We start from the raw sequence: 61,306 nt of genomic DNA, 5'->3' as shown, positions 1-61,306 counted from the left end.
GTATAAATAGTTTGAGTTCCAGGGCAGGTTATACGCCACTTTTGTTAGTCCAACTTTTGACGGGGTACAATGGGGATTGTCCTCTTGTGTGCTTTGGGTAAAGTTTTATAAATTTCGCGCGGGTAGAGCCACATGTTTAGCTAGTCTGTTGCATTTAAATGTAATAAAAAAAAAACTATAACGTGAAATATGTTACGGTTTTTATGAATACAACACGAAAATATTTAAATGGATAAAAAGCGTGGAGTTCTTATTCGTTTATTTGCATTGTATTATGCAAAACAATGTTCTGATGGATGTTTACATTTTATACTTATATAGTATAATATATTTTATATAGTCGTTTATGTATTTCATTTCAATCATTGTATTCAAATCATCAATTATTATTGTTATATACAGAATTTTTTGCCTCTCGGTATTTTTTTTAAAACGAACTAGTGGTAGCTTTACATTCAATTATATCCTGTAATATGATGATTTAAAAACTCTTATACGAGCACATTTGACAAATAATACGTTGATTTTTATGCCGAGAATAAATTAAAAATATTTAAGATTAGCATCTTATTTTTACCCAAAAAGGAGGTTGATTTTTAAAGGTACATTATAGTACACTTCCATACTATAGAGCATACATTTTAAATTTCAAGATTCTTAATTTAAAAAAAAGGACTTTTATACATACTTTCAAGCCCCGTTTTACCCCTTTTTCGTGATTAATCAGTGAGTATTTCGCTTTTATATAAAGATCCCAGGGAGTCATAAAAATACTACAATAATAGTCCCGGCGAATACTACGGTCGTTGGTATCGACCGAGAAAGACACGGTCTCGCTATAAAAAGTTAATTTCCGTCTTTCAGACTAATTATTTCTTAATAGTTATTTCTTAATTTCCCTCGTAATTGTTTGAGAACTGTATAAGGAAAACTTAATGCAATGCCACGACTTAAGTTTCCTCTTGAACAAAGAGATTTGATAAATAAAAGTTCTCGGCTTCGTTTAATCTTGCAAAGCTGAAATAACATTTACGGTCGTAATCATTTTAAAAAGGCTATTTTGTATGCAGTTTTATATTTTTAATGTTCAAGAGGCAAATAACAATTGAAGTGAAAAATGTATTCGCGCGCCAAGAACTGGCTGATAAGACGACGTCGTGACGTGACGTCAAACAGCACTATGTCATATGCCGTCATGCCTCGTCTCTGTGATCTCTTCTCCTTTGTTTGTGCGTGACGCGAGTACTATATATATTTCGATATATTTCTTAATAAAATAATAAGAAATTGACAAAGCCCGTTTTTATCTAGAATAGTTTATTTAATCAATTTCGATATTTCACATCTGATATGGCACGATGGTCAAATATTTTATTATTATTTTGCCATACGGCTCCGCAGTTTTACCCTACAAGCAACAAATTATTCTGTTTGCACGTCGACGTCATTACATATAATCTTAATATGCTTGATGAAAATCAACGATGAACATCATTCAACAGACACACCCACAAAAACATCCTAATATCCAAAGGATTTAAGTCTAGGGACCTTAAAACATAAAGTAACACATTTATTTTGTCTCTTTTTTAATTCTTTATTGTAGTGAGATAGACTGATAATGAATCAGCGCTATAAGAAATATCCTCTATATAGGCAATGAGCTGACAAACTTGGGAGCTCCTTGCGCCTGTTAAACCGATCCACTCATCCCTCGAATCGGAACAGAACATTACGATTACAAAATTAGATGAGAGGATCGAACACAGTCCGTATTTGCACAAAGTCTTAAGCCGAGATGGCCCAGTGGTTAGAACGTGCATCTTAACCGATGATTTCGGTTTCAAACCCAGGCAGGCACCAATGAATTTTCATGTGCTTAATTTGTAATTTGTGTTTACAATTCATCTCGTGCTAGGCGGTGAAGGAAAACATCGTGAGGAAACCTAATGTCGTGTGTCTAATTTCATCGAAATTTTGCCACATGTGTATTCCGCATTGGAGCAGCGTGGTGGAAAATGCTCCAAACCTTCTCCTCAAAGGGAGAGGAGGACTTACCAAGAATATTTTCTGATTCGTCTACAAACCTTTTTTCTGCACTTATGACTGAATTTACTTTAGAGAAATAATTTAATACAAAGCCTATCTTTTTACGAAATCTATTTAATTCTGTGCAATAAATACAAATAGAGATGCTGTGCTAATTACTTGTTGAACCGGAATAAGAAGAATGCGTGTCGAGAACGTATTTGAATGACTTCTTATATATCAATGATTACATGAATACGCATTATTATGGAATTCGCCACGCGATTTACAGTTAATTGACATGTACATACGTTGTGGATTGAAAATATTTATGAATCCATATCAGCCTGATCGGGCGAAACGAAACGCGTTGTAGATTGGCGTGTAAAAGTAATGCTGCATACATTTGTATTTTTTCATCAGACACGTTTACATTGTACGTCAAAATTCAATCATACAAAAGGGCTTAACGATATATGTATTCTCTACCATTATAGTATGTATATTTATGGGCTACATAATATATATATTTATGGGCGTATTCTCTACCAGCCCATCTCAAAACATACACGTAATAATCAAGTGGCACACCCATTTAAGTAAAATGTTAAAAATTAAATAAATAATAAGGTAAATTATCTAGCTAACTAAAGTTCAGCCTTTCCAAATAGCATCAGGCAAATCGTTCCACAGTCGAACTTTATACACTTGTTGAATCTTGCCCTTGGCGGGGTCAAGCCCCTCCCAAACCACAATCCTTGATCAGCCAGTTCTTTAAAAAATTTTCCTTTACCGTAAATTACCATTCTATCATAAGCAAACATTAATCCTATTAATATATAGATAATAAAAATGATGGCGCTAATACCTGTTGATTGATAGTGAGTTTCTTGCCGGTTCTTCTCAGTAGAATCTACATTCCGAAATGGCGCTAGCTTTACGTTTAATACAGTTCTATAAAATGACAATTCATGAGTGTTTGTGAAAGTCTACTTGAATAAAGAATATTTTATATTGATATTTGATTTTGCATGAAAACACAAAGGCGCTTGTCTGGGCTTAACCGCGCAATATTTGATTACGATTTGCGCCTTCCAGCCCCAAGGCTGCCATCTCACTTAGTATATAATTTTATAAACCTTCTTACCTCTTAGCGTTCTCTAAAACAGCTTAGTAAACTTTGTCCATTAAATATTCTTGTGTGATTGATTGCTTAAATTTGTGATTATTAATAATCCTTACCAGCATTCAGGCAAAGTTTAAATAAACATACTGAATACTATTGATTAACAAAGCTCATTTTTTAAAAATTTGGAAATGAAGTTTATTCATGATATACTTTATTTAAGAACCCAATTAGTTTTTAAAAACAATTTTGTAAATTCCGTTAACATCAACCGTGTTGAATATAAAAATATATATAAAAATATAAAGCTCGGACTGTAGATTGAACGATGAAGACGTTCGCGTGAAATTGTCATAACACCTAAAATATACGAGTAATCATCATGTACGTGATATTTATGTATCCCGTTTGAACATCAACGATTGTCGCTTAATTTTTTTTTATTTATGTATAATCCTGTAATTAATAAGCAAAATAAGCTTAATATATTAATACATTTTATAATATTAAATTGATTTATTGGTAAGTGTAATAACAATAAAAATCAGAATAAACTTCTTGTATGTGCTTTATGGTGTAACAAGTTCATATTTTTTTTCGTGTTTATACTAAGTTTCATTACGTATACCATAATTATTCCTAGTATACTAAATCTATCTCGAAGTGAGTCTTTAGCTCCAAGATTACAATCTTAACAGCTCTTGTTTAAATAAACACCGTTTTTACCCCGGTTAAAATATTACAATATAAACAAAGTATACTGATCGAGCAGTATTAACGTCAGTTAGTTGTCTAACTTTCCTAATCGTGTTCATGAATTCCCGATAATTTGTTGTTTAATTTCCATCATTTTCTTGTCTGGTAATGGTTACCGACGTGGACGCTCTATTGGCATTTTAAAGATACAATCTGAGTGGCTTACATTACATTTCAAACGAAATGTATTTTTACAACAAATATAATATTTACAGTAACTATTTTTAATGCATATTTGTTATATATAAGAACATAATGTTAATAGTTCATATTTACCTAAATACTATGATATTTAATTTTTGGAGTTGCACAATTTTTATTTTAGCATAAATTTGCAACACTGTTTTGTACACCCTCAATACAAATGTTGCAAACTTGTAAAACCAAGTTTACGAATCCACAATTTCATATTTTTTCTATAATAAAATCCCGCGGTAGTTTTGTCAATTAATACTTTATAAACTTATGTTACATAAACATTTCATTAATAAGTAATATTATTTAATTTCAGATTAAATGCAATAATGATATAAGAATTTTAATGTCTTCCAAGGTCGGTGGTACATTGGCGATTTGAGGAATGGCTTATAATTCTTCCAGCGCCAACTTCTATGGGCGTTGGTAATCACTGACCATCAGGTGGCAAACAATATAATTTTTTAATGTAATCCTACTAGCTAATTCCCGACCACAGCTTTGTCCGCGTGTGATGGGAAACGTCAAGTGTTATCAAATCAAAATATACTTTATTCAAGTAGGCTTTTGCAAGCGCTTTTGAATCGTCATTTAACAAACTATTTTAAGTTAAGCTGCCACCGGTTCGGAATATAGATTCTATCGAGAAGAACCGTCAAGAAACTCAAAGTTAAATACTAGAATAATATGACGTCTTTAGCAATGTATTTATTACAAATGAATTGAATTTATGAAACGACAAAGTTAAAATGTCTGCGGAATTTTATTATAAAAACGGATACCTTTTCCCAAGAATGATATATTGACTTTGCGGAGTCGGAAACTTGGCGTTCTAAGCTTATCCTTACTTCTTGTGCACATACAATGATTATCACTGATTTTATCAAAGTGATCAATGCCACTGTGAATATACATAATATTGTTGTAAATATATGTAAGATATCCTATATCCTTATATTTCACAATGTGGGTTGATGAGTTACGATGAGACAGCGTAACAAAGAAACTCACTTTAGCATTTATGATATTAGGATTTAATCAATTATCGTATGAAAGATTTTATTAATTACGTCCTTGCCGTAGCGAACTCGATTTCAGCCGTGTCATTGTCTGTTCATACTAACACACTTCACTTCACAATGAAGCGGCAGTTCCTACTTCTTATTTTTATATTCATCGAGGTAAGTAATAGTGATGGTCTAAATACCGAATATCGGAGAAATATTCGGTAAATATTTGTCCGAATATTCTATTTGATTATTTTGACCTAAATGGTTTTATTTTTTCATGCATTTTGGCAGGCTGGGTGGTTATCACTCAAAAATATTAATCATTCCTTACATCGCCAATGCGCCACCACTTACTTGGGAACTAAGATGTTATGTCCCTTGTGCCTGTAGTTATACTGGCTTACTCACCCTTCAAACCGGAACACAACAATACAGAGAAATTTTATTTGGCAGTGGAATAACTCATGAGTGGGTGGTACCTACCCAGACGGCAAGCCCTACCACCAAGTATATTACAAATTGGTGACGTTCATTTTTAGTTAATTTTAATAAAAGTAGGCACACACCGTCTACCACGGTTCACAAGATTGTACCGCTAACGCATGTAATTATACTGGCTTACCCACCATTCTAGACGGAACACAGCTCAGACATGTGATGTTTATTATTGGTTATATTGCGGTAACTATTTACTGGCTTATAAATACCAACAGTAACTGCTAATATTATTGCAGGAATTCCATTGCTGGTATGGTATAATAGATATATGTGGCAGGTTACAATCGAAACATAAAATGAATGTTTGATCCACCCATGTAGTACACAATCCGAACACTCTGTATAAATAGTACAGAAGTATTTTTGGAATTAATCTATCCGAAAATCACTTAAATCAATTAACACTTTGTAACATTTGACAAAATCCTGCAATATAGCCTTTATCGAGTAATAAATAAGGCTCTTAATCGTATCCCCGTGAAGCCCTCATGGTTGTGATATTGCAATCTGAAATCAAATCTGTCTCCTTCCATATAATAACTTCTCCGATATATTACAAATTGGATTGTAAATTTCGAATTGACAATGGATGAATATCTGGCGATAGAGCGTTGTGTACGCCAATCTTGGTACAGGTGTACACAAACGTCATTCCGCCGTAACACAGCTTGCCATAAATTAATTATTAACATTGAATAACTGACGTAAGTTTGACTATCAATCAATTTAAAGCAAATATTATAAAGTAAAAGTAAACAAGACTTATCGGACAAGGTTATATATGTATTCATGTTATATCTCGGTAACTTATGATTTAAGAGTCAATAGCGCAATGTTTCACGGGCCGCATAGCGATGTAATAATTCTCAGGATCGATCCTGAAACCTTGGACTATTGTCGCCCCCTAACACAAGCTAAAAAGGAGGGGTAAATAGGACAATTAGTAAATCTATAATTAAGTTGGATCATTGCTATTAATCTTTAGAAAAAAAAAAGTGTTCTAATTCTAAAATTGTTTTCACTGGTAACTAACGTGTTGCACAAAGTTCTGTTAAAATTTGACAGTTTCTTTCCGCCCAGATTCATGGGTAAAATAAGAATTTTATCTCGTGTCATTTTATTACCGATGAAATATAAACATTCGCCAACGAACTATTCGATCTAATCGCGCCTTTTTTGACTAATGTTCGTACAACACGCCACGCGTAATTTTTTTCATGATATCTCTTATTATTAATAAAACTATTAGTTTGAATTTCGAACGTTTGACGTTATGTATTTTTATAAGTATAATGAGGATTATACCTTGTGACAAATAAAGTGTCGTTATTATTTTCCCCAGTTTCAAACATAATAACGTTAATTAATTTATAGACATTTTACCGCTAATATCAGGATTATTCATGATAAGTATGTGTATTATTAATAATAATTGTATATTATTCACAAACTCGATAAGTTTTTAATTAAACAAATTAATTACACAGATAAATTCACAATAGTTATCAATATCGTCGTCAATATATCATATACACTAACACATATAAATCACTGAATCTACTACAAACGAATAAGATAATGTCGGAAATTAGTGATTCGTCGCAAAATGGTGCGCGGGAAATCTTGAATGTAACCGTCGATCCAAGATGGCCGCCTCGTTACCATCGACACGACGCTTCAGTAGAGCGCCGTTCAGCTACCATTGACACTCTTTTCCAACCATTATAAATAAACAAGATGGCGCACCTCGCGCTGTCATATTTATAAAAGATGTACACATACTGTTGCTGACTTTTCTGTACACATTTTGGAGATATCGTATAAATCTCTCAAAGGAAGTATTTGTTTTTCATTTGTATGTATATATTTTTACTTATTTTTATTGATAAAGACAGAAATCTCATCGTAAGTCCGATCTCAAATTTTAAATTAAACTAATATAGAAGTAACATATAAATCAGATCATAACTTTTTGCGTAAAAACAAAACCCAATGGACTTAACTTTTTTTTTAATGAATTATTTTAGTTTATTTTTTAATTTAGTTGTAATCATAATATATTATACAGTTTCGCTCTCGATCTAATTATACACATTTTAACAGACACTATTTTAATTTATACTATCCATAAGTTTAAGGCTCTACAGCGGTATTCATAGTCTACGCTGTATAATACAGAACACAGCTTCGGCGGCCGTGATGTCGCGTTAGTGGATAGACATTTTTAGTCTGTGCTCTAAGATTATCGTTGCTGAATTGAACTGAATCTGATTAATATTAATATTAGATTTTATAGGATACGAGCTGCTCGCCCCGACTTCGTCCGGTTGAAATACGAATTTAATTTACTGATCGCCACTGATTAGGTCTATGCTAAGCCACCGGACCCACTCAAATACACACAAAAATATTCATCGAAATCGAACCGTATAGAAGTCATTCCATTAAATACGCACGCACATTCTGTTAATAGAAGTATTCCTTATAGGATTCGTTTCGTTTAATTAACGCCAAATTGCTTACTATTCGCGATTTGTTTTGTACTGACAATTTTTATATTTTATAACATCACATCAATCGAGTCGTTGAATTTTATATTATTATTATTGATAAGGACTAATTGATTCTTGCATCCTTTTACTCGGCAGAAGTTAAAATTGCATAAACATTTTTAAAATATATTACATAACATAACAATATAATTGCTACGTACTATATATGCTAAGTACTTACGTAAGTAATAATTATATTATACAAATTAAATACCGCACTAATCACGACCGCGTATTATGGTTAGCACATTTTTTTGATAAATATAATTTTTATTACTACTTTTTATTACACGAATGGTTTATATGAGATGGCCTAGTGGTGAAAGATGGTGAATACTATTCAACGATTCCAGTTTGAAATCCACTGAATTACGTGTTTAATTTGTGTTTATAATTAATCTCGTGCTCGACGATAAATCTTGAGAAAACCTGTAAGTCCAATGAAATTTTGAATCCTTAAAATTTTAAAAAATAGTATTCATCTATCCGCATCGGAGCAGTGTGATGGAATAATCTGCAATCCTTAGACGAGCAGTGGGCTTGTATTATTGAATTATAGACTTTTACTTAAATCCTTAATACATATTTGGCAATAGTCGTCGCTTCAGTAACAAGTTGCTCTTAATTTAGTTCTGAGTAAAGACAACCCCTCCCTGCTCTTCAATAACAAGTTTCACTTAACCCCCGCCCCCTGTGAGGGAGCATTTAGAGTATGTTCGAAAGTTTTCTTGTACATTTAACAGAATTTCATTCGATAAATGCAGATTCACCGCCGAACATGAGATTAATCCCTCCCTTCGGGGTGATTTTAACAAAAGTAAGAATACTCACAGTTGCGTCACAGTTTAAACCGAAGGACTCATAAGCTGCATTCAAGACGTAGACGCTACTTCATAAGTTCAAGACGCCTTAGAAATAAACACTTAAACCAAGTGTTCAAACTTTTTATACAAATTTAAATTGAAAACTAAAGTTTGGTTTGTTAACTTCATAACAGCGTAGTATCATATCCTTAAGTGTACGTATGTATACTGAAAAGTGCTTGTAAAAGCCTACTTGAATAATATATAAGTATTTTGATTTTGATAAGCGTATAACGACAGGTTTCGACTCGGAAAAGTCAATAAATACTTCTTGGGGCAAGGTTTCTATAATAAAACAACTCAGTTTTTTACCTTTGCCAATTCATAAGAATCAAACTGCACGCAATCAAACAAGGAATATCAGTTTCCCAGGTTGGTGGTATTACTTACAAAGCCAATGTCATTGGGTGGAGGTGGCCCTAAAAACCCACATTGAAAAGTAGTCTAGTAGTAACATTTATAATTTGCTTTTATTTAACATCGCTAATTTATATAATGCTAATAAGTATAGTTTCAATATTAATAGACATCAAATAATAAATATTTTATTATTATTACAGTACGTCAGGTGCACCTGCGACGCTAGAGTAAGTTTAAATGAAAATATCTAAAGTTACGACGTGCCATGCCATGCAGGGCCGGATTTAGGGGAACAGGAGCTCCAGTCCCAATATGACATATTTTTATAAATAAGAAAAATAACATCCGTTATATCAAAGAGGAAGAAAACATATTTACAAAATAATTTTCCAAAACATTTTCTCATTGTTATTATATAATTGAATTGAATTGAATAAATATTTATTTTGGCCAATGAAAAATCATTTAATAGCCTTACTTGCAACTCAATTCAAACAGACACGAATCATGACACTAGTGCTGATTCGCGTAAAAACATATGAGCAAATGTGACGGCAATAATTCATATCACCTATTATATACCTGTTACCTGTTTTATATATTTTATTTCCATCATTTGAATAAGAACCTTCTTTGCGTCACTTTATGATATAAGAAGTATTTATTTGTTTTATCTACGTCTTTGAAACACGTACAGAAATAAATAAAACTCGAAACCAGAAACATAACATATAGTTTTTCTATATTTAATTGAGATTTTTTTTAGTTATTTACATTACTATAATAACCATCATCGAATATATTTCTAATATTCCGCAGTGTTCTGGTAAAAACTGCACATCTGGGGTGAGTGTTTAACAATGATTTCAAAAATAAAACAATACTAATTTAATAAATATTTAAAAAAAAAATCTCTTTAATACTGGATATTACACATTATATATATATATATTAAGCATTATAACCCCAATTTCATCAAATCTTTCCTCAACGCGCTTTAACATTACACAATAAAAGTTGACTCCTGTGGAATGTTTTGGCTGAAAATCTTTAACCCTCAACAAAACACAAAATGAGTACATTTCATGCGATGTATAATTATGCGTTCATTAACATAAGAATGATTAACATTAAATCCTTAAATATACACCAATATGAATTATAAATAGTTACTATATATCTTGACTGCTTGGAATGGTAGCAAAAATGATAGCAGAATTTTGTCGTTGAATCGCAATTCCGATCCTCTGTGCAAAAAAGAACCCTCCTGTCTTAAGTGGAGGCAAAAAACCGAGATGTCCAAGTGTTTCAACAGCAAATGGGTCAAAAACATAATTTAGAATAAGAAACTTAACGAAGTTAACAGTGCAAGATCTTTACAACATTATCTCAATTCAAAATCTCAGGATAATCGATTACGACTTTCAATTCATCAATTCATAAGAGGCTTATTTCTATTTCAGTAATTATAAATCATATTATATTTATAATATACTTCACTTCTGCTTAAAATCAATCATTTACAGCATTTAATTAATACTTACATTATGATTTAATTTTAGTCCCCGGAAATATAATTACTTCATAAAACAACAAAACATTGACGGTCGGATCAGCGATGTTTATCGTTTTAAATGCTAAATTTAATAAATTTAAATTGAGATCAAATAAAAAAAAAACATTAAATCAATGATTGGCTCAACCATAACATTGCTGGTATATCTATAAATACTAATGCCTATCATTTTTGGGAAGTATTTTTTTTATGTTATAGGTGGCAAACGAGTAGGTGTGGTAGTAGTAGTTCCATCAGGTGAGCCTCCTGCTCGTTTGCCACCTATATCATAAAAAAAAAGTAGGAGGCTCACCTGATGGAAAGTGACTACCACCGCCCATTGACATCTGCAACACCGGGGGGCTTGCAGGAAGCATTAAGTTATTTTCTTGAAGGTTCCCAAGTCGTATCGATTCGGAAAAACTGGTTCCACAGAGTGGTTGTGCGAGATTGCCTCGTTAGCTTAGTGCAGTGATGTCCATAACTTTTGGTCTCAGTTGTCGGTGATGATGTGATGTGTGTGACCGATTTTAGGCTCGACGGTGAATCTCAAGGGGTTTCACTTCCCTCTGTTTGGAGGATTATAATATATAGTGTACGAGCAAACACGATCTCTATCTATATGGCACACGATACTATGGGCTCCTAGAAATAATGGATGGTAAACACGTAATATAAGTGCACTTAAAATACGAAAGATACGTCTGTGATAAAATGTTACCATATCCAAAACAGGTAATTTACCCTTAACTTTGGAAACACGAAGTCCCTTTAACTACCAAGCTGTGTGCTGGAGGTCTCTGTATATTGCGAATAAAAAGAAAATATCCTACTCACTTACTCTAATTTATATCATATATGAATTCAATAATATTATTAAATTGTCCCTTTTTATGTCGGCTCCTGAAGTTCGATGAGCACTTTGGGTATCATGGGTTGGTTAGGTTATCTTTATCGCGTAGTTCTAGTTTCAAATACCGGATCAACAAATTTAAAAGTAATTGGATTTGTGTACCAACAAATTTTAATAGGAGCCCGGAACGATGAAGGTGTTTACACTCCAGTGGCTCAGAAATCTAATAAATCCGTTAGTTCTGCGCCTGAACTTTCTCCTCACTTGAGTGAGGGGATAGAGTGCCTATCTTTTCGCATGCTGAACTCATTGTTTTATTTACAACACTTCTAAAGAAGTTTTAACTCAATATTTACATAGATTCAAATCTTTGTTTTAGAATAAGTAATCCCTTTCTTGTTGGGAACAAACCTGCCTCCTTAGTTTTTAAAATTAATCGAAAGCAGGTATAGTATGATGATGTACAATGCTAGTTTAATTATAGGCTAAATAATAAATAAATTTAGTACATCAAATGTGCAAAATATAAAAGCTGGTGTACTTATCAATGGGGAATCGGTAGATCCAGTTGAGTCAGCTGAATTTATTGGCCAAAGTTGATGCCAAGTTGCAATGGGTCCCCCATATTAACGGATTGGCGGCGAGGCGACTGAGTTCTGCGGCATGTGCGGCCAAAAAAATTAGATTATTTACCGATGTTGATACGGCTCACTTAGTATATTTCAGTTTTTCCTACAGTATGATGTCTTACGGTATTTTTGATGTAACGCAGCCGTAACTTAGGAGCTAAAGAATCATTAAGGTATGAAATTAAAGAAATTAAAATATTAACTGTTGCTGCTGAATATTCTGTAATGTTATGTATGTACGGAAAAATATTAATGATTTTATGACAAAATGTGATACTTACAGCATTGGTACAAGGAACAAACACAAACTTGTTACTTGTTACTCAACTGCATAGGTGACTCTGCAACTCTTTTGTGGCAATGTATACGATTCTACAACAGGATCCCAGAACGCGATCAAAATGTCTATGTTTCCAAATTTAAAAAAAAATGTTTAGGAACGCTTGTTTGCAAAAGGTTATTATACAATTAGTGAGTTTATGATTGATAGCACACCTTAGCAATGAAACGACCGTCTACTAGGCTATTTCTATTCATATTAAATGTATGTAAATAATTAAATTGACCAAATAAAGACCCGCTGATTTTCTTTTGTCGGATCTTCTCAGGTCAGGGTGTTTTCTTTTCCTGTTTTCAGTGTTTAATATGACTATCAATATGTAAATGTAAAGCTTCTATATAGAATAAAGCAATTTGAGTTTGAGTATTGTTTTAGTAACAGATTCTTAATCTGCACTAGGCACTGACTTCCGCTTCTTTTGAAGAGAAAATTGGAGTAGTGTGTTAAATTACATCCAGGTTACTGGTGATGTTTTCCACCGCGGTATAAAAGATGAAGCTTTGACATTATAACTTAGCGTTTCCTGCCCAGGTCTGAACGTGGAATATTCGGACGAGTTTCTCCTGTCTAGAATACGACCATAGATACCACAAATTTTTCATTGTTTATGTTTTAAGTAATAATGATAACTTAGCGATAAATATATAAAATACTTATAAAATTTAACTTTTTTATAATACTGATGAATTTTAAACTTTGTTTTGCAGTTAAGTAAGAACCATCAATGCTATTCTCGCGTAAGTATTAATTAAACTGTTTTTGTTTAATTTTATCATGTATTAAGGCAATGTTTATTCAGTGGCCCATTAAGCATTCTGTGAGTCCGTCCAGATTCTACCGCCCATTCATATATTCTATCAAACAGCACAAAGTACAAGGCACATATTACATATTCATTTCCAATGTAGGCGGCTTATTAGCGATGTAAGGAATGGTTGGGCCATTCACCCATTCACCGCCAATATTAATTTTACATAATGTGTCCATGGGTTTTAATATGTAAAGTACGAAGTTTCTCGCCCGACCTGGTACAGCCAACACGTTGGCTTAAATACAAACAAATTATATTATATTCAACCTTAAAAATAGGTTTTTCTTAGAAGTGTTTTTATGAAATTAAAAGATGATAAAATCTCCTATCAAAAAGGTTGTATAACATGTTTTTTCAAGAATAACATTTTCAGAGGACTTGCCCAAGCGAAGTCACGTATCTTGTTAAATTCACCCGACTGTTTGACGTTACCTTGAAGTTTTCATTTTTATGTTTCTCTTAAATAAATATGACGCTGGAAATATTATTTTTATAGTGGAAATTTAAAACTTTTGTAACGTTTTTTGATACCGGTCGTAAGATCTCGAACAATAATTGGTACTATAATCGTTTGAGAAATTATATTTCTTATGAACTTTTACCGAAATGGTGGCTGTTGTGAGCAAGCAACTTGGATTGAAATGTTCGAATAAACCTTACAATTTATTCCTCTAAAGTTGAAGTTAATTACTCAACTTTAATAACTAACAAAATTTAATGTATAAATATTAATATTTTAGTGCTTCGATGATTCTTGCTCAGTGGCCGTAAGTACTTTATATTTTAGCTTAAATTTAGCGTTAATTTTTATCGTTACGCAATGAATCTAATTAAATTACAGTACTACGAGTACTATTGCTGGGGAGTGTTCATTTTTTATAGATGGGACTTAGACTACTGATGATAGAATTTCAGACGACACATGCAGGTTTTCTCAAGATCAGAGGAAAGTTAACTCGTTAAAGTCCATAATTAAAACCTACTAAATATAACGTTATTTGCTTTGATTTTCCAATCTAATAAATAAGTGATAAATAAAAAAAAAACTAATACTAAAACTAAAAAGATATGAAGATTTTATTCTTTTGTTATTTACCATTCAACTATTATTGTAGTAATTTTAATAACCTTGGGATATGATATTGAAAAATAATCTTTATCGCAATGGGATTACGTCCAAAATAGAATGCACGTATATTTGGGTATATATCTGGGACAGCCGTCAATATTAACGAGAGCCTCTGTCTGTTACCATGGGTTCCATTATAATAGTCGTAGCTTCCATAATATTTTTAATTGAAGCAGATATTTAATTGAAATCTTTACATGGTGGTAGGGTTTTGTGAAAGCCCGCCTGAGTAAATACCAAGCATTTTTTTTTAGCATTAGCAGCCTGTAAATTTTCCCACTGCTGGGCTAAAGGCCTCCTCTCCCTTTGAGGAGAAGGTCTGGAGCATATTCCACCACGCTGCACCAATGCGGGTTGGCGGAATACACATGTGGCAGAATTTCGTTGAAATTAGACACATGCAGGTTTCCTCACGATGTTTTCCTTCACCACCGAGCACGAGATGAATTATAAACACAAATTAAGCACATGAAAGTTCAGTGGTGCCTGCCTGGGTTTGAACCCGAAATCATCGGTTAAGATGCACGCGTTCTACCCACTGGGCCATCTCGGCTTAAAATACCAAGCAGTCATCATATATATGCGCGAAGAAGCAATACTTAGTATTATTGTGTTTCGGCTTGGAAGGGTCGCCAGTGTAACTACAGGCACAAGGCACAAAGCATCTCAGCTCCCCATTGGTGAAGTAAGGAATGATTAATACGACGACCTCCGTGGTCGAGTAGTGTGTACCCCGGTTTTCATGGGTACGCCACTACGAGGTCCCAGGTTCGATTCCCGGCCGAGTTGATGTAGAAAAAGTTCATTAGTTTTCTATGCTGTCTTGGGTCTGGGTGTTTGTGGTACCGTCGTTACTTCTGATTTTCCATAACACAAGTGCTTTAGCTACTTGCATTGGGATCAGAGTAATGTATGTGACTTTGTTCAATATTTATTAATATTTCCTACAGTGCTAATGTCTATGGGTGGTGGGATAACTTACCATTAGATGGTACATATGCGTATCTACCTAACTCAAATCTCATTACATTTAAGCGATGAAAGTCAGATTCAGTCGAATTAATCGTAGCTTACCCGATTCGAATCCATTGTCCATTCGTACTATTGAATCGTAATGAAGTAAATTCCCTATTATACCCCTATATAACATTACTTTGATTATGACCCTGGTTTCAGTGTTTCGGTGACAATTGTACTTCATCGGTACGTATTATTTTTATAAAAACTAACTGTGCCCGCTGCAACGTCCATATAGAATTCAGCTTAAAATAACATACGTATGTATGTGTGCAGGGCCGAACCGTAAGTTTAGATGGCCTTGGGCTAATACTACTTAGAGGCCCACCTAAGATATATTTAAACGTAGACTTGAATTAAATTAATTGAATGGGTTTGATTAATTGCAGGACCCGCAGGGCTGCAAACCATACAATCTGTTTAATTTAATAGTTATGAATTCTTTCGCATTATCGTCTATTTTTGACTTTGACTTGACTTAGCGGGGTCCCCTTGAATTCACGGGGCCCTGGGCTGAAGTCCAAAAAGCCATATGGTAGATCTGGCCCTGTATGTATGTATACAAATAAATACGCGTATTATGCAACAATTTCCAGAAAATCCAGGTCCTGTATTTAAAGTAACATTTTAATTGTGAAAGAATAATTATTAAAATCAGTCCAGTAGTTTCAGTGTGTACCATTTACAAACAAACAAATATTAGTATTGATAACTAGAACTGTTATAGCCGGTATCGATCGCGTTAAACGTAATTACTCCTCACTTAGCTAATTAACAACTGTAATTAATTACAGATATATAATATAACCTTCCTCATGAATAACTTCATCTGTAGTTAAAGCTGCATAAAAATCAAAGCTGCACGCGTTCTAACCACTGGACCACCACGATTTCAGCAGATCGGGTTAAAAATTAACTGAACTGTATTCAGTTGATTTTTTTTTAGATTCAGTAAATTCCTTTTTGCGCGTAAAGTGCATTGAAGTGCACCCTTTAACCTGCTGGCCGGACACAGGCTCTATTGTTGCGTCATATCATTTAGGGTAGAATACTGACACGTGTTTTACTCCATTATATTTTAGTGCACTTAATTATTTTTTTTCAGTGCGCTGGCATGCTTTGCAAAGCTGGGGTAAGCCAATTTTTTCTTATAGGGCTAAAATAGTTAATTCCGTAACTTATGATAGCTAGCATAGCTGTTTATTTTCTTATTTTTAACACGCTTATATTAGTTTCATTTGTAACTATGTAAGTAAGAAAATTATTGAAAAAGGATTGGCTATTTGAAGTGCACCTCCATGATATGGGTATCAAATGAAAGGGTTTGCTTTTGTAATTTTTAGTGCGTGCTAAAACCGTGGTTTTTAGTTTTTTAAACTATTATTTTTAATTAAACTTGTTTCACAGTCACTATGACATAAGTAGCTAGCGATATCCCGCGTTGTCTTCCACCCTAAAGGATTGTCTCCGATTCATAGCGTATGCCAATTAATATATTGTCATTGTAATAATCTTTAATAAATATTTATTATATTTTTTAACTCTAAATATATATTTGCTTCAGTGCGAAGGCCACCAATGTATCGCAAATGTAAGTTACAGATATTTTTTAAGCTAATTGCTATTAACCTAGTGAGTAAATAGGCAACACGACGGTAAGCGGTCCCCACCACCCACAGAAAATGACACTGTAAACAGAAACACACCACCATCACCAATACACAACTAATCACGAGTTCACTTAGAATTGTAACCAGAATACATTAAAATACAGTTCTGCTATTGGCTGTGGGATACTACCAAGTACGAACAAACGACTATAAATATCTGAGACGTGACAAATCACGTTATAATTAAGTTGTGTTATAATTAAGCCCTTATATTTTAATCATTCTTTATACATATTTAATATTAAATTCGCTAAACTATTAACTAAAGGGTTTAGGTACTTATACGTTCAATAAAATTCATTATATCACCATTTAATATAAGTTGATTAATTACTTTTGATTAAAATTTATCGTTCTATTGTATAATTATTACTAAAAATTTTCGAATAATAGTCTAGTCGAGATTGCTTAGATATACAAGGTCGCTCTTAACCGATCACGAGTTCAATCCCCAGCAAAAAACATATTCTGTTTTTTATAATTCGACGCTCTTTGAGGCTAAGGAAAACATCGTAAATTGGAGCGGAGGACAGGTATGTCTGCCTAGCAGTGGGATATTTCCGACTTTTTAAAGGACAAATAACAATAAAAAGTATTATTTTTTTATTTATACAGTGTACAGGGATGTCTTGTAAGGCGTGGGTAAGTTGTAATACTTTAAAATGTTAAAAATAATTATTGCAATCCTATCTGGACAGTTATAATATTGTGTTACGGCTTAAAGACTGAGTAAGCCAGAACTACAGACTCCAAGGTCGTATGAGTGATATAATGAGGAATTGTTTATATTTCTCGTAGTACCGATCTTATACCATCAAATGACCCATTGCACGGTCCGCCTACCGTATGACATAAAAAAAATTCAAGTTGTCTTTTTATAAGCACATTTGAATAGTTATTTAAAATATTATATATAAACGTACCACTAGTTCGAAATGTTGTTTTTATCGTAAAAATATTCGACTTATAATCTTAATACTGATATTCTTTCATAATTTAGACATAAATGTTTCCAAACACCCTGTATGAAGTTGACGAATACTGAAGCTTAAAACTTTAGAGCATATTCAAAACTGAGCTTTCAGTTAGTATTCGTTGATTTTAATACAGAATGTATAAATTTAATTGTATATGATTATCTGCAAGTTTGAGATTAATGAAAAGAGTGACTACTGAGTATCGTGCCAGTTCCTTTAAGTTAAAGATCTCTCTTTAAATTCAAAATAGATTATCTATTTTTCTTTACTAAGATTCAAGATGAATTTATCTTGTAAAATTGCTTGTAAGAGCCTATCTCAATAACGTTTATTGGTATTAATGCTCAAATTCTGGTCTCCATGCATGAGCTATTTTCGTTTAGGATCCACGAGATCAGCATGTGAAGTCTCAGATCCCGAGCCTCAAATTTTTTTGGTCATACCGCGATTGCCTCACTGGATTATTTTAGTCATGGAAAAGAGAGTGCATTATTGTTAGCACACACACTTCAACAGTATAATATATTCTGTGTAGTTAGACGATATTCCTTCTAGAATGACCATCGTGACTAAAGTCAGCGCCTTTTTTAGTATATACACGGCTCTGGACCCAGGATACCATAAATACCAGTCCCTCACTAAGAAATACAGGCAATAATTTTATATTAAATATGTTAAGTTGGACACTAGATCGGAAGGTTACCGAAAGTGGACATTTTAGTAATCATGAAAAGTACCGAAAAAGTTCTTGGTTTTTATTAAGTTGTCTTTTCTAAGTTGTTTTGTTTGTTTATCTATAAACTACTAAGTATATATTATGTTTATCCATTTAACTACGATTATTTTATTTTTGTTGTATGTATAGTATGTATGTATGAGATTTTATTCATTTTTTCGAAAGTTCTTAAGTTTTCTGTAAGTAAGTGTACGACAGTTTACTTACTTCCTTAATTAATTATTCATTCATTAAAATATTAAGGGAAGACTGCAAGAGCCATTTAGATAAATTCGCCTGCTAGCGCTTATGTATAATTAGTGCATTTCAGATTTACATCAACAGCAACACAAAAACATAATATATCGGACAAGTCTCGAAGCAGTTCCTGAGATAAGCGCATTGAACAAAACAAACATATGAACTTCATAATATAAATATATCGATATAATAATTTTTCAGTGTTCGGGTCAAGACTGTCAGAAGTTTATAATGCTATGGTGAAAGTACCGTATCTAATAAATATCGTAATACTGTAAAATATGAAGTTTTATTACAATTAAAATTTATAAAAATCAAACTTTTTTTGTTCACAACATATGGATGGTGTTTAACAAAAATGGCCGTCATGAAGGTGCAGTTTTAGAAAATAAATTTAATTATTATAATAAGTGTGGTGACTTGGATTTTTTACAACAAAAACGATTTTTAAAGCAAGCCATCTTTAGATAGCGTCGTCATTAAGCTCTACTAACAGCCGCAACTAATAAATTTATAATCGAAGTTAGCTAATTATTGTTTCCATAACAATTTTATCCTATGTATCCTTACATCTTCCTAACATTATAAACGCAATATTTTGGATAGATGTTTGTTACTGAATCACGCCCGACGGCTGAACGGTTCTGATCTGAATGAAATAATGCACAGAGTTTGACAACCTAAACCTGACATCCCCCTTCCCTTCAAACGTGGTTGATGTCAAGGGCGTAAACCAGTTGCAAATATAGGACAAAACAAACTTTGTAAGAAATGCCTAACAAATCTCTTTCTGAATTTGTTGTCAAATAATATATTATGTAGATTATCTTTTAATAGGAAAATTTTTTTCGAAACTAGAAACATTATATAAAATAGAATTCTAGTTTTTCGTTGCTTATATTTCATTGTGATGTCTAAAATGTGTGTGTATATATGATGTGTGGCGATACATTGACCAGTAAGCTATTTCTCCAGCGTTTGAGCTGTTTAGAGGTTAGAATGAACATTGTAAAATCGATCAAGAGGACATAGTCAGTGTTCAGTAGTCTAAATGATCAAATTACACTAGCTCTAACTTGTGCTTTCATCCACGTATAATTCAATATTATAGATGCCTGTTTTCAAACACATTGACGGTACAGTTTGAGGTAATATTATATTTGTGGTAATATGTTTTGAAGTCTTATTAGCGTAAACATTTATAAAACTCTTACGACCTTCTTGGGATTCTTGGGATTCAAGCCTGACGATGTACAGTTAATTAACGAAATAAAAAAATCCGTTAATTTTGCCATTCCTGTTCGAAAGCGTATTATTTTTATTTTGTATGTAAATTACGAATTTCGAGTGCAAATAACCTGTCTACGTGTCTGGGGCATGATACCGACTATAATATAGTTTTCAAACCTTTAAAAATAATCTAATCGAGTTATTTTTTTGTGTTCAGCTTTACATGGTTTTCGAGACAGTGGATTGTACCTAAATACTGACAACTTCCTCGGACTGCTGGTGAGGGCTTAACAATAAAATAAATAATAATTAAATGTCCCTTTAGTATAATATACAAACACATTCTTTCAATTATTATTTAATTAGTAATTTTTGTCTGGGAAATTATTTATTAAGTTCTATTTTGGGCTTAATGATTTCCAAGGCGCGTTTCATAGGACCGAGGTAGCCTGTGTCCTTGGCCAAAGCTATCAGATTCTTAACTATTCTTCTCATATTTCTGTCTTCTTCCGTCTCCTTTGACTCTAAATAAAAAAAAAATATAGTTTATATTTATAAAGAAAAATAAGAAAACCAAGAAAGACAGCCAATAATTTTATATTAAATATGTTAAGTAGGACACTACGAGTAGATCGAAAGGTTTCCTAAAGTGGACATTTTAGTAATCATGAAAAAGTACCGAATAAGTTCTTGGTTATTTTTTACTTTCCAACAGAGCCCTGGGCCCGCGGAATGGATTTGTTATTACGTTGTCTTTCCTAACTTATTTTGTTTGTTTATTTATAAACTAATATATATTATGTTTATCCATTTAACTAAGATTATTTTATTTTTGTTGTATGTATATATGAGAGTATGTATGAGATTTTATTCGTTTTTTCGAAATAATTTAAGTTTTCAATTCAATTAGTCAATAATTATTAAGAAAAATAAGAAAACCAAGAATATTATAACTATATTTATATGTATTTGCAAAATCTAAATGGACTTTATTCAAAATCGTTTTTACGTGATGTACCTAATTAAAGGCCAAGAACCGTTTAATAAGCAAGCAGCGAAAAGAAATAATTAATGATAATTTATTTTAAAACGAATAGACATTAAATACTATATTTTTAAAGATCACCTAAAAGCCAATATCGTTTTATTTTTATTCTCAGAAACTTTTGGAGAGTTTATAAGGTTACGACTAATTAAAAGAAATATTACGAGAAAACCTAATTATTTCGAAACTCACCAACTTCCTTGAATAGTTTTTTTTAGATACATAAATATATAATATGATAAATCTACCTATTGGCGGTGGTTCAGGGTATTTCAAAAAGACGATCTGGCCAACTTAGTTTATTTTTCATTTCATTAATCTTAAAAATCGTATATTATATTTGTTTTTGTGCGACTCTGTTCTTGGGGGCTCTATAAAATTGATGCTACCTCACATAATAAATTCCTAATTTTTTTGTCACTCAACGAACATGAAGTACTCCACGACCAGTACCATTCGTTTTGATGCGTTCCAATTTACCGTTAATGAAACGAACGCTGTACGAGCACACCCGAATAATTCACTAGAGTGAGGCTGGGCTATATATTATGGGATATTTTTGGATCCAAAAAAATTGGTCCTCGTATATCTCGTAAAAGAAGAAAGCAAGATTGAGGATATGAAGAAAGAAAGAGAGCGCGGTCAGGATGGTCGATAGTAAAATTCAGTTTCAAACAAAAAGCACAAGAAAGAGGACTTTGAAAATCGTAAAATAAGTGACTAAGCTGCTTAGTAAATATGTCCATGAATCGCCTTAATTGATAGCATAAATGACATGAAACTATTTTATATAAATATAAACTATTTTATAACCAGGCATATATTTCATAACGCAACCAATAAACGAATCTTTTAAATAAATAAATAAATTGGATAACATCACATACATTACTCTGATCCCAATGTAAGTAGCTAAAGCACTTGTGTTATGGAAAATCAGAAGTAACGACGGTACCACAAACACTCAGACCCGAGACAATACACATAGAAAGTTACTGAACATTTCCTACATCGACTCGGCCGTGAATCGAACCCGGGACCTCGGAGTGGCGTACCCATGAAAATCGGTGTACACAATACACGACCACGGAGGTCGTCAAAAAAAATAATTAAAAATGCTTTAATTTGATGAAATTTGATTAAAAAGTTTTTATAGCGGAAAGCGGAATATCTTACTATCATAGGAGAGGATAAGAGAGGGATTAATTACTGGAAGTGATGGTATAATTTTATTTAATCCAACTACGTGTATTACAATTCTTTTTACCTTATTTTTGGACAGGGCAAAATAATGTGGGTACGACAACTTATTAAAATAGGAATATTAAAATAGAGAGTGGTTCATTCCCCTGACTTTATTGATTATTTATTTTTGTAAGTCAATGTTATTGTAGGTTACAAGGGACATAAAGCATTATGATGAGCATTGATTTTAGACGGAGATAAAAAAAGAGTTGCAGATCTATTTGGTGGTAGGGCTTTGCACAAGCCAGTCTGCTTGAATACCAGGGTGAGTGATTCAGTTTTCCTAGGGACACGAGGGAGTTATAGTGTTCAAGCGTGGTAGGTGGATAATATTTCTTACGGTGCCAATGTCTATGGGCAGTTGTGATCATTTTCACCTGAGTCTCTTCTCTATGGTAACATTACTCTAATTCAATGTTGTCATATTCTTATAATATGTCATTATTATGTATGAGTACTATAATAATTGATATTTTATAATGGACTGCTGCATTGCATCTTCCCTGTAAACCAAAGTCTAGTTGGTGAGCCATTAATATATCTAGCAACAAATATTAAGAGGTAAGTCGTCGATTGGTACGACCGACTGCAATGGGACGTACCAATCGACGACGACGAAGATGGAGGAAATCTTTCTATAATAAAGACACCAAATTTGCACCGTTACGGACCGGTGCGTCCGTATTGCTCTGGAACTGGTCCCGAGAGCATTAAATTAATTAAATTTGTGAATTTCCAAATGAAATTTTCCTTGTCTTTATTTAAAAATGGGGATTTAACAAATCTTTTAGGTGTTGTGTGGTAACACCTTCCTAGCAGAACCATTCGAAAAAAAAAAATCCAGCTTGGATCATCTTTTTAAATATTTATAGACGTTATGGTTTACATTAACACGTTGAAGGTTGAAAAGGTTGTATGAGTAAGGAATAATTACCCTTACAGCCTTAAGTTTCCCAAGAGGGTATGTTAAAAATATCATCGGAAAATAATAGATTCGCAGCGCAATAATTTTGTCAAGTGTCATAGAGAGAAAGGTTTTATGAAAAATAATGGATTTTGGTAAAATATTAATTTTAATATTGACTCCTATTTTTATTGTCAGAGAGATAGTTTTGTTACGGTTTTCTATGTCCAATAGTCTATATGAAGTGAAAGGATATTTTTCCATTTGTATTATCCGATTAAACTTTGGACCCACACTTTGTGAAATAACGAAACACCAACGGGATATGTTTTACCAATTTGACTCCGTGTTAGCGGTGTAATGCTTGATGTCTCATTAGTCTTTGTCTCAAAAAGATTAAATTGATTTTATGACATTTGTTTCTTATGTGATTTTAAAGACATAATTAGACTTAGCTCGCGTTTTAGCGGATAGTCGTCAGTGTTAAGTGCTTTTTTGGAACTCATACTTGCTTCATAGCATATTTGGTTGGTTTTTGGTTTGGTCGTGAAAGTGAAACAGACAGAGTATTTTTCACCAAAGTTTATGTTTTTTACTTCCTATTTAAAACAAAATTTGTATTGGGCACTCACTGATGTTAATTAAACACAACAAAGATAACTCGATGAGTAACGGCAATATCAGCACCATGTTATATACTAAAATTCATAATCCATTTTAAATAATGTACATGCCAGATCCTGATTATTAGATATTGGACCAAATAAATTTAACAAAAATAAAGCAAGAGCCTGTAAGTGTTCCGAAGACGAAATGAATTATAAAAACACAAAAAGTATATAAATATTTATGATGAAGATAATATCAAAAGCTAAAGCAAAAAAAAAACGATCTAAATATTCGTGTCTTATGTCAAATTACTTTTTTGTCCCATTTGCTGTCGAAGCACATGGCCATTGGAGTAGTGGTGCAAAAAGCTTCACTAAAAGTATAACACCTCGCCTTATTGCCTCCGCTGGTGACAGGAGGCCTGTTTCGTTTTGTTGCCCAGAGAATCGGAATTGTGATTCTATAGGGAAATGCTGCTAGCATTCTTGCCACCATTCCACGCGGTCAGGATTTGTACAGTAACTTTTTTTAATTCATATGTGTATATATTTAAGGACTTAATGTTAATAATTCTTATGTTAATAAATTTACAAATTATATGAATTGCTGAATGAAATCAAATGAATATCCATTCAATAATATCAACGGATATGATGTGATGAGCGATCTATAAATAGTCTACTCCTTGAACCTGACTAACAATAGACATAAGGGTACCTTTTATAAATCATGACCTATGAATAACCCTTAAGGATCTCTGAAGATCTAAAAAGCTATCCATATAGAAACCTACCTAAGCTTAATTTATATATTTTCCAGATTCATGTAAAACGAAATCCCCCTTTAAATAATGTTAGTATTAAAGGTATATTATATTCTCTAGAAGCTTTTTCATTTGGATCAGTAAGTTGGAAATATAATAGGACAAGCGCTTTGGAGATATTGTTACAGTTATGTCTTAAATAATACATTGATAAAATAGGCTAGATATGTATATACTAGGTCCCGCCCGTGGCTTTGCCTGCGTTTGACGGTGGGAATGGGTTTGGTGATTCTAATATTGCTGGATGTCTGGCTGATCGGTAGAATAATCTACAGTGTGTTCAACCAAAATTAAATAAGATATGAGCAACTTATAATACGACTAAAACTCAAGCAAAACCGTGGGACACGACTAGTAAAGAATATAAAGTACCTAGTCGAAGAGTCAAATAAATTATAATCAGTGATCACGAAAGTGACATTAGTATAATAGGTAAAATGTATTCCACGAATCGAGTTCTTTGATTAACTATTTATGAAATTCTAGCAATATCACCGTACTGTGTATTATATATTTGTGATATTACAAATGATTAATTACATATTTATGTTTGCAAATAAATATATACATATATAGATTCATACATACATACATTTGTGATCGGTTTTTTTCATCATTTTTTGTTTTGGCCGAAGATATACAATATTCTGTTAAAGTGACTCATTCACGTTCAGTTCACCTCTTAGCTCATTAACTTTTAAATATATGTATTTTTTAATTTGAATCGACATTAAAAGCCTAATAGGTATTTATCTAGGAGGCTTACTTACGGCTGCTTCTACACGGGCCATGGCGTCTCAAAGAAAGCGGCTACTTTTGTTGAAAGCACAAATATTTCCGAAAAGAGGCAAAAAATTCAGTAATTACTTTATTACAAAGATTAACCAAAAAAATAATTGTTTTTTAAATAATAAAAAAAATATTTTTAGATTTGATGGAGAATGATCAAAAGAGTTCGTTTTTAAGATAAGACAAAACGCATGAACAAACGTGTATAGTACCAAATCATACCATTATTTCTAGCAAGTTTCAAGCATACGAAAAACAATTAAATAATATTCAAAGAGCTGCAAAGAATATACTAAATGGCAACTTCACAAATAAATGAGGTAACACTGCCGAAAACTACAATCACAGATCGGACAGCCCAAATAGGCATAAAAGCTTAAAAATTCTCCCCCTAAGAGAATTGGATATGAGATAAAATATTGTAACTGAATAAGAATTGGATATGAGATAATATCGTCCGGATGAAATAAGAATTTCATTTACTTTCCGATCACAGCGCCACCTACCGGGTCCAATTTAAGCCGTCCAGGGACCCAAATAGGTACATACGAACATTTTATAGAAATCGGTCCGACCGTTTAGGAGTTTAGTTACAAACATACGTACAAAAAATTATGTATGTATATATATAGCAATTAGTTTTAATGTTCTGTGTATAAATAGAAATCAATTATTTATCCGTTTTCGTAAACACAACACCTGTTAAATAGGAGATGAAATTTTATATGGAAGATCGTCATTTTTGAAGTTCGAAATAGTATTCTATTTATAGCTTGAAAAATTGGTGCTTGGGCTTCTGTTTATAAACAAATTCGATATATGTCGTATCAGAGTTTATTGGGAACTCATTTCCTAAAGGGTTAAAATAGGAGACGGAAATTTGTAACATATGGAAACGTTATTTGTTTATCCTATAGGTTTTTCCTTTGCGAACGTATAGGCAATGCGACATAAACGGCCATATCTTTTGATTGCTTAGACTTAAACTACTTAGGTTTGTTTTTCACAGGTTCAAAGGACTGCAGATCTCAGTATTAGGTATTAATTTCAATTTATACCTCTATACGTTCCTGAGAAACAGAGCCTTGACGGACAGACAGGCAGACGAATAACGATCTTAGAGTACGAGTTTCTTTTTTCCTTTAGAGGTACGGAGCCCAATAAAAAAAATTGTAGTCGAAAATTCTTAGACGTTTTACCTTCATCAGTATCACTGTCACCATGCCTGCGTGCGTCACGAGCGATTTGCCTTCGAAACTGACTAGAAGCTCGACGCCACATTTTGCCGATTTCATGGACTACTGGCGACGTAGCCAGCTGCTTAGCGAGCGCGTGTACGTCTTCCATGTTGGCGGTCAGCAGAATATAAGAATACGAAGAATGTATGATCACGAATGCAACTAAAACATTTAAGATCCTTGTAGTTATTATTATTGAAAATAGGCAGACTGGTAAAAAGATAAAATGATAAGTGGTCACCGCACACAGATATTAGTACTGTAAGAAATATCAACCATCCCGTACGCCACCAATACGCCACCAACCATGCAATCTAGGATATTATGTCCCTTATGCCTTTAATTATACTGGCTTACTCACCCTTTAAATCAAATTACAACAGTACTAAATACTACTGCTTGGCGGTAGAATAAGTGATGAGTGGGTAAAAACTCATGTTGCTAGACGGGTTTGCTCAAATCAATACCTTCAAATGTAAAATGTTTTTTAGAGGTTCTTCCTGTGAAATAAGACTCGCTGCTAAATATAAACCTGTTCTATTTAAGTATAACCCTCAATTAGAATTGGTGTTCATCTTAAACTTCACTCTGAATTCTTTAACAAAATTAAATGGTTTGAAATATTTCGGATTTAAGGCGTATATGGTACCACAACATTGAAATGGGAAATCAACCAAAAAATACTGTGGCGTTATAAGATAAAAATAATTGTATGCGTCGTAAAGTTTCAGGACATCTCTTAAATATGTCGTTTGATTTAATTATTTTTTCATGTAATATCTTACTTGTAATCCACAGTAAAGTCTTCATTTTTCAATGTTTCAAAAATTATAAACCTAAACATTTAATTGCATTACAAAATAATTTGATTAGATAATGAGTTTTATTACGTGTAAAATCGAATTTACTTTAAATGCAGCATTTTAATTAGTAATAAAGTACATGTATTATTTTATAGCACATAAATTTCATACTTGGCTTAATAAAACTTATTTAGCAATTAAAAATTATGGCAAAGGAAGAAATTGTTCAACTTAGCCAATAAATTCTAAAAAAATCAAATAAATAAATCAAGATAACGATTGTAAACCACTTGTTATGTGTTAGGCAGTGTTAAAATGAACACAACTGACAATACCGTGTATTGCTGATTGGCGATAGGCTATGTGATAAGTGGTTTGACCGAAATAGATATACATAAAACACTTACCAAAATGAAAAAGTAGTATTCCTATTTTAAGTATTTATCTGCTGTACCGTCAAATATTTAACATATTCAACGGATTGTTGTTGTTCGATGTTGACCTTTAGCCGATTTACAAGAAACATTTGATCGTGTGCATGCGTTTGCTATATGCAATTAACAATAAATTAGCATTCATTCAAATTATCAATCAATCCGTATTGAATCCATAAACATTGCTTAATCAATATTTGGATTATATTATATTCAGCAAAATTTGGTAACAATTTTTTTTTTATATTCCCTTTTCCTTATAAACTAATACTTAACTAACAATGTAAAAAGACCTATTTTATCGCAAAAGACTAAATACGTATAGTTTTATGAGTAGTTTTATCATTATTTCATATTTTTTTTTTTATTTAGATTGGATCTTCCATATGAGATCTCTTTACCCTTAAAAGTGCCACCAAAAATGAAATAATACCTAGTTCCATAATTTGACTGTATAAGCTATACATATAATTATGGGATTTCTAATTTTGTTTTTCTCAACTGAATATTGACGCATTACAAATTTGAGAGAAACTTTTTATACACAAATATACTCCCTCACATTTACAAGCAATTCAATTCAATTCTTAGTTTAATGGCTTTTAGTTGAGCCGACAGGGCACAGATTATATTTACACGCAAGAATTATAATGTAAAAAAACATAACAAAATACGTGACATTGACTTTTGGCAGAATATTTTGTGCCCAACTTCAAACTTGCGTTAAAACTCCCATGACACTTGACAAAAAAGAAAAATAAGGTTTATGCAAATCATTGAATTTGTGTATCACCTATTTTTTAAATGTTAACACAATGGACAGTCTCGAACACGAAGACTTGTTAATAAAACTTCGAGCCAAACTAAATGAAGAAAAAATTAAGCTATGGGAATCGCCGTATATTTCGGATAGCGACGAAATTTCAGAGGCCTTAAAGGTTTGTTTACTTTCGAAAGATATTTATCATGATTATTTTCATTTTATTTTTAGAATAATTGACTGATTATATCTATTATAATGTTCAAGTAAAATATGTATATCTTTTACTGGAACATTTCAACGTTTTTGTAAATAATTACACATTCCTTTGTTGACACAACTGAAAATTATCCTCGATGAATACCAACTCCAGAGACAATATAAGAAATATGCAGCGAAATATAATCATTGAACGTTTTTGTTTTATTTAGGAACTGGCAAATAAATATTCTACAGTACTAAATGTAGACAATGACAGTGTTCTTCAAGGATTGCATGAATTGCAAATACATTCCGTTGAAAGATCTAAAGCTAACGAAGAATTCAAGGAGACGGGATGTGCTACATTAAGAGTAAAGGTGACAAGGGGGGGACAGAAGCCCGAGACAATAAAAATATTAAAAAAATTAAATATACAGGGAGATGAACTCATAAACTCGATTGCAGAATTGCTTAAAGTTGATAAAAACAGGTATGTATTCATTTGATCATAATTTTATAATTTATTTTTGGAACAACTCAGTGAACTACTCAATAAGTTCAATGATTATATATAGATTGAAAATCTGTATATAATCAACTGATAATTCATTAAGCGTTGTTGTTTAATTTGATCATGTCCTTTATATAGCACAGGTAACTAGATAGATCACCAACTCATTTGATATTCTCTGCATATTACATCAATAAAAAGTGGTATAGTTCTTTGTTTCAGTATGCCATAAAAGGTAATCCAGTTAAATTAAAGATCTGGATGTCAGTACTACATAAAGTTTTCTGGGATTTAAATTTCAGGAATTTGTAATTACTTTTTATTATATTATTTATAATAACGCTCTTGATGGGTAGCGACCAGTTATTCTACTATAGGTGGTGGTATATTGATGTTTGAAGAAGTGGTTTATACTTATTTTAGTACCTGTGGCTAGTAGTGAAGATGCCTTTTAACAATCGGTTGGCACTTATCAACCGAGCATTAATATATGTTATCTGACTATGCTATGTATCAAAATGGTTCTCTTACAGGATAAAGCTGATTTACAATGGCAAGATGATAACACACAGTTCCAGCCTAGAAACACAAGGAGTCAAAAATGGAGCCCAACTCTTGGCTTTGGTAATGACAGGTATGTATTTTCTATAATTAATCATGGATATTATTAAAAATGTATTTAACAATGTTCCACATTAGACCACCCATCAATATAAATATTTATTTTCAGTCAAGATTCAATATTTATTTATTTTGATTTGACTTTTTGTGGCTGGATTTGTGGCTTTTATTTATGCCAAAAAGTTACAGATTATTTTGCCGTCCCGTCATGTGACTTAAACACAAACATTCAACATTAATAGGACGAGGAACTTTATTAGGGAGAATGTTGTATATATGATGGAGGAGTTTGGGGCAGAAGACCAGTATATTAGATAAAGAACCTTCGTCTAGGCCACATTCACACAAAGAGTGACCATAATTTTACACAGATGTACATTCTAATATCTAAGAGAGAACTATCTTGACACTGGCACTCTAAATGTTTGGATTACAATCTCATACTGACTGATTTCATAAAGAACTGTAAAGTTGTCATTGTCACAATAATTTCAGTGTTTATGTCAAATCTAACTTTTTCATAATATTGTTGTGTGTAAAGGCGAACATTTCTCCTAAACCATTAATGTTGTTACATGACACTATGCAAATATATCCCCTTTTTTATAGATTTTATTTTATTATGACTATTCCAGACTAAAATCTATCTCTGTGCCAAATCTCTGTGAAATCAGTGATTTAGTAACAAACATTCATCGATCCAAACTTTAGCATTTGTAATAATTATATTTAGTAACACTAATACTGGCCACTGTGCTTTGCATCATTTTGGATTCATGTCTGACTTATTTGCTGATCTTTCATTCTCCATATATAAAATGAAGTGTATGAATATAATATATAATAACATATATGAATATAAGTGTATGTCTATATGTACTTAAACAAGTATATAATGAATAAAGTATTTACTATTTATGAATCATAGTTTTACTCCTGTTGCAGTCTTAATGTAACATTGCAAGCAAAAATTATGTGCAATAAAATATTAAATAAATATACTTTTTCTTTCAGAAACCCTTGAGCAAATACAAAAAGAAGATAAAATTTACAATGAAATGAAATCTACGTTAGATGATGCAACCTTACTGACTGATGATGTCGGTGATCTTGCAGATGATGAAGAGTATATGAAGGTATTACGCCATTGTATCCCGTTTAAAGTAGATACTGTAAGTAGGGTAGGATATTAGTGTCCAGTAGCAACAATAGTTGTGGAGGAAAATTGTTTTATTTTGTATAAGTTTTTTCCCTCATTATGATAATGCCACTTTCATTACAAGGCAATGCACAGTAAAACCATACTATCACTATAAGAACAAGTCAACATGCTTATTCTGTTTAAATGTGACAAACTCAACAGAAAGCCATTAAACTACCGCCTACTATAGCCACAAGTTGAGAGAGGCTGGCTGTTTCAATAATAACATATTAAAATACATATATGTTTCAGTTAGAAGACCAATCAGGGCAGACAGTAGAACTACCTCCAGCTGAGAGAAAGGCTCTTCTCATAGGACTAGCGTTGCATGAACGCGGACGAGCAGCTGCCCAGAACCATGATTACTCTCTAGCTTTGGTGCTACTTCTCGAAGCTGACAGACAATTGAAGTAGGTATCAAAATATTGTTCAAGTTATAATTTTTATTATTTATTAACAAAAATAGATTGTGATGCTGCAAAAAAATCTATTTATTTCGCCGCCTCGTCTCAGGTCCAGTCCTTGGTGTTAGTTTTCAAACCAGAGGTAGATTTTTTACTATCAATTAGTAAGTGTAATGCTTTTTTATTGAATGAAGATTTTTGACCCTAACTGTTATGGTTAGACCACACTAAGCTGGAGGGATAATGAGACTAGATGAGAGTTGGCCTTTGTCCAACAGTTCAATACAGGCTATTTTTGTCTATAAAGGAAAAAAATAATATGATAAATTCTTGCCTTGGTCTTAAATTAAGTAGACTTTATATCAGACAATAACTTAGACTCAATTTCAAAATTTAAATTTTTGATATGATTTTGAATGAAAAATTTTACAAAAATATAATCTCATATTCAGAGTTATCTATATTATAAAATTATATATATATATATATATATATAATAAATCGTCAAAATTTTTTTTCCTAAATATTATACCTAAATACTTGTAATGTTTATTTTCAGCGAGTGTAGATCATCATTACTCAGCACAGTGGATAACTGTGCCGTCTTGCAACTGGATATAGCCTGGTGTTACCTCTGCTTGCAGAGTCTGTCTTCTGCCAATGACGCAGCAAATCGACTAATGAGGGCTGAGAAGGCATTCAGAGCCTCATATGGGGAGGATCATCAGAGGCTGATAGCCCTTAAAGGAACAAATGGTAACTTTGACTATGTAGCTATAAATATACCAGATAGATATGTCAATTTAGATAGTGTCTGGAACATAGGTACACTGATTCAGTTCTACTGCATCACATTATTAGTGTTGCCAGACACTAAAATAGACAAGTAGAACATAAAATTAAATCAAATTTAGTTTGAAGTCTGTCCAAAGTTTTAAATGTTCGGAATTGTGTCACTCGTTCAGCTAGAACTCAAAGCTCTAAAGTAATTTTACATTGAGTTACCATTTACTTACATTGACAAAAAAATAGGTATAGTTGTCAAAATATTGCCATAAACAGTCAACATTTCCAGCTTAAATCAGAGACCTCGCAACCCTAGGAAATTTATAATGACCAACTATGGCTTAAATTTATTTTAATTACTCCAAAACATGTACATAGCTCTTAATTTTCGGCCTATGAGAATAAAATACTAAATTGTCAGCAATTTATAGTCATATAGTCAATACACATCTAATTATATTTGAAATTGATGAAAATTGAAATACCTTTTTATATTTTTCACGGTGGTTTATTAAAAACTATCAGTACTTAAATATTACTTGATGTAATTTCAGCTAACGAACGAGTACTGTTCATGCGGCTCTACTTGCTGCAAGGCATCGTCGCTTATCATCAGAACAAACGAGAGGAAGCGAGGGCGCTATTGGCGAAAGCCGAGACGGAGCTGAATTATTTGAAGGTACACTTTTACTTGTACGATGAGTCAGCGGTGTCATCGTTATTTTAATACTCAGAGTATATATTTCAACCGCTTTGAAGCTCGGAAGACGCTACGGAGCCACTAGATACCACTCAGTCACTAGATATACATCTAAAAAGTGTCAGAGGGTACAACAAAAACTAAAAATGTTACGTTCCGTAGAGGTTCACAGAACAAAATTATACGCTTATGACGTCAGCGACGTCGCCTAGAATTTTGTATACATAATAAACGGACCGTTCCATGCGAAAATAAATAATATATGTCGGACACATATGGAAAATCCGCTGACCCGATTTTAAAACGACACCGAGTTAGATTTTGTAAAAATCATTTGACGTTTTCGCTGGAACGGCCCCGAAAGCGGACGGGCCGCGAGTACCGCGACGGGCTGTGACCGGAGTCGTCCCCGCGCGCAGGTGGACGAGGCGGCCGTGGGCGCGCTGACCGAGCTCGGCTGGAGCGACGCGCAGGCGCGGCGCGGCCTGCGGGCGGCGCGCGGGCCCGAGCGCGCGCACGCCTGGCTCGCCGAGCGCGCGCGCGAGCGCGACGACGCGCGCCGGCGCGACCTGAGGCGCAGGTGCGGCGCCCCCCCACAGCACCCACCGCCCACCCGGCGCGGGTACACTTACGGTGGCCTTTGCGCGCAGGGAGGCGCAGACGGCGAGCGCGCGGGCGGCGGGCTCGGCGTCGCCGCGGCGGCTGCGCGCGCTGCAGGCCATGGGCTACGGGCGCGCGCTGGCGGCCCGCGCGCTGCGCCGCGCCGGCGGCGACGTGGCCGACGCCGTGCGCCTCATCCAGGACGCGCCGCACCTGGTCAGTAGTCAGTACGGCGGCCCGCGCGCCTCCCTCGCTCACCCGGACAGTCGGTAGTATTTTGGCAGACCGCTCCCGAAAGTGTAGCCGCCGCATCCGTGTCGTGTTCGCTCCCCCTCTTGCCTTTCGTTCCGACGATTGACGAGAGAACTTTTAGTTCCACCCCTGCCTAGTTCGTCCCGTTCGTGCCTGGTTCGTCACCAGAACGGACGAGAGAGACCGAGGAACTACCAAAAACTCTAAGAGAAGATTCCTCTTGGAGCCTTTTCGTCGGCTTTTTTCGGTTCTAAGGTATTTTTTCGAACTGATATATTAATAATTAGTGTCCTACAGTAATTTTTTTTGTATAAGATAATGCCAAATATAAAAATTGCAACATAAGGAAATATGTAGTCATTGCTCCACAGCTAAGAGACGGTGATGTATCAGACTCAGAAGACTTGGATACAGCGAGCTCTGATGACTCCCTCGTGGAACCAGATAACAAGCTGGTTGCTGAGGTAACGACACAATAAAGTAATGTTATATATATATATATTTTTACAAGTATAACTGAACAAATAGAATTAACTTAAAATTTACGAAAATAATCTAAATAAAGAAACGAAGAAAAAGAGAAATAAATAATCAAACACTAAGACACACTGAAAATGTCCTTACAGAATAAATTCCTCGTGTTGACTGTATTAGAGCTACAAGTCTAATGAGAACCATATTATATATGTAGTTGTTTAATAATGAATTATTGTGTCTACAGTTAGAAGCCATGGGTTACCCCCCTGAAGAAGCTCGTACTGCGCTGCGTCTGTCCCACAACCACATCAATAAGGCGGTGGACCTCCTCGTAGCGGGATGCAGTAGTATCTGTAAGGACCTCAGCGACTCTAAATATACTATACATTATTCAAGATATGTCATACATAGCCGTAATGACCCAGTAGTTAAATATTTTTAACCGTGTCAAATGAAAATCTCTTTTTTTGGTATGTGATAATGGACTACCTGCTGGTTAGTGGTCACCGCTCATTGATTGGCGCCGTAACGAACGGTTAATATTTCAACCATTCGTATCGTAGTTACGCACTGGTACACTCACCATTCAAACCGGAACACAACCTATGACTATGACCTATGCCCAGTATTGGGACCGGCTATTTAATTTTTAACGAATCTAAAGCTAGGAAATAGTTCCAAATAGTCCTGAAATTTAGTTTGTGATGCTGACAGTGTCGTATTTATATTATTAATTTTATAGAAAAAATACACCAATGGCATGTCTATGGAGAGTAAACAAAGATGGCCAGTACAAGTGGGATCGGGTTAGATGTGCTCTTAATATTTTGTACTATCGTGTTTTGATCGATGTCTGTTATCGTCGCAGGCGATACCGCCAATCCGTCCACGAGTGACGGCGCGGCGAGGAAGAAGCTAAAAAAGGAGGCCAAGGAAAAGAGGTACAGGAATCAACATTATATCTAAAGCCGTCCACAATCATTCTCCACACGCTAACATTATCCACTAACACGAACTGGAGCCCCCCAACCTGAGGTTACACATGAGAAGGCACGTCTCTCTCGCCGTCCTGCAACCCGCGGGAGTGTAACGCGCCTCCTGATTCCGAGAGGCTTCCGCGTCAGCGTCGCCTGTCGCCGGCGTCAGATGACATAACATCTTAGTTCCCGAGGTCGGTGGCGCATAGGTGGTGTAAGCAATGGGTAATATTTCTTATAGCGCCTTTGTCTATGGGCGGTGGGGACCGCTTACCATCAGGTGGCCCATATGCTCGTCCGCCAACCTATGCCATAAAAAAAAAACTTACTTTATTATTATATAGAAACAATCAAAATATCGTTGATATTTGTGTGTCGAGAATGCGTACTGCGTACTTAGTGTACTATTCCATACAACTAAAAATCATCTCTATCCTGTAAGAGTAAATGTATTGAGAGAGGTGATGAGGTTTTTTTGAATTGTAAGCAGCCAGTTGGCAGTTAGCCGGCCGCAGATATGAAAGACCTAATCGCGAGCTATACCCGTCCAGGAAAAAGGAACGCGAGCTGGCGCTCCGGCGGCTGAAGAGCGCCATCCGCGCCGACGAGGACGACTACCTGAGCGCCTCGCTGGCCGAGGAGGAGCAGTTCCTGACGCAGTACAAGTCTCTCATTTAAATCTATTTCGTTTAAACAATAAGTACATCATTGTTTATGTTTAAAATTAGATTAATAAATAGTACGAGTTGAGATTAATTCTCCTATGTTGGGAAGGCCGCGTTGGATAAAACACGAACGAACCCAACCCAGCAACACCCCGCACTCCAGGCCACCTGTATAATAACAGAACATCGTAATTTATAGTAGTCATGAGTATGACTATACTTAAATGGCACTGGTAGTTAAAAAAATCAGAGAACTACCTCTTTTTATGTTAAAAGAAGCGATTTGTACGTTATTGTGACGCAAAACTTCGCCGGCTTTTATGTTCAACAATCTCGCGTTGGTAGATGAGAGTATTTTCGAGAGTGTGTGTTCTACTATTATGTAGTATTTATTAATCTCATGTTATAAAGTTTATTTAGTCAAACGTTAAACGTTTTAAATTAGTGTAAAAATATAAATAATATATTTTAGGATTTTGTTTTAATACCAAAATTGTGTAATAATGTATGTCATAAAAATGACTTTTATCGACCCCGTAGTGTTTTATCGATAAAATATTTTGGGTACGACTGTTTGCAGTCTTTGACATATTTAATATTACTCTAAAATTTATTCATGTATCAATATATACGTAACACTGTTTTATTAATAAAGAATAACAATAAAATAACTCGTTTTTTTTATAAACCTATGTAATTTAAAAAAAAAGTAAATATACTAGTAGTCGCCTATTGGTCGAAATTCATTGCTAAATTATAAAAAGGTAATTGATTCGAGAGATCAAGACTAGAGGCTTGACTGGCCTGGACTTGACTGACACCTTGTCATTATTATCTCCTTCTCCCTTTCTGGCGTTTATCTAATTATCTACAATAGTTGAGCGCAAAACATTCTGACAATGTCACTTGTAAAAGACATCTGAGATTAATCGGATTAAAATTTTGAAAGGTTTGATAATGTCTAGTGGAAATAAAGTAGACCAGTATATATTCAAAAAATATTGACCGCAGCAACGGTGTTGCTTATATTGGTCCACTTAATTAGCACCAAAGACCTAAACTTTTGTCTTTATACAAAATGTATTAATTCTTATACTCTTTACTGGCAAATTTAATTAAACTTATTTATATATAGTGTCGTTACTTGTGTTGAGAAAGTAATACTATCGAAAATTCACTGACTATTGATAGCATGAAAACATTGATACTATCGATAGTTTAGGTTAAAATTTTTGGATAAAAGTTTTTGTAATACTTGCTCATGGGGCCCTATCGACACTACCGATAATATTAAATAAATAAATAAATAAATATTGGACAACATTACACACATTACTCTGATCCCAATGTAAGTAGCTAAAGCGTGTTATGGAAAATCAGAAGTAACGACGGTACCACAAACACCCAGACCCAAGACAACATAAAAAACTAATGAACTTTTTCTACATCGACTCGGCCGGGAATCGAACCCGGGACCTCGGAGTAGCGTACCCATTAAAAACAGTGTACACACTACTAGACCACGGTAGTGTTGACACGCGACAATACTATCGATGGGCTATCGATACTATCCTTTACACCTTAACTATCGATATGCAACATAACATATACATAATAATGATATACAGTAATCAAGTAGACAAATCGGTTTTTTTCTCGCTGGATAAACTATAACGCATAATTACGCGTTTCCCCACGTAAAGAAGGGGGTATGTGAAACACGCCGATGCCCTGGACGCCTAGTGCGCCCTAGTATACCGGACTACCTACTCCGGCTGGCCACGGGATCGCTTTCGCATGCCGACGTCACGAGACAAATTAAAACATAGGTATGAACAGAGGTATATATACTTTAACTTTCTGAAAAGGGTTTGAAAATTATAAAATAAAAAATAAAATAATGATATTCCGCACAATATTTTATTAACATTACACAAAATATAATATGGGTGGTGGGGATTTTTTTGTATGTAATAAAATATTTTCTACTTAAGATTTAACTTTTGCGCCTTAGTCACGAACTTTGTTCTCATAGTTTTTTTTATTTAAGCGAAGACACAAAAGTTTTCGAAAATCATAATAATTCATACACATACTTTAATATTCAAGATTTTTGAAAGGCTAATAAAGATAATTAAATAATATTTTTTTATATTCTATATAAATTTGTAAAGGTTGATCTGTCATGTATATTTATAGCAATACTTATAAGGTAAACCGTCTTTTTTTAAATTGAAATATTTTTGTATCATCTAGTTATCAGTCTATTTTTCAAGTATTGTCTATGAAATATGAATGGAGCAAATGAAAGCTAGTTGAAAACGACTCGTTTTTAGGTAAAGCACTAAAAAAAAAATAGAGTGTGTGTGCAAATCACATACGGTAAAAAATTAATTATATTTTTTTCTTCGTCTGTTATTCCTGACGTATTTTAGAATTTTAGACGATCGTAAAGAAGTTCCAAATGTATTATTTTATACTTATAACAAACATGAAATCTAAATTCCAACTAAACACAAATTAGCTAGTATTTTAACGAGCAAAAGCCTTAGAGGATACTCAATATCAGAATTTTAATCATCTGTCACAAGCAGGTTTATTTCCCTTCACCGCCAAGTACGAGATAAATTATATACATAAAAGCACATGAATACTTTGTGGTATTTCGATAGTACTGCTTTTCCAGAGGCGACTTTGATACCTCGGCTTTCCTGAGTCTATGAATGTTGCCGCCCGCTATTCCCTCTAAAGCACCAATAAATGAATGATGTATAAAAATTCAATAAAGATTTTTTATGCCCCCTTTTAAAATAAGATTATCAACCAATTTTACGCCCGTGTGCTGTCGGCCTATTGGTAGATCCGCTATGCTTGTCCAGATTTGATTTGTGTATTCATTGAGACATCTCGGGTCAGCTTAACATTATCTATTATAAAGTCAAATTTGTCAGAAGTCAAAATAATTTAGAGTTCGTTGTCAGTATTTCGTTTATGAAGTTAAATCTCCCACTATATCCGCAATTTGTCCTCTTATATTGTCATGTAGTTAATTTTATAACATATAAATTACGAGACTTAAAATTATTGTATTTGTAATTCATATTATTGCTTATTCAACATAGCCGTACGTTATATAGATTATTTCTATACTACACCAAACGTTTAAATGTTAAAGCATATGAAACAAAATAATTAATTCAGGTTAAAATTATTAAAATTGTCTATGTCTTATTGTAATTAATTGTCTTTGATTAGTAGTAATAGACTATATTATCAAATTATTTAGTACGCTTATCTTTTAAAGTTAAAATATTTTTATCAACCAGACGCCAGTATATATTACAATTTCGACACCCTCTTTGCTGTAGATGACACCTTCTGGGCATTTAAAATGAAAATGTAGTTTTATGTTACACTTATATAGTTTAGTTTGTTCAAATAACAAATTATTCTATTTTAGTCAAACGCTCGGCGATTCAATCAAAATCTCCAATACTAATAACTAGTGATTAACGAGGAACTCGAAGAACATTGTATCGTTTTTAATATATTCGAATTTGTCCAAACTAGTGTGTGGTATAAAGATGTACTGTCTCTTCAACTGTATGATGCTCTTGTCCAGAGTCTCCGTGGACCTGTACCTGTCTTCCCCGCTGTCGTCGTAGTCATGCCGCGTCGAAGATGACTTGCGACGGAGGTCTAGAGATTTCACTATGTCATTGGCCTGCAAGAATTATTTGTGTATCTGTATAAGATGTATGCAATTATACATACACTTTATAATTCAATTAAAATCCTCTAAACGTTCTCCTGTTAATCGAAGCATTTTAAGAATAAAATGCGATGTTATTTTTATGTAAGGCAACCTGGGTAGGTACCACCCACTGATCAAATAGTCTGCCCTAAACTGCATTGTTTAGCACAAGTGGGTTAGCCGCGAAACTTCGCGTTTATTCAAAAGATTTTTGAGAAATATCGAAATTGATGACAGATTTTGTTTTGATTTCATTATAAACTGCAAGTTACTCATTTACATTTGGCGCCAAAATGATTTAATCTTTTTTTTAATGAAATCTTTAATGTCAAATAGATTACATTAGTTCAGTTAGAATTGGAATTTGTAAACACCAATTTACTTCAATTTGTTTACGCTCATCATTTTTTTTTTCTTTTACAGCCATAGTACCGCTCGCTAAATCTAAATTAATTCTTTTTTAAATTGTAACAATTTAGTAAACTGCAATCAAGAATCCTCTTTATTTTTCTGCACATCTACGGCTAGAACATTTCAAAATGAGACCAAACCCGATTTTTTATGAGCTATATTCTCATAATCATGAAACAAAAATCGGCTCACGCTATTAATATATAAGATTGCTGTATTCATGTTTGAAGGGTAAGTGAGTCAGCGTAACTATAGTCACATGATATATAACTTCTTAGTTCCCATGACTTAAAGAATATTTCTTACCAGCGCTAATATTTATAGACGGTGGTGAGCACCAGAAGGCTATTTGCATGACCGCCCACCAATATCACAAAAAATATATTTGCATGTTAGTTTTCATCACAACCAACTATCTTATGAAAAATCTCAGTTCTAACAATAAATGGAATTTACGTCTACGTTACGGCGTCGGTATCATACTCGTATGTATACCTGACTGCGCTTAGCCGGCTGGTCCTTGAGCACGATGTTGACGGAGAGCTGGCACGGCCACTCCAGCAGCGCGTCGTAGGGGCCGGCCACGAGGCGCACCGTGCTGGTGATGTGGCGCCCCTTCCACTTGCCTATGCCGTTTAGATTTACTTCTGCCTGGAAATTTGTATAATCAAAATACACTTTGGTAAAAAGTAAAATCATGAACGTTTCAGATAAAATATCAATCAAAGAATAAGAATGTTGGCGCATAATATGTACCTAGTCCTTTACGCCGTCAAATTGGCGTACCCGATGAATTATATCAGCATTATCGATTGTAACATAATATGTTCTTTTAATATTATGTAAAGGCGTACTTTTAAATGTCAAATGAAATTAAATTGTATATTCTATTGAAAATGTAGTACTTTCAAAATAAGTAGGTAGCTCATCAAAATTTCATGACAATTTGAAATTTCGAGAAAAAATATCAGTAGCTCGATACGTCCATAGACAAAGAGTATTTTGAAAATGGACGCTTCTAGGCAAAACTGAACCTCTTTTCTCCTGATTTCGAAAATAAGTATTAATATGTCGTATGGCATCCTACTCTGGTGTAATGTAGCTGACATTAATACTATTTTTGTACTGCAGAAGAGGGCTATTCGTGCAATTTATAACCTGGGCCCAAAAGATTCGTTAAGAGGTAAATTTAAAGAAATTAAATTAATGACTGTCGCTTCTCAATTTGTTTTTGATAATGTTATGTATGTACGAAAAAACATAAATGATTTTCCCAGAAATTGTGACGTACATTCTATTAACACTAGGAACAAGAATAAACTTGTTACTCCAAGTACCCGATTACACAGGGTTAGTAACTCTTTTTTGGGGCAATGTATACGTTTTTACAACAGGATCCCAGAAAACGTTCAAAATTATTCAATTATAAAATTCAAAAGAGTCGTTAAAGAGCGTTTGTGTGCTAAAGGATGTTACAACACTAATGATTTTTTAGTTGACTGCACACCTTGGGAATGAAATGATCGCCTCCAGGCTGTTTCAAATAACTAAAATTGTACATGGAAAATGTTTAAAAAAAAATATATATATATCCCGCTGAGTTTCTTTCGCCGGTTCTTCTCAGGTCCGAGGTGCTAAATTCCGAACCGGTGGTAGATTTTTGACAATCAATAAGCAAGTGCAAACACTTCTATATTGAATAAAGATTTTTGACTTTGACTTTGAAAAAAATATGATACACCAAAATTGTTCTAATTTATTGACACATCATTTATAAAGCTACGTCGAGACATCGCTTGGATTACCACTTTAGTTAATTCTTCATATATCACAACTATACTACCTACTTGAAAATTACCTTAAGTGTGTAGCCGTATTTGTTTGTTCGGAAAAGTGGGCTCGTTAGTACCGCGTCGTTTTCTTTTGCTTCTTTCATTCGAGCGGAAAATTTGTCTATTCGCCATATTAGATGACCTGCGTGGAAATGTTGTTTGCATTTATTTGAAAACTAATTATTTTAATATCTTCAATAAGCAGAAATAATGTTTTAAAGTCCATACGAGAAACAATCTAAATATATAATTAATTAACAATAGGCTTAATACGGTACCATCATTATTTACAAGAACACTAATTGTCGCCCGCGTCTTTGTTCCCGTTTTCGAGGTTGGTCAATAGGTTAGCTTATGTCTTTTCTAGGATTTAAGCTTGCTTGATACAAAAGTTCATTCGGTTTGGCCATGAAAGAGCAACATACAGACAGACAGAGTTACTTAGACATTTATAATATTAGTATATATGTATAAATAATTCGTATTAGATGTTTAGGTCAATGCACATAATTTATGAAAACAATTGTGGAACTGGTATCCTGAACAAAGATGTTATGTAGTTACAAAATTAGTTGCTCGCTGCTGAAAAGTGTCGTGCTTCCCTATTAGTAACTAGCGACGTGTAAATGTTTGCGTGTCGCTAGCACCACCCTAAACATACATAGCTATCAGTATATAGCACCTCTAGTCAAGTTATACAATAATCTCTCTACGATCGACATACATATGCTATCAAAGTCATGTTTTCCTCACAATCGAAACGTTTCAGTTACCGTTATCTCCTCCGAACTCGGGGCTGTCCAGGGAGACTCTAGTCTGGAAGTCGGCGAGCTCGCTGCGTATCTTATGGTAGGACTTGGTGAGCGCGCGCAGGTCGCGGGCGAGCATGTCGGCGCGCGCGGCGTGCTCCGACGCGTCGGCGCGCGCGCTCGCCGTCGCCACCTCCAGCACGGCCAGCCGGTCGATCGTCTGACACACACAATCACCTCATTCAAATGTCTTCTTACTAAAGACATCATTATTACGGTGCCGTGTACCTTTTCCTCAAAGGTTAAAGGGTAGTTGAATAATTTTGGGTCGACTTTTTTTTACTTTTACATTTATTATGAAGCTCAATAACATGCGTTGTCAAATGACGTCGTGACTGTACTTCGTGACTTTTATTTATTACGCCCATTAAAAGCTAATCATTTTTAATGTATCTATTTTTAGCAAACAATTCATTAGAAGAGAAAGTATGAAGAAGACGAAAACTATAATCTATGTGACATATTATGCCAATATGCTTATGTTCGTCGCTCGTCAATAAGGTTAACCAGTGATATATGTACCTACCCTGACCTTATATTAGGTGTATATTTACAAAGAATAATTGCATATTTTATAGTATTAAAAATATTCCATTTGAATTACTTATAGACAACCATAATAAATAAAAGGAAATCTTAATAAATGATAATTACCGGTCGGTCTCCAGTAGCGGCATTTTGTAGCTGCATCCTCAGATTTGACAGCTGCCCCAGCTGCTCAGAGGACCGGCGCGTCTCAATGAGCTCGCTCTCCAGCATCGCACGACTCTCTGCATTCCTCTCCCTCTCTTCTTCTACTGTCTGCTTTATGTACTCTATTACCTCCTCTATAAATTTAATTAACAATATTATTGATAATAACATTGTTAGTTACTAATGTTAGGTTACTGTCCGTATTGGTGCGCCTAAAAAGCAACCTTAGAATGACATTATAATTTAAAATAATCACTTATATTATCCGCGTGTTATCAAAATGGGATCCAATCGTTTGCGGCTGCGGTAACGTTGGCAAACTCGCTATATTGTTGTTACGATAGATTATTGCTCGTGATTTGTTACTGCATTATTTTAAAGATTTTATTTGATAAGTATTGTGGGATTAATAGTAAGACATAATACTAATCCCGCATAATCGTTTCTTGAACATACATATAGACACAATTGCCAACCTTTGTCGTAGATAGAAAATGTTATCGTTCATAATTTTGAAAACGCTTGACAACATTTCCATATCTCGAGGAATTAAGACACTTACTACCTTACTTGTTAGCGTTCTATAGCGGTATTTAAACATTTTTTCATTTGTCGATTTGATAGACATGACTGCATTGTCTAGCTTATAACCCCTTAAACAGCATTTATAGGTAAGGCCATATGTCAGAAGATTTTCTTTTATGAATACTTGGTGCATCATAAGAGTATATTACCAAGACTTTTAATGGTACGGATCCTATTGTCGTGTTGTGTCAAGGCTTGCTCGAGCAGCTCCCTCTCGCGCTGTTCGTGGACCAGGCTGCTGACAGCGCTCTCCAGCCGCATCACTGTGTTCAGCTGCTGACTTTGGAGTTCCTTAAGTGTAATACAAACCATTGAGGTTGTGAGTTTAATGTTAAGTGGCTTCTTCAGCGACTTCTTTTAATAATCTTAAAGTAATTTATTAAAACTCATTAAAAGGTTATATTAAAGGCCGTCCAATGATTTTTACTTTTGCTATGTGATAATAAATAGATAAGTGTTATTTTATAAACAAGTCAGATGGTAAAGTTGATCCGAGTTAAATTATTCAATCGCGCTTACCTTTATACTTTTTTGTTTTTATTAACCCAAACCATAAAATAATATGAAATCCGTCATATAATGGTAAATTTGTTAATCTTATTACCTGCAATGCTAGTTGCACATTAGCCAAATCATGTTTGAACTGAGCCGCCCAGTTGGCAGCTCGTTCAGCCTCGTCATCCACGGCCGAACGCAGGGTCATGATGGTAGAAAGAAAGTGCTGCGAGCGCTCCTCCACCAGCACCAACTTGGAGCGAAGGTTTTCTAACTCAGTGGATTGGACATCGCGATGGCTTGACTCCTCAGTTATTATTAATCTATATAATGTAAATCAGCGGCATAACGTCATATATCCCAAGAGTGTATCTATATATTTTTATAGAGGCTGCTTGCTGGCACGGTATTAGAATTTATATATAGCCTGCTCGAAAACGTTTTATTGTTAAGTAAGAATTTTACGTTGGCAACTCATGCGAGTTCACTCGCAACATCTTCCTTCTGCGCTGCCCATGAGTTGAATTATAAGAAAAAAATAAGCACGCCAAAAATCAAGCAGAGATTATCTAGCAATTTTATGCAAATTATTTGTCTACTATTAAATATAAAGTTAACAAACATACTTGATCGAAGCTACTTCTTTTTCAAGGAATGAGACGCAATCTTCCAAAGGTATTGATCTTGGATTCCATGTGTGGTTAATGACGATAGGTGGCGTCGGGTCGGAGACACGCACGTGACTTGGAGACGAGACATTACGAGTCTGAAAAAATATGATACAACTATGTAACAAATGGATAATAAACATATATTATCATTTTCTATTAAAACCTCACTCCTTGAAATAATAATGCAAAAATTCACTTAAAGTTAAGGAGTCGTATTGCTCATCTGATGACAGGAGGGATTCGGAATTGCGATTCAACTAATAAATGCTCCGCGTATAATTGTAATAAGCAGCTAAGAGCAAATCGGACTCACGCTCGAAGGGTTCCGTACCATTATCTATACATACGGTAAAAAGTCATGTTTCTTGTATGGGAGTCCCGAAAAATATTTATTTTATCCTGGTTTTTAGTATTTATTGTTATGTCAGCAACAGAAATATATTATCTTTGAAAATTTCAACTGTCTAACTGTCACAGTGCATGAGATACAGCCTGGTGACAGACGGACGATCAGCGGAGTCTTAGTAATAAGGTCCCGTTTTACCCTTTGGGTAGGGAACACCAATTATTCCACGCGGTTATGATTTTCACAACCATGTCCTTTAAAGTCATCAATTTTAATAAATGTTAAATGATACCGTTCACCTTTTCCATTTGTGGGCATTCTTTCACGTGCGTCTCCTTGTGTTTCCTCTGTATCCACGCGCCGCAGCGGAGCGGACACTGCTCCAGTATACTGCCACATTGCTTCAAGTGGTTCTGTAATTAAAAAATATATATCAAAAATTTTCACTTGGTGGCAGGGCTTTGTGCAAGCCTGTCTGGGTAGGTATCACCCACTCATCAGATATTTTACCGCCAAACAGTAGTACTCAGTATTGTTGTGTTCCGATTTGAAGGGTGAGTGAGCCAGTGTAATTACAGGCACAAGGGACATACCATCTTAGTTCCCAAGGTTGGTGGCGCATTGGTGATGTAAGGAATGGTTAATATTTCTTTCAACGCCATTGTCTACGGGCGGTAATGACCACTTACCATCAGGTGGCCCATTTGCTCGTCGGCCTACCGATATCATAAATAATAATAATAATGTGTTGTCAAGTAAAAAAGAGCAATTGCAACACGTGGTGTCTATGTCACAAATGCGTGAAAACATTGCGTGCAAAATTCCGTTTTTGTCATTGCTATTTTATCCTGATTAAAGATAATTGTTAATCCCGTGATGTTACTACAATAAAATCGCGTATAAGGCAGCCATTGCGGTAGCTATTGGCCCAAATAATAGCAGTATTAAAACCTTCCTTGCTTCTAAATCTCAATAAAGCCGTTGGTGCTTTGAATTAACACTTTCTGGTTGTAATATTTAATACGATAATGAGAGAATAACAATTCATTATTATATCTTCAGAATTAGCTTCGTTGGGAATGGTCATCGTGACCGTGATCGGTCAGTAAATCATAATTATTATAATATTGTGTAAAGTTCAATGTTGTGCATCGTAATTCAAAGATTCTTTACTAATCATCAATACATTAGCAGCCCGTAAATGTCCCACTGCTGGGATAAAGGCCTCATCTCCCTTTGAGGAGAAGGTTTGGAGCATATTCCACCACGCTGCTCCAATGCGGGTTGGCGGAATACACATGTGGCAGAATTTCGTTGAAATTAGACACATGCAGGTTTCCTCACGATGTTTTCCTTCACCGCCGAGCACGAGATGAATTATAAACACAAATTAAGCACATGAAATTTCAGTGGTGCCTGCCTGGGTTTGAACCCGAAATCATCGGTTAAGATGCACGCGTTCTAACCACTGGGCCATCTCGGCTCTCAATAAATATTTTGAAACATATTTTTACATAAATAGAAGCAAATACATAGCAGCAATTAACATATTAATTTGCGATGGTCAATAAATATATATTTTAATATGAAAAAATAAAATATTGCTATTATGTTAAAAAGATGAACTTGTCAATATTTATCTATATAATATGAAAAAAAAAATGGTATTTTAACAGCGATAAGACTAGTATTCTAATAATATCAAGAGATAAGTTTTGTTCGATATTTTTTCCGTATTGCTTTTTTTCAATATAGTAAGGTGGACAACTAAATAGGGCACCTAGTGGTAAATGGTCCACCGCCCATAGACAATGGCGCTGTAGGAAATATTAACCGTTCCTTACATCGCCAATGCGCCACCAATCTTGGGAACTATGATTTTATGTCTCTTATGCCTGTAGTTACACTGGCTCATCACCCATAAAACCAACACTCAAAAATAATGGGTGCTGCTGTTTCGTGGTAGAATACCTGATGAGTGGGTGGTACCTCTCCTGACGAGCTTGCACAAAGCCCTACTACCAAGTAGGATTTTTATACAATTTACATGTTCTTTTCGTTTAAACTTTCAGGATTAATAGTATATAATCTTATACTTGCTATAATATACCTTTACCTTTTATTTACCTTACCTTACCCTTCTTGGTTACCTTAACTTAAATGCGAAAGTGTCAATGGATAGATGAATATTTATTACTTAACCACGCGCTCGGCTGAATGGATCTTATTGAAATTTGACACAGACGTAGTTAGTCTGGATTAGCACATAAGGTACTTTTTATCATTAGAACCGAAAACCGGTAGTGTATTTCACGTCACACGCAGGCGAAAGCAGTGATTGTATATATTTTGGGACATTATAGCTTAAAAAGCGCAATTCCAAAGCGAAAATTACCACTAATCATAATTTAATAATGATGTACTTGTGAAAGGTTTTACGTTTAAGTACTGTACTGTAAATCTGTGAAACCCAAGAACATTTTAGTAAACTGATCTGCGATATAAGACCAGGACTTGAGATTCTACATCCGTATAAAATAATAATAATGGCTGTAATAATAATATTAGTATATTATAAAACTGAGTTTCTTGCCGGTTCTCAATAGAATGTACATGCAAATTATGACAAATACATGCAAATTAACAGAAGCATTGCAATGAATTGTTAATTGTTTCGAAATGCTAAAAGCTTTTTTTGAATATAGTTTAATTTCATTATGATATCATACACAAAAAAACATTAATTTTAAAGATTTTCTAAGATATATTATATATTTTTGTACAATGAATGCTTCTGTTGTCAATTTAATCTATTGTATCGGATTACAACGATCGTGTTATCGAAAGTATTTATTCGGATTTTATATCGTATAACAAAATGCATTCCATCGCAAACCTTCGAATAATCTCGATTTGAGATAAAAAAAATAACGATTCGAAAATATTTTTTATCTGTGTGGCAGTATTTTATCAACTTTGCTGTTTCTGTACGTTTAGGATTGCAGTCGTATTCTGTAAACACTCACTTCGTATCTTTCTCGTGAAATGTTGAAAATGTTGATACGACATTTGATACTATAAATGATTATACATTAAAGGCAAATCGAGCGCGCGGAACATTATATTGAAGCAAATAAAAGCTGAGACTTTAAATATTATTAAATGTGTACATCCTTTATTTTTATTTATTGTACTAACACTGAGATAAATTATTACGAACAAAATGGGCGTAGGTATAGTCTGAAATAAATTATTTATTTATTTTTATAATGAGTAACAAAAAGAAGCGTCGTTTTGCACTGTGAGGAATTTGTATTCGCTTTAGTTACAGAAAATTTGTATACGCATCTACCCTTTGTTTTATAATCTGTGGTTTGTGTAAATGTTAAAATTGTTACCCAAGGCTATAATAAGGCCTTGGGTGTCACTTTTCGATGTTCCGCGATCATGTTCTGATGTGCGGTGAGTTTTAGTGTTTGTTCTGACAGAATAAGTCTGCCTTACGTGTTCGAATTACGTTTGATTTTCGTTTCCATAGTACCTAATTTAGTTAAAAAATGACTCGCCTTGATGGTAAGTTGTCACCACCTCCAAAGATATTGGCGCTCTAAGCAATATTAACCATTCCTTAGATCACACCAATGCGCTAAGATGTTATGTCCCTTGTGCCTGTAGTTACATGATTAATATTCTCAAACATTCTTAAATCAACTGTTCCTTGTCACTAATTATATTAATCCTTATTATTCCATTTATTCTAGGTATAAAATATAACTCATGAATAAATAACCTCATGAGCCAGAATACCATAATTGTTGTGTTTTATTTGATAATATGTATGTAATTTGTTTTTAAAATAAGCAATTCTAATATAGTACTTTTTTTTAAAAAAACTTTGTTATTTATCTACTATTTATTTATTAACAGATACCGGACCAATCACGGTAGCAGACATTGTGATACGATTGTGTATTTTTACTTATTATTGTGTACCACCTGTAACACCTGTGACCAGAATAAACTCCTTAATCTTATATGTATGCTTATAATTACATTACATCTATTTTGTTTTATTTGCTAAGTTAATTGTCGTTAATATTAAACTTAAGAATGATACGTCAACAAAAGAAGAAAGATTCTGGAATAGAGTCCAGCTCTAAACAGACATGAATAATTTAATCTAATTACCTGTAGTTTCCCCATCTCAAACATATCATTGCAAAAATAGCAAGAACTATCTTTAGCCTTGCTCTCTCCGAACTCCAGCTCTCTCTTCAAACTCATTTTCCCACCTATTTTAACGAATCACACACATGCATCGAACTTATTGTATCACGAAGTCACTCACACATCACGGAAAATCACCAATCACAAGAGTACGAGATCAATGAATCATTTATTAACCACTTAATATTTCAAATGTACACACATAAGATTAATAACAATTTTTTATTGAATTAAGATAAGTTTGTTCATCGTTACAGATTTGCAGTTCCACTGGCAATGTGTCGTGCAACGCCCATTCTATCCATCCGCTAATGAGTCAGGCCTTATCAGTGTGATACCTGATATGATAAGTGTTGGTACTGATAACGAGCATCAATACGCAGCTATACTATTTTATTATTTGTGGGTCAAGGTTCCTTAAAATTGATATTTGTTAAAGAGGTCTATTAAGATTTCAAGGTCTTTAAGTCAATCTGGTTGACCATATTTGCCTGAATATTTTTTTGCCTAGTTTAGTGTTAATACGTTGTTGTGATCATTGTTTGTTGACCCAAATAAATCAATCAATGCAAACAAATATTTCATTAAAAATACCCCTTAATTATTTTAGTGAACCTCCAATTGATGTGATGAGATATTTTGGAAGGAAAGGTAGAATTTTATCGTGCATCGTTTCTGCTGCTGTTAGTTTGAGGTGACAGATTTGCAGGTACTTAAACCGCTTTCTTAATTATTCCATCATGAGCACATAGGCCAGCACTTACCGCCGTAAGTGGTGACCATTGCATATCAACATTGGCGCCGTAAAAATTTTAACCATTCTTTGTATCACCATTGCAACACCAACCTTGGGAACTAAGATGGTACGACCCTTCTGCCTGGAGTAACACTGGCTTACTTATTCTTCAAATCGGAACAAACCAATACTAAGTCTACTGGCTTAGCGGTAGAGTAGGCGATAATGGGGTGGTATACTTAGCTAAACAGCAAAAACCATACGTTCAAAATCAATCTTAATAAAAATTAAAAGTTTTGCATTTAATTGAAAATTATGTACATATTCAGTGGTCTTAAGGTTTGAGCGGTTTTAAGTTTTTTTAAAGATTCAATCAAGAAATTCTTAATAGTAGCCAGCATTTGAAAATTGATAGCACGAAAATTCTTAATTTCTGCGCCTGAAATTTTATGTCAGGGCTGTGAGCGTCAAGAAATACAGAATGAACTAGTGTTTGCGCACCCACTTGGGTAATTATATGTCCCGTGCCGCTGGTTTGGCTAGTCTGAAGAATGGAGGCTGTGGCCGATGGTCGTGAGTACAAATGTGAGCTCATGAAAACGAAAAGTTTTTTCGACGAATAAAAACATCACGTGGAAAGTGTCGGGTGAAATTCTAATACATATGTATCCAACCCGAATCAGAATGATGAATTAAGCCACAAATATACCCCTTAACAAGACAACATGCCAAGCAGTGGAAAATTATAATATTGCATTGATATTAACTAAATAAATGTAACATATTTCGTAATATCTATAACAACAAACGTCTTGAAACAACTGCTATAAGGTATATGACGGCGACGTGTGATTGTTAATATTTATTCAACTGATAACACATTGAAACTACAATAAGGCCGAAGCAAGTCGTGAAACGTAACATTTGACGTTTTCTATTCCGCAGAGTTCAAACTCACCGCAGAACACGATCCCTGATACGAGTCATTGACTGTAATATCGCCCGTGACATTGGCGAAATCATTGCCTTAGTACAACTGACATTTATATAAGATGTTATATATATATATATGTCTCGAGTAAATATTAAATAACTTTGTGCAAGCTCTTCATAATCGTCAGATATTGTATGTTCGGTGGTGAAAACAACAAAAAAAGTAACACAAATAACAATAAATCTTGGGGGTTCCCCATACTATGAACTAAAAGTCAAAATAAAGTTTTTCAAAAATGTTATTGAGGTTTCTAATATATGTTTTTTCTAAGCTGTATAGTTTGCGCGAGAGACACTTCCAAAGTGGTCGCACTTGGTCGCGTTTTATTTGTCGTTGATCTATAACTTTAAATTTCATCAAGTAATTAAATCAGCAAGCGCAAACTGTCTCAAAATATTGATTGATTTTTAAATTTAACAACCAACCTACTAATTTCCAACCTTGAACCTTTCATGCAAAATTTAGTTATTTGTTGAGATTGTTTATACATAAGTCCGTATTTATATGTATGTATTATACATAAGTTAAAACCATTTTATCAGATGTATATAACGTCGCAGCGGAAATGTCGTAAGCGCCGCCAAATTAGTGTCGCTTAAGTTTTTCTTTATATGTAATTATTAGTTAGCGTCGTTTTATTATTAAAGACTATCACTGAAATTGATATAATTAGTGTATGTTCTATTAATAAAAAATAATCAAATTTGCTTTAAGAACGACCTAATCCAAAATTAATTTGGAAGAGTACAAATAAACTCTCTTTGGTGAGCATGGAATTCGGTTAAGACGACGACGATATGAAGTTTGAATACCAGTTAGTTGTCTAACTTTTCTAACCGCGTATGCTGTAGCTAAGTCTTCCTGTCAGGGACGATAAATGAGGACTCCAACGAAGTTTAGAATCCAACGCTTTTCCTAAAAAAAAACTTTGCTGTTTAACATTTGGTAGAGTAATAACTACACTCTTTTTTGAATATTCAAAACCTAATTATTTATTGTAAAACAATCGTGTATGTAATAATGCACTGTTTACATCGTCACAGTTAGTTTTTTCCTGTCGACAAAGTTAAAGGTCAGTGAAGTATCGTCAGCAAACAACACTATATCACAAATACGAATATAATACAACATAGTAATAAATACAGATTATTTTTTTATTATTTGTTTAATTTTATAAGCCATAATACTGAGGTTAAAATAAAATCCAATTGTCAAATATCTCCTATTCATATTACATGGGTGACCGTCATTTTTTTATTTCTAATTTTGCGCGGGAAAACGTCTTGTATTATTTTTTAAGGCCATAAATGAATGACGTTCTGAAATCGATTACACTTATTTTTATGAAATCGGATACAATAACAAAATATGAGTTTATTAAATATATAATTATAATATAAATGTGACTCGCAAATAATTATTTCTGACAATACAAAGGAATATCATTTATATATACAAGAAATAGAAAAGTATCCAAAATTGGTCCTTTTGGAATGAATATATCTTTAAATATGATACAACATTGATCCACCCTACTACGTGTATTCTTTTATTGTACTTTAACTGTTAACTCCTTAGGATAAGTAGACGAGATTCTAATCCAGCTTGCTAGATTAGACCGAAACAGACTAACAAACAAACATTGGCAATTCAATGAAAGCTTGTAAAATATAATACATTACCACGGCTATAAAACAAGCATAATAACAGGGTTTTGATAAAACACGTCGCATTTTTGTAATGATCACTATCAGCGAAACTCGTGCGCAAGATATAAAACTTGCCACGTGTAAGTGAAGATTGATGATATGAGTAACCAAACAAGTATATGCCAAATGTCAATCTGCTAATGAGTAATTCAAAATACGGCTAATTTAATTCACATATTTCTCGTAGGCAACGTTTCCTTGTTAATTATTGTTTCCGAGTCCTTATAATAGTTTTTAACAATCGTGTACTATAAAAGCTGTTACGAATCAGTGAATTTACTAAATTTAGATCCTATACGACGATCGATGTGCTGTGGTTCCACAAACTGCAGAGGAGCAGGGAACCGTCCGATCCACATATCTCTGACTGATAACTCTTTCGTCTAAGTGGCGGGATACATGAAATAGCTCGATCTCACCTTGAACGTTCGCTATGACTTCGAGCACCTAACCCTTCTCGAACCCCGACTTAGTTGATGCCATGCACAGGCTGTCTGATCACAGGGAACCGAGACGAAGTTCGCCGTCTCTATACCAGTGTGGTGCGATCGATGAAGAAGCCAAATATACTTTTAAAATAACTCTTAGGTTGTCCAATGAAATACCTGGATAAAGTGAGCCAGTGTAACTATAAGCTTAGTGAAATTATCATGTCAGTTCCCAAGGTGGATGGTGCATTGAAGATGTATATAAATTGTTAATAGTTATATGTTCACAGTGCCAACATCTATGGTCGGTGGTACTCACTAACCATGAAGTAGATCATTTGCCTGCCTTCCCACTAAAAAAAATAATAATTATTGTATGAAAATAATACGTGTGTTTAAAACAAGACAAAGTATGACTCATTGTTGGACGTTACTTACCTTACTTAATTGTATGTAAGACTAGTACGTTAGTTACTATTAATTAAATCTCGAAATTATTGTTAACAATGTATTATTAACGAAAATGTTTTTTTCATCGAGTGTTTTTTTTTATATAATTATTATATTTTGTACTATAATTATATGTGTGACGCGAATTGCAAGGTCATTTTTATAATATAAATAAATAAAAAAATTATAATATAATATATTTAAATTAACACACGTGAGAGATATATATTCTAAATAATATAATTTAAAAAAAAACCTTTTAAAAATCTAAATTACCCAACTTAGGTAGAACTGGTTAAACTGGTAGAACTGGTTTAAAATTCAATTACGACATGTGTGTGAGTGTATGTATATCGTGTTTGTGTATCAATACACAGACATAGGCCACCTATCGATGTGAAAGTCGCTAGTTCACTCAGTCTCTCATAAGAAAATAAAAATATTTTGTAATACCTTGAAAAATAGGCACTGCTTTAAAGTAATTAGGTACTACAATTTAAAAAGAATAATGCCTGTTTTATTTACACGTATTTCTTACCAGTTCTTCTCGGTAGAATATACTTTCCGAATCGGTGTTAGCTTTACATTCAATTGATACTTGATTCAAGAACATTTTGATTTTAATGTTTGATATGGCGCACATATTTATTTTATTTATTTAATACTTTATTGCACACACAATGAAAGGACATACAAATAAAGAGAACAATTACAACAAAGACAAGAAAGTAAGAGCGTGCAAAGGCGGTCTTATTGCAAAAGCAATCTCTAACAGACAACCTTTGGTGAAAGGATTGACAAAAGCAGAAACAGGATAGTGCAAAAAATAAAAATAAAATAATATTCAAGATAAAAGAGAATAATGACTAATAATATACATACCAATGTAAAATATATATAACCTACATACGTTACATATAAATATATATACATACACACATATAACATTTTTATATATAATACATATTCAATAAACGTACATACATTACTTATTGTAAGGAAAGATAGTGAGTTTTCACACGACGTTTAAATATATAAATAGAATCAGAGCGACGAATTTCCGGGGGAAGCATATTCCATAGCTTCACAGCTTTAACAGTAAAAGATTCACTGTAAAAGCGAGTATGAGCTGTTGGCATCTTTAAGCGATTGTCACTTCTTGACCGCAGATCAAGATGACAATCAGTGTTAGTGCCTAAAAAAGAGAAACGAGTTTTTAAGTAATTAGGAGAGTAAGGATTATAGAGGATAGAATAGAGAAGGGAGAGTATATGCAAGTTGCGGCGATGTCTAATTGTAAGCCACTTCAGTTGGTTACGGTATTCGCTGACGTGATCGAATTTACGTAGCGCAAAAATAAATTTGATACAGACGTTTTGTAGTCGTTCAAGCTTGTTTAGCTGTTCTTCTGTTAGGTCTGTATAACTACAATCAGCGTAGTCCAGTATTGGGAGCAGTAGTGATTGAGCCAGGCAGATTTTTGTTTTAACCGGTAATAGGTGCTTCAAACGTTTGAAAGAGCTAATAGTGGCAAAATTTTTCTACTCACTTCTGCAACTTACACGGACTAGGAGAGGTTACTATCCATAAGGAGACCAAGGTTTTTTACATGGGAACAGAGTGTTAAGGAAACATTGTCATAAAGAATAGCAGGTAATTTAATACAATCAAGTTTGGAGAGTTGAAAGGTGCTACCGATAATGGCTTGGGTTTATTAAATATTCGTTTTAAAATCTTTTCTAAAATTATCTTAAATACAGATCCACTTATCCACATAATATTTAATTACCGGACGTGTCAAAAAGTGGTTTACTTGATAGTAGGGCTTTGTGCAAGCCGCTCTGGGTAGGTTACCACCCACTCATCAGATATTCTACCGCCAAACAACGGTACTTAGTATTGTTGTGTTCCGGTTTTAAGGGTGAGTGAGCCAGTGTAACTACGAGCACAAGGGACGTAACATCTTAGTTCCCAAGCCCGGGGTTGATGGCACATTGGCGATAGAATAGTTAATATTTCTTACAACGCCATTGTCTATTGGCGGTGGTGACCACTTATCAGTTGGCCCATACGTTCGACCGCTGAGCTATGACAAAAACAAAAATTAGACGCGTGAAAAATTCGAGTCCGTGTAAAATTTATCTAATTACATTTGAATTTCGATTCAGCGTATGCACTTCTGACGGTTTTTGTCCTGCTGTCACCTGACGCTTGCCCCGTGCTCGACGCTCAGTGATCAGTCAGACCAGACCTCAGTGTGTAACAGACATTCAACGCGAAAGGGTGTTGCTGTCACTGCGGTAAAGAATCGCGAGTTATATATTTTTTTTTTCTATCATCACAATCATTGTTTAATATTACTTAGATTTACCGTTGACCATATAAATTATTGTGTTGTGTAAAGTGATTAATAAGACGCCATTTCAGAGCTGTTTTGTTGTTGTGAGTACCTATTTTTTTATATAAAGTTTTTTGTAATTATAAGATCATAAAATAACATGATTAATAAATTAACAATATTATATATAAAAAAAAACGTATACATTATGTTATATATGTTTAATTCAATTTATTTTTTTTACGTGACGTTTAAAAAGTTCTATTTATAAGAACCCATATCAGTTACAATAAAAAAAAAAAACTGCAGTCTTTAACGCTTTAAAATTTAAGACCAAAATAAGTACTTATTTACTTTTTTTAACTCTTCAGCTGTCAATTGTAAACAACTTTAAATCATGCCTTATTTATTACATCACCGAGGATACGTATTAAAGTTTCTACTGCAGCTGTTAAAGATGTTCAAATATTTTTATTTTTGCTTTATGTAAATGGAATCTGACATTGAATTCGCAGAATTGCAGAAATAAGCCGCACCGACCGCTTGGATCTTGTTTCCTTTCGATTTGGCATTTCTCAATACAATTTTACGTTTAAGATTATTTTTAATCAGTTACCTACGTTTACGTAAAATTTAAATATAGTTAGCTGTTTACTGTAGACCTGCACATATTATAATTGCGGAAATAACTTTGCCTGTTAACTCTTCACGCTTAAACTTTAGAACCTTAGAAGATTTAGACGAAATTGGGTTAGATAGTTTCGAGACCCATAGTGAACAACATAGACTACTTTTCTCAATTGAACCTTTGACGGACTCAAACGGGGCGTACAGTTTGTTTGCTATATTTAAAGTATTTAAAATTTCGCTCAGGTAAAGCCACAAGTTTAACTATTTATGTCAGAAATATGTCAGTTTTAAGAAGTCGGTTATGAAGTCGATTCGTGGTGCTATCGAATCGTATCCTGTCAAAATTATAGCTTATACGCAAAACTTTTGATTTGTAGTTGTCTAAAATGTTAACAGGAAAGTCTGCAACAGCATATATATATAAGTATATATATATCTTTTATAGATGACATACACTAAACATTTCTATTTTAATAAATCTACAATTAACGAATTATTTATTTTATCAAAATAAATGGACCATGGACATTGGACATATTGGACCGGTAGTTTTAGTTAAACGAACGATAAATACGCGCGTCATGTTTTAAGACTTCTCGCACTATAGGGTGAGCACAGAGTAGGAAGTCAAACAAGCAACTATTTATAAAGATATTAATTATATTAAATTAAAAACCTATTTATAGATGAACGATGTCGAAAGCTCGGAATCACTATAACACGACTCGTTTGGTCCACACAAATATTTGTTATGACTTGAGGTCAAATTGCTAACCGTCGACCCAGAAACAAAATGCGAAGACTATTACAACAGTCATTTTATGCTTGTACATAGTTTTATAATATTATGATGTTGTATATATTATGTAAGTAAGAGCCGAGATGGACCAGTGGTTAGAACGCGTGCATCTTAACCGATGATTGTGGGTTCAAACCCAGGTCGGAACACTGAACTTTAATGTGCTTAATTTGTGTTTACAATTCATGTCGTGCTCGGCGTTGATAGAAAACATCGTGAGGAAATCTGCATCTGTCTTAGTTCAACGAAATTCAGACACACAGTATCCATAAACACGTATTGGATCTCTCAATCTTCTCCAAGGGAGAGTAGGCCTTAGCCCAGCTGTGGGAAATTTACAGGCTGTAACTGTACTGTATTATGTACGTAATACTCATAAATATACCATGGCTGCACAAAAACTTCTCTATAAAGCAGAAAGGATTTCTATCCTTTTTTATTCTATGAAGTTATTTCGATGCGGTTTGGGGGATTGACGTATAGCAAAATTGAATTGGATACATGTAGGCTTCCTCACGATAGTTTCCTTTGCCACCAAAAGACTGAATGATTAATACACTCAAATAGAATACATTAAAACTCTTATAAAAAAAATTATACCTCGTGGACCGATGACACTAATTTCGGGTATATTTATCAATATGTCAATTAAAAAGAACCCGTTTATATCAATAAAGCACAAAATGTTTTCAAGGGTTTACTTAATCATAAATATAAATTAAACACAACAGCACTCACCTGGGTTTAATCTGTGATTTATATAAACTGGACTATTTGTTGTTCTCGGCTTCGCTCGCGTGTTGCGGGTTGGTTGTAAAGTTTTAGTCATAATAAAGGAGCTTATGTACTTCTTAAAATACCAAATATCATCAAATTCGGTTCAATGAAAGAGCAATAGATAGACAGACAGACAGAGTTACTTTCGCATTTATAATATTTGTGTACATTTGTATACAGTTCAATGATCCACCGGGTACTATGTAAAGATGTTTGAAGCCATTTTTAATGAAGCATCAAACATAGGAACTAGATTTGTAAACAGATACATTCACTGTAAAGAACGTTCACTCAAGTGAATACTCATGACGTCACCGAATGCCAATATCTAACATAATTCTGTCCGGTTCCCTTATAAATTCGTCACATTTTGTGTCACTTAGAACCAAAACAAAAATGGTACCTGACTCCACATCACCTACTTTAGTGGTAAGGCTTTCACTTGGTAGTAAAGCTACTTAGTGTCGTTGCGTTTCGGTTTGAAGGGCGAGTGAGCCAAAGTAACTAGAGACTCAACAGTTATAACATCTTACCTCCGAAAGCTTTATTTAGCTGAGCTAATGTTATGGCCAGTGCCTCATTTACCTTTAATGTAAACTTAATAATGCTTGCCAATAACACCAACTACCTAAATGAAACCTATAAAACTTTGATATGATGCTTATATTAAAAGGTGTAAATATGTTAATATTTTTTTATAGTAATAAAACAAATAGCGAGATTATAATAAGCCTGTTATTGTTAGTAAGGGGACTATCGAGATTTATATTTAAAATTGAAGTAAAGGTCGTTGACTTTGTAAAAGATATTTCAAGAGGCTTGGAGGAAAAATTAATTATTTTAACCTTGAATGCCTATCGGTATATTATTCTTAATGTCAAAGTCACACACGACAATTAACAATTCGTTTATTCAACTTGGTGTATTTTTGTAATAATGAAATCAGTCCAAAAATACATTTGATGATAAAAAAGCCTGAAGCGAATACTTGTCGTCTTTCAAACAGGATATATTTAATAATATTGTATTTCTAATGTTGAAAATGAATCACTGCTAAGTTTCTTGCCGGTTCTTCTCGGTAGAATCCACATTCCGAATCGGTGGTAACTTTACTTTTAATATTGTTTTGTAAAATTACGATTCATAATTGCTTGTAGAAGCCTATTTGAATAAAGTATATTTTGATTTTGATTGCTTTATACCTAACCCGCTTAAAAAAATGTAGATACGCGTATTAATTAAAACTATTATCACAGATAAAAAATAATATTTCGTTAATAAACAATGACTGTCATGCATTATTACATAAAGTAGGTATAAAGTTTATTATTGTTGTTTTTAATACATACCTCTTAATAAGTAAAGGTCCATTTTGTTGTCTCTTTGGACCAATTCTTGCGCTATTTTTAATTGGGCCTTCACTTCGCTGGTCCTTTGTTTCATTCTTGCTCCTTTTTTTATTAAACAACTTCAAAAGGTGGAGGTTATGTTTTGACGCGAGATATTTTCGTCTTTACCGGCTTTAAATAGTTTTGTAGTGCATAAAAAAAAAACCTTATAATAAAAAAACGAAACACACGTTGTCTGTATTTTTAAAGTCTTTGTCATTCTGAATGATTTTTTAATAAACATTATTCTTATTTGTCTTATTTTTATTTTTAACTAAAACTTAAAATGCAAAAAAGGATAATATAATTAATCATTAATATTGTTTGTTTTTTACAATTCAATAGCTTGAAAATATTTATGGTATAATATGATGACGCAATATGATTGTGACAGACTGATAAATAATCAACGACAACGGTACGACAACGGTGGTAGTTACACCTTCACCCGAACTCGCAGACGTACAAAAAAAATAACAACGTAAACGGTTGCTCCTTTCATAAATTATATTTAGCACTTCCAAAACCATTAAAAAACATAGTACTTAAAAATATTACAGCAAAAATAAAAATTAAAGAGCAAAGACGAGATTATTTGAATTAAATAATTTAAT

At 33.8% G+C, this 61,306-nt stretch overlaps 4 protein-coding genes across 4 annotated transcripts in view; 2 read left to right on the top strand and 2 right to left on the bottom strand.

Annotated features, from left to right (window-relative positions):
* Positions 1-20,959: 20,959 nt before the first annotated feature.
* Positions 20,960-29,242, bottom strand: LOC125072235. The gene is made up of 3 exons (XM_047682759.1): positions 29,212-29,242; positions 27,190-27,390; positions 20,960-21,099 (listed from the first exon to the last, which is right to left on the bottom strand). The coding sequence occupies exons 1-3, from the start codon at positions 29,240-29,242 to the stop codon at positions 20,960-20,962; spliced, it is 372 nt and encodes a 123-aa protein (XP_047538715.1).
* Positions 29,184-37,157, top strand: LOC125072350 (NEDD8 ultimate buster 1). Its single transcript, XM_047682958.1, has 14 exons — positions 29,184-29,403; positions 29,657-29,916; positions 30,471-30,571; positions 31,573-31,694; positions 32,012-32,169; positions 32,723-32,919; positions 33,504-33,628; positions 34,069-34,229; positions 34,300-34,465; positions 34,873-34,965; positions 35,223-35,331; positions 35,847-35,919; positions 36,507-36,723; positions 36,778-37,157. The coding sequence occupies exons 1-13, from the start codon at positions 29,281-29,283 to the stop codon at positions 36,631-36,633; spliced, it is 1,815 nt and encodes a 604-aa protein (XP_047538914.1). The 5' UTR covers positions 29,184-29,280; the 3' UTR covers positions 36,634-36,723; positions 36,778-37,157.
* A 2,707-nt stretch (positions 37,158-39,864) lies between these two features.
* LOC125072349 (TNF receptor-associated factor 3) lies at positions 39,865-50,713 on the bottom strand. The gene is made up of 10 exons (XM_047682957.1): positions 50,405-50,713; positions 46,516-46,629; positions 45,826-45,965; positions 45,309-45,522; positions 44,854-44,995; positions 44,081-44,253; positions 43,391-43,586; positions 42,644-42,759; positions 41,281-41,436; positions 39,865-40,344 (listed from the first exon to the last, which is right to left on the bottom strand). The coding sequence occupies exons 1-10, from the start codon at positions 50,498-50,500 to the stop codon at positions 40,123-40,125; spliced, it is 1,569 nt and encodes a 522-aa protein (XP_047538913.1). The 5' UTR covers positions 50,501-50,713; the 3' UTR covers positions 39,865-40,122.
* Positions 50,714-57,029: 6,316 nt separating this feature from the next.
* LOC125072452 (ATP-binding cassette sub-family A member 13) overlaps positions 57,030-61,306 on the top strand; it is an 81,448-nt gene continuing 77,171 nt past the window's right edge. Inside the window, exon 1 of the mRNA XM_047683086.1 lies at positions 57,030-57,202. The gene's annotated coding sequence lies outside the window, so the exon portion shown is untranslated. The remainder of the gene's footprint in view (positions 57,203-61,306) is intronic.

Source organism: Vanessa atalanta, chromosome 21, assembly GCF_905147765.1.
Source record: "Vanessa atalanta chromosome 21, ilVanAtal1.2, whole genome shotgun sequence".
NCBI classification, from domain to species: domain Eukaryota; kingdom Metazoa; phylum Arthropoda; class Insecta; order Lepidoptera; family Nymphalidae; genus Vanessa; species Vanessa atalanta.
This window is presented reverse-complemented; position numbering and strand designations above follow the sequence as displayed.

Excerpts from the sequence above, each read along its gene's own strand:
- LOC125072349 (XM_047682957.1), bottom strand. The coding sequence starts at position 50,500 with ATGAGTTTGAAGAGAGAGCTGGAGTTCGGAGAGAGCAAGGCTAAAGAT. Across the intron at positions 42,760-43,390 it reads CGAGTTCGGAGGAGATAACG|GTCATCTAATATGGCGAATA; the intron begins GTAACTGAAACG and ends ATTTCCACGCAG. Across the intron at positions 40,345-41,280 it reads AGCCGGCTAAGCGCAGTCAG|GCCAATGACATAGTGAAATC; the intron begins GTATACATACGA and ends TAATTCTTGCAG.
- LOC125072350 (XM_047682958.1), top strand. The coding sequence starts at position 29,281 with ATGGACAGTCTCGAACACGAAGACTTGTTAATAAAACTTCGAGCCAAA. Across the intron at positions 32,170-32,722 it reads GAAGCTGACAGACAATTGAA|CGAGTGTAGATCATCATTAC; the intron begins GTAGGTATCAAA and ends GTTTATTTTCAG. Across the intron at positions 35,332-35,846 it reads AGCGGGATGCAGTAGTATCT|GCGATACCGCCAATCCGTCC; the intron begins GTAAGGACCTCA and ends TTATCGTCGCAG.
- LOC125072235 (XM_047682759.1), bottom strand. The coding sequence starts at position 29,242 with ATGATTTGCATAAACCTTATTTTTCTTTTTT. Across the intron at positions 27,391-29,211 it reads AAACCTTATTTTTCTTTTTT|TTGCATTCGTGATCATACAT; the intron begins GTCAAGTGTCAT and ends TAAATGTTTTAG. Across the intron at positions 21,100-27,189 it reads TGACAGTGATACTGATGAAG|AGTCAAAGGAGACGGAAGAA; the intron begins GTAAAACGTCTA and ends TTTTTTATTTAG.